A 72,089-nucleotide genomic window follows, 5' to 3' on the forward strand; every position below is an offset into this window, starting at 1 on the left:
TTGATATATATATAAAAAAAAACGTTAACTTTAGGAGGTGGGAGTGTGCATAATTTTTACATCCGATTTCCTGACTTCAAGACTGTAATTTTCCATGCTGGATTTCAACGTTGCAAGGGATATATGTAATGCCAGGAAGCAAGAAAAGGTCAATGCAACCCACAAGAACATGGGAAGCTGTCTATCCTTTTCTAATTTACTTACTAAAATAGGGAATTCAGCCAAAAAAGTCATCTTATACTTTGTATTGTTTGTTGTTGCATTTAAAGCAGCAGAAAGACACTATATAAAGGCAGCGCATTTAAAACTTATCGATTTTACTTCAGTTTCAGTGACAAACAGATGAGGGACAGGCTTTCAGCTTCACAGTGATGCTTGAGCATCTCAGCTAAAAGTCTCTTCCTAATATCTCATAATTGAAATCCAGTGTAGCTAATCTTTGTATATTTTTTATGTCCAGTCAGCAATAATTAAAAGAGCATCAAAGTGACCTCAGTTACAAAGGCCCTAGATACGTCAGTGAGAATGCAAGGACTTAGTTGTCAACTGTTATGATTTTGTCGGAATAATCCTGAGAAAGGGACTCATGCAGCTGGCAGGCAAACATGATATATAGTATTTGTAATAATGATTTACATTTTGCAGTAACATGTTTTGCATATGCATGACGTAGGTGAAGAATGAGAACACCAGTGCCCCATTCCAAGCATTCACAGATCATGAGTGACCGTAAGAACATCATAGAACCTCTGCCAGCTGAAATAATCACTGAGACATTGTAATTGCACTTTGTGTGAGCATCGTTACACTGACAGCACTTGAATGTGTTGATTCTTTTCCAGCAATGACACTGTTCATAACATCGGATTCATTGGACAGTGTAGTAGAAACCCTGAGGGCCCTGTACAGACCATGCTACGATCTGTGATGACTCGCTTGCTGCTGTGTCATGACCAAAAAAGTGATTACATTAAAAACGATTGAAAACATTGAAAATTGTAATATAAAAATAAAGCTTAAGAAATACATTATTACAGGAATCCAATAATGTCACTATGACATCCTAAGGGATACCTACCAGTTATGAAGACTCCAAAAAGCATATGTGGACACTTGCTTTCTACAAAAGACATTGCAATAAATAATGGAAAGAAAACAAAGTTTAAAAAGTACTTGAATATCTCATACCCTTTCCAGTAAAAATATGAAATTAAAAATACATTTGATGCTCACTACCCAAGAACAGTTTTTAAAACATTTTTATCCTAAATATATAAAAACTAATTCATACCTTAATGATGTGCTACACACCTTAGAATCTCATAGAACCCTGGAACGCATGTCACATATACAAAGCAACACTTTCTACCTATATGATAAAACCTTGAATTATTGGCTCCTCCTTAGTGACTCCTATCGTGTTTGGAAAGCAGCCATGGGTGCATTGGGGACTGATTTAAGGTGTTTGGTGATGCTACAGGGCGTCTACGTAAAAAATATTTTGAGATGTTCCACGATGCCAGCTCAGCCTGCGTAAATTCTCTTTACAATGTCAGGGCTTAGGGGTCAGATAGGCCCCTTCACACATGTAAGCATTGCTTGAATACATGTGCTTATACACCAACTAAACCTTGTGACGTGACCTATTACATAAGTCACGTCATTTACGAGGCCAAGCCCCTGGCTCATGTTAACTTAAATAACTTGTTTAGTTTTTTTCCGTTAGGTTTGTTACACTATATTATGCTACTGTATGACTTTGGCAACAATAACGTTATCTTGAGAGATGTGGTACCACATGCTTGTAATTTTATTTAGTTTTATTTTTGATACTTTAGGTTCAAAGTGTAATGTATAGAACATGGTTTCAATTGTCTCTTTGCCACATCCCTGTAATTCCCCATTACGCTTCATATAAATTGTCATGTAGACAACATATTGTGTTATATACATGGGATTTTATTCAAAATGTGCCCCCCCCCTCCATAGGGGCAAGAATCTGGAATACTCCCAACTTTAACCCAAACGCCTCCTCGTCAATCTCCAAGCCCTGTATGTAGCTGTTAGTAATGGGTTAGGATTCACACCTTCAGACCATGGAGAATGTGGGAGGTGCAAGAAGGGAGGCCAAGTGCGCATCTGGGGTCATTTGCTGCTCAAGTTCAGCGAAAGGTTGTGCACCAATGAGCCAATCCACTGCTATTCTATAATAAGCTGCCAGATCATATTCACATACATTCAGGAGATTCAGTCCCCTTATTGTGGTTAGTTATCATTTGAACAAAGATATTATGCATTTCTTAGGTTGCCACTAGGGTATAGTAGCCTAGGAAAAGCAATATTATAAAAGTGATAGCGCCATCTGAAGGCAAGGTTAAACTTTCCCAACCTTCCTCCTGCCTCAACAAAAGTGTGTGGGGGGGGGTATTCAATTTGTACATTTGAGCCAAGTTTGAAGAAAAAAGGAGGCCTAAATATTTAACATATGGGACCACCGTCCACTTAAAGGGAAACAGGGTGTTGTAGCCCATCCTGTGGTTCCATTTCATTTGTCAAACTAAGTTGAAACAACTCCTGAATTTATGATTCTTGCACCTGGGGAATTATAAAGTGCCCATATCGCATCTAGAAAGGAACCAGATATTCCGAAACATTTCATAATTTCTCTCAAGTAATCTAGTTGACCCTGTCAAAGGTTTTCTCTGCCTCCAACGATAGGGCGAAGAGGATTGCATCTAACTTTAGCAGTATACATAGTATTCAGAGTTTTTCTTATATTGCCTCCAACAATATCTCCAGCAGATCTAAGAGGTATAAAGCCTGTTTGGTTTACGTGCATCAGTTTAACAATAACTTGTTTTAATCTTCCTGCTGGGATTGAGAAGTAAATGTTTGTGTTCACATTTGAGAGAAATTGTTCTACAATTTGACATGTTAGTCTTATCTTTATCTGGTTTCTCTAGATTAGGCTTATATTTGCCAATAACATTTCTTTTGGTGTTTATTTCATTATTATTATTCCATTGAATAATTCAAGCAAAGTCAATTCCAATTCACAAGTCTTATAAAAAAGATGTGCCCTGGAGCCTTATTTTTCTTTAATTATAATACATTTATAGTAAAGTATTTTAGGTTTTAATATCATTTTCATTTAATTTAGGAAAATTGAATACTCCTAAATATAAATAATTTTCTCCTTTTTATCTTCTTTATGTTCCTTCTAGTGCCTTTTCAAATTATACTGTATAGTTGTTGATAAATATCCGAAAAAGCCTCTACTACTTTTCCTGGCGCTAATAAACGTTTCCGTTATATACTACGTTCTCTGTTCTATTTATTTGTTATTAGTTTGTCTGCTTTTCCCCTGTTGCTGTACCAATCTGATTTAAAAGCAGAAGGTTGCTATTTTTTCTCTTCATTGCTTTCGCATTAATTTTTCTTTGATATCCTGAATGATTTTTTTAAGCCCTTCTAATTTTGCCAATTGAACATTTAATTGCTGATAAGAAAAACCCTTTTTTTCACAAGTCCATATGAAGGCTCACCATATAGTAGACAATATATTATCATTAGAAATATTATAAAATATGTTTTATCTCCTGCAATATTAGTTTTTTAATTTATTATAATTAATGTTTCAATCAATCTCCAATTGTACTGGGGCCTATTTTTTTTCTTTTTTAATATTAAGGCCATCTCAATATTACACGCTAGTTCATTGCCAAAAATATATGTATTGGTTAGAAATAGATCAATATGTAAATAGGATTGGTGTGGAATTGAATAAAGTGTAAAACCCTTCATATTTGGGTTTAAAATTCTCCATGCATACAATAAAGGATTTCAGGTTATAAAACTTAGGTATTTTTTATTGAAAATGTATATCCTTACCTACGTTAGTCTTTTTGTCCATATTTATATGAATTGTGAAATTATAATTCCTCTTTTTAAAGTACCTTGTGTAGCATTATCAATTTGTGTCATCAATCTTTCCATTTTTTTCTTGTTCTTTGAAGCCATTCTCTTTCTTAAAACTTGTATTTTTCCCTTTAACCCCTATTGATGGGCCAGGCACCTTATGCAAAAACGGTCAATTAACAACCAATGACGTGCTTGGTATGTTATGGCATTTAAAATCTTAGAAAGTGATCTACGATGGAACGAGTTAAAATACCAGCATTTGAAATAATGTAGGGTGTCTAGTTTTCAAAAATATATGGTTTGATGGGGTACATTGAATTAGCCGGCGTCAAAGATGGCCCAATTAGGATATGGGGCAAAATGTGCACTTCCCAAATGTGGCATTTTACCTCCGAACAACCTGACAAATCCATGCAGGGGGTATCACTGTACTTGGGAGATGTTTCTGACCTCATATTGAGGTGTTGTTTGACAGTGGCATATACCAGGAGCTGTAAATCCATTCCTGAAGTACAATTTGTACTGAAAACATTGGGTGTTTCTAAACTCAGATTTTTTTCAAAGAAAAGTGAGAAAAAGTGGTGTTTTTTCAAATTTTCATCATATATATTATATATATATATATATATTTTTTTAATAGGAAATTAGATAATATGATAAAAAAAATGGTATTTGAAAAAGTCCTTCTTGTCCCGAAAAAACACTTGTGTGGGTACAATAAATGGGCGAGGAGAAAATTACCGCTAAACAGGAGCACCACAAAAGTGTTAAAACTGCCTTGGTCACAAAGGGTACAAAAAAAAGCCTGGTCCTTAAGGGGTTTATTGTATGGAAATCAGTTTGTTTACTATGTGACTTACATTGTGCGGCTTCCAAATCAATACATTTTCTTGTAACCCTCAGTTATGATACTGTCAGTAAATCCTATATGTCTGTAAATATGTTTTAATATATTATTCCCTTGTCACATAATCCACCATCTGAGTTGCTGTTATCATGCTCCTTCACTTTTATATATTCATGTTTTTCTGTCATTCAGAGCAACAATTATTCATCCAATATGGTTCTTAACCCTTTAGTGTCGTTCTTTAATTTTCTCTGAGAATAACCATTTAGTACATTTTATTTCACTAATGTTTCTTAGCCTGTCAGAAACTATTGCATATAATGTTCAATATTCAATGTTTTTACATTTTTTAGACGTATCTCTGTTTCTTTTATGGCTTTTTTCTTCTTCTGCTCCGATTTTTGGGGAAAATGCTATACAATGCGACACCTGCAACCGGAAAGAAAACATAACAGATTAATTTCCAGCTTTTCCTGACCATATACTATAGATGCCACATATGTGTGCTACCTAAGTGGTTATAATTGTTCTACAGTTAGACCTGGAATATGCATCTCATGATGCTGAGAGAAATGACCCCCAAACCCAGACAAACTATATATTTCCTGCAAGGACATCAGTTGAAAATCTTAAACTACTTACCTTCCTAGATGGCCCAATGATGCCACAAATCTAACCCAAACAGAAGATTTGGATTTTTCCTCTACCTTTTTATATATTAGGGTGAATATTTTTTTTAATTACTAATATGGATATGGTATCCTTTCATGGGATTAGGGGCAATTAAAAAAAATAGGCACATGAAAACCAGCTAGTATGCAAATAATTAACCCCTTCATGACAAAGCCTGTACATGTACGGGCTCACAATGCATTGCCTTTAATAGGCTTAAGAACAGCCTGTTCAACGGAAGCACCCATAAATATACTTTTACTTACATCTTCAGAGAATTACACAATCTGTTTAAAGCTGTGCCGATTCCTACTAGTGATTTTATTCGACAAAATGAATTTCTGATTTTCCTCATCATATCTCAGCCCTTAACTGGATGTTGCAGTCCAGAGCGCAGGAGTGTAAGAACGCATACAGTGATAGAAACACACTTCACAAATGACACAAGCAGAATGTTTGGTTATAGGTAAAGCAGACATCTCACCATAAGCAGAAGAGTAGGAGGCATATCATGTATACAGTCTACTGGGGAGTATGAAGGTAGAAAAGTCCAGGTAAGTATCCAAAAGGGTCTGGGACAGCTAGCAAGCAAAAAGGGGAAATCCAGTAGGCAGTCCAGGTGAAACAGGCAACAGGCTGGCAAAAGGGTAAATCCAAAAGGCAGTCCGGGTCAAAAAGGTAACAGGCAGGTAAATCCAATAGACAGATCGAGAGTCTGCCATGAACTGTAGCTCCAAATAACTTAATGAATTCACAACTCTGTTACTGGGAGGCAGGGATATAAAGCCTGTTCATTAGGTCAGGTGTGAGTGGTCTAGGCTTCAGGTGAGGGAGACAGGGTAATAGCATAACCAAACACAGCTGAACAGAAATACACAGCATAATTATATACATAGCAAACGAAGGGTAAAACTTTAACTACCCTGCAGTCAGAATAGAATGCTGACAATGTAAATAACCCCACAGCACAGATATCAAGCTCATAAGTCTCTACTTACCTGGCTGAGATTTTTTTTTATTATTATTATAAAAACATAGAAAAGACAAGAGAAGAAAAAAATACATCAGTACATATCAATGTATATTAATCAAATTACATAGAGAAAGAGCAAAACCAAAACAAAACAAACAAAAAAAAGAAGGGACTATGATCTGAGGAGAAGAGTACGCTCGTGTGCTGCCATATCTTTATATTTATATTTTATCAAATCTGTGTACGGGTTTGATTAACTTTCCTTTATGTCTTCTATAATTGTTTCATATTTATTTTCTTGTTCAGTACTGTTCGTTATCCATTTATCTATTCCCTTTTCCATTCTCAATTGTAGCATAGTCTGGTGTTTTATTATTACCCACTCCGCGATGGCCATAACTTGTAGAGATGCCATTACTATATGTGTTGCTATCTTGTCTTGTTCATCAATTAAGTTGTGCCACTTTGTTTGGGTTAGTACTACTTCTGATAACTGGTCAAATTTTTTCCCTATTATTTTATATATATTCTCCAAGACATTGGTTTTATCCTGTCGCAAGTCCACCAAACTTGTAAATACCGTATTTGCTCGATTATAAGACGACCCCCCAAAGTCTGAATATTAATTTAGGAAAAAAAGAAAAAGCCTGAATATAAGACGACCCTATTGGAAAACAGTTTTACCAGTAAATGTTAATTCATGTAAACATTTTTTTTTTAATAAAAGCTATGATTGAGAAAAATATTTTGATTTTATTTCCTTTTTTTCAACCTGCCCCCCCAGTTATGCACATCTGCCTCCTGGCTTGCCACTCTGCCCCAGAAATGCCTTATACCCCCTATATGCCACTGTGCCCCATGATATGCCTTTTGACCCCCTATGTGCCACTCTGCCTCCAGAATTGCCTTATACCCCTATATGCCACTCTGGCATTTAGGGGGTTAAAAGGCATATTATGGGGCAGAGTCACATATAGGGAGGTATAAGGCATTTCAGGAGGCAGAGTGGCGTATAGAGGGTTAAAAGGTATTTCACAGAGCACTCTCTGCCTCCAGAAATGCCTTATGCCCCCCATTTAACACTTCCTCCCCCTCCCTCCTCCAAACTTACCAGAGCTTCTGAGTCTCCGGTGCGTAGTCCGGGCAGCGTGTAGAGCTCTAAGCGATTCGTGTAGACAACTTCCGCTGCAGCCGGGAGGAGGTGCGGTTAGCAGCGGGGGTTGTCTGCGTCCATCGCGCAGACCTTCCCCGGCTGTCAGAGATCAGTATATTTCTACATATGCGCACTACAAAGGATGGAGGCCTTTTGGACCTTTGTTCTTCTAATATTTTAGAAACCTGTAATAACCTGCAGCCTGCTATGGCTTGCAAAGATATCACCTCCTTGGGGATAGTCTGGACTGCTTCAATAGCAGTGTGGGATCCTGCGGCATCAGCCCCTTGGTAAATACGTTTCTTAAGCACCTTTTGTTGACTACCCAAGGCCGTGGAGCCTCCCTCCGGTTGTTTTGCGGACTGTCAAAGGGGTAGGGTCCGGTCCATGTATCAAGCCGCCTTTTGGACCTAATCATGTAGGGACCCCGAGCTATCCATCGATACCCCAGGTATCATCGCTAGTCGCTTGGGATCATCCCGAAAACCAATTTAGGGTTCTAAGGGCATTGCTTCGCTTGGTGCCCTGATTGTGGTGCTGAGCTGTTTGGGCAGGGTATTGTTTGTGGTGATGGAATTATCTCCTTACCTGATGTGTGTTTTCACCTCAACATTGATTCTGTCTGATGCTTGGGGTAGGCTGCTATAACCACTTATGGCCCTTGTCAGGACAGTATCAGCGCTACATCAGCTAGATTTCGGTTAGCTACAGTGCCAGTACAGCTCTATTCCTGCAAAGTCCTGCTTCATCTCTCTAGCGCTAGTTTTGTTTAGAGCTGACAGGGTTAATCGCTGAAGTCTTGGGAAGGAAGCAATCATCTGGCGGGTGTACCCACTCGGGGTACAGGATCTCCAGTCACAGCACTTAACACTATTTCTTCCTCTTCACCAGCATACAACCTGGCCTGAAGGTGGCCCAAGGCAAGTTATTGTATCTATTAGGCAAATCTTGTCAATAGCAAACTTGATCTGTGATTGGGAATGGTTTGCCGCCGAAAGAGTTTCTTTTATGAATGGTCATGTGGCCGGCGGAACCGGGTTTCAAGGAATTGGAAGCATCACCAAATGGCTTATTGTCTTAGACGCCTTTGTAAAGGAGCTCAACAGACATGTATTGTCATGCCGGCTTGGAACAAAGCCAAGACCCCTATGCGGAAGGTGTAACTGGTCCAGCGTTTCTCATCTAGGGTTGGACGACCGCAGGGCCAAGTTTCCAGCCGTTCCTACATCACAGGCATGTAACCTACATCTCTGCTCTGATGCTAGTGGGTGTCAAGCTGTTAGGAACGAGGTAAAGAAAGCAGTATGCAGATTATCTTCCAGGAGCTGCGGGAAGGTTTAGAAGACAAGGCAAAACCAGAAACAGTCCGAAGGTCATGGCGGGAGAGAGCAGCGAAGTCTGAATACAAGCCGAAGGTCGGGTTACCAGAAGACAGGATCAACGAAGTACAAAGCCAAGGGTCAAAACCAGGAATCAGAATCACGGAGCAAACTAAGTAGCTCTGTATGGAACAATAACTGAGCACTGAGTGAAGCTCAGTGCCAGTTTTTAAATCCTCCACTAGATGTCGCCCTACCTCCCTGCGTGGTGCCGTTGACTTGCGTTCCCAAGCTACGTCTTCCAGGAAGCTAGAAAAGGCAGGAGGGGGCGCGCGCCTAGACACAGTTGCCGGAGCTGGTGGAGGTTGTGGCGGTGTGGGAGCTAGTACCCGCTATCGGCAGGTACTCAGGTGAGTTGCTGCGGCGAGGATTCTCTCTGCCTCGCCGCGGACCCTGACAGTGGAAGATTGGTTTACCAAGTTAGACCTCAAGGGTGCTTACCTTGCAGTTCCTATCCATACAGATCATTGGAAATCCCTCTAGTTCCGATGAAATAATCAAATTTGGCAGTTCAACTTATTGTTCAACCCCTTGGTGTTGTACAAAGCTCCTCAAACTGGTTATCTCTTTGTCGGGGTATCAGATCTACCTCAATGACTTCCTTCCTACTAGGCCAGATAGAGTTCATCATCAGTACTCTGCACCAGTCTGGAGAGTCTGGCCTTCTTGGTGCACGCGACAACAGGTGGATTCCACACCATGTGTCGCTAAGTGCCTCAGTACCTACCTCTTTTCCACCTCTATGTTACATTTGTAAGTCCTCGCAGTTGCTGATGTGTTACGGTAAACCTTTTCGAACAGTTTCTATGCCTACTCTGGCTAGGTGGGTCTGAGAGCTTCAGGGGCATTAAAGGCAGGAGGGAGTCTGGCGGACATTCTGCGTGTGGCAGATTGGTCTCGACTTTTAGGACCTTTTACTTTTGTCAGTTATACTTAGCGGCTATGGCTTTGGTTTTGGAGCGTTAAAATGCAAAAAGGCACCTCCTGTCTTTTAGTATTATTAAAATAAAACAATATTCTAGCCTAGGTGCATGATCAAATTTTAAAGACAGGAGACTAGTATTCCCCTGCTCTACTGTGTTATGTCCTATTTTTCATGGTTTCAGTTTGCGAATTATCATTGACTCTGTGCTTAATAAATCTAGCTTTGTAACATAATGATGAGTGTCATTTCACTCTGTTCTCTTTCAGCTCAGAGGGGTCAGGGTGGTTGTGTGATTTTCCTGTTATGATGAGGACGTGATGAAGGGAGTCTACTCTTCGGCAGGTCCAGCAGAGATTTCCAGCTCAGGTTTTAGTTCTTTTTCTTTGCTGCTATTAAGCGACAGTAAAGAGAGTGATGCAAATACTCGTCTCTATCCTTAGTAAAATGTTAATTATTTGTGCACCTAGGCTATAAAAATTTTTCATTGTCTGTCATGCTGGGCAGAGGGCCTTAAAGTAAGATCCTCTCATTAAGGGCTGCAACTAACGATTATTTTCATCAATTAGTTGGCCGATTATTTTTTCGATTAATCCGATAAAAAAATGAATGTACATTTTTCATTTATTCATGCCTTATACCCCTGATATGCCTTATACCCTCAGATATGCCACTCTGCCCCCCCCAGATATGCCTTGTACCCCCATATGCCATAGTGCCCTCTGATATGCCTTATACCCCAGATATGCCACTCGGCCCCCCCAAATATGCCTTCTACCCCTTATATGCCACTCTGCCCCCTGATATGCCTTATGACTCCCTATATACCACTGTGCCCTTGATATGCCCCTCAGATATGCCCCCCTGCCCCCCAATATGCCCCCCTCCCCAGACTTACCCCCCTGCTCCAGACTCCTTGGTGTCTAGTGCGATGTGCGTAGACAACCTCTGCTCCTTCATAGAAGCCCCAGTGGAAGTTCCAGCAGTAGCGGAGGATGACTGCGCGCATCACACAAACGCCCACCGGCTGCCAGAGAGAATGATCTGGATCCCCTGCAGCGGATCCTCCTCTCTGGCAGCCGGCGAACATTGCGCCAGGGGTTCTGTGGTGGAGTACTGGAAGGTCACGCTGGTGTAAATCATAGTAGCCTCGGCTGAAGTGGAGGACTGTAGCGGAGGTTGTCTGCGCGCATCGCACAGACTCCCCCGCCGGCTGTCCAAGAGGATGATCCAGGTCCCCTGCAGGGCTGCGGGGGATCTGGGTCTTAGTGTTATTATCCGACCTCTATTTGAGGTCGGATTATAAAACGAGGGGTATTTTATAATCTTATAATCGATTCAACTAATCGATAATGAAATTTGTTGGCAACGATTTTCATTATCGATGATTATCGATTATTTGTTGCAGCCCTACTCTTATTGTGCCCCACGGTAATGAGTGATTTTTTGCATTTTCCTTTTTAAAAAGACTCTGGTTCTATAGGATTCAGAGAACATTTAATACAGCTGACACAGACAGGCATAGCCTACATCTTCTTCCCCTGGACAGTTCACAATAACATTTTTTGTGTTGTCTGCTTTTGAAAAATATGTACAGGTCGGAGGCGATTTAGGGACTTATGACATGTTAGCATTACAATGTCACTATCCCGGGGAGGGCTGGCAGCCTACGGCCTGGGGGGGCAAGTCAAGTGGCCCATTGCGCCTAGAAATCAGCCCACTATCCTTGCCCAACTTTTCCTGGTTTTCTAATGCATACTGATGTAATGTACAAACACACACACACCAGGACAGGCTCTGCCACACCGACACCCAAACACACACACACCAAGACAGGCGCTGCCACACCAACACCCAAACACACACACACCAGGACAGGCTCTGCCACACCGACACCCAAACACACACACCAGGACAGGCGCTGCCACACCGACATCCAAAAAAGGGTCATGTGATGTGACGTAAAGTCACATGACTCCGCTGTGTTCCTGCTTGTCCCGGGCGGAACAAGACACATTGCTCGCACACGCACAGGTAAGCTGCAGGGTCCCCGCGATCACGGTTGCAGGCTTCTGTCCCGCATTATAGACGGCCCTTGTGGACGTGCGGCAGCATTGGCCACTTTAGTGTGTGCCCGAACGGCCGCCGTTTTTAGATTTAGGGCGGGCTGGGCCAGGGGGTAAATGCCTTGTCGCTATCTCTAATTTTGAAAAATATTATTCATTTGTTTGGGTACAGTAAGATAGATAGAAGGAATTTACAGCTAACACTGAAGAAATATTAAAACAGCTATTGTTAAGAGTACAAAAAAAAATAAAAACAAATCTACCATCAAGTGGTTAAAGTAAAAGGACAGGGCTCTCAGAGCCTCAATCTTTTCAAATGCAGAACTTAAATATCAAGAAAGGCCAAGCCAGTTTAAAAAAAAAAAATCAAATTGATAGTCCTGCTTCTTTGGTGATCTAATCTACTAGTACCTGTACTAGTTTACGTCCATTCAGGAACAGGGAGTCTTTTTACTGTGCCAGCTTTTCGTTTGCAGACTAATCGTGATACCGCTGGAGGCTCATGAAAACAGGAGCAATACCTCAAAGAACTATGGGAGCTGGCATCCAATCCAACTACAGCTAATGGTCTGTAGGTGTAGTTGCATACAATACTCCACAACACTAGAGACCGCCATCGCACACTACTACCACAGATAAGGGAAGGAATTCAAGCCGCTGACACCCCACGTGATACTTGCTCGGCGCTCTATGTTCCCCTTCAGCTCCCTGGTTCCACCGTTACTGCTATTGGCAGTTAGAGTTGTAACGCTAATCCCACTGCCACGGAGCTGTAAGTACAAGAGAGCAGATGCATCTTACTTCCGGGTCTCCAACAAAGTAGCCATTTTCTGTGAGGCCTTTCGTGTAGCGTTCCGTGATTATTGGTCGCTGACAAAATGGCATGCTCAATAGAAAACTGTGCTTGCTATCGAGGACACACGAATTAGCACTTTCGTTAGCCAGCAGTAGTCTCTAGTGCGTGACACTCTGTGAGTCAGCCGCTGTTGTTATTGTGTCCGTTGCATTATCGGGCCGGGGCAACAAAAAGGTTGTTAGCGGCTGCTGGATAGACGTGCGAAACCACTGGAAACCGATCAGTTGGTGTCCGAGCTAAGAGCGAGGCTTTTGAGGTTGTTGGTGAATGGGGGCGTAACGGTAATAACATGCTATCGCCTCATATTTGCTGTTTGTCCTCGTTCCATTGTAAGCCTGGTTAACGGTTGCGGTATGATATTGAGTTTTGTCCTCTTGCAATCAAGTATATATCCCTCTCAAACGCTGAAGTGCAATGTGTACATTACCCCGATACCGTGCATCAAGGCATCCATGATCCATTTTATGTACTTTCTGAGGGTTGAGCCCTTTTTGGCATTTCTTTGTTTCTGGTTTACTGTGTGATGTCACGTAAAATATTAGTTATATTCTTACATCGTTGGTGAGTAGTACTCTCTTGGCCTAAAATATATCTCTGCCTAATCTCTTGTACTAGTTGAATAAATTTAGCCATGATAGGGAATCACAGTATGTGTATATCACGCTAAAATATGGCTTGGCCACGTCTTTAACAAAATGTGGACTATATGACCGATAGTATCTGCACACCTATCAAACCTTCATGAGTTTGTTGGACATCGCTTTCCAAAACCATGACTGATATGGAGTTGGCTTCCCTTTACGGCTATACCAGCCTCTGCTCTTCTGGAAAGGCTTTCCACAAGATTTTGGAGTGTGTCTCTTGGACTTTTTGCTGATTCAGCCAGAAGAGCATTTGTGAGGTTGGGCATCGATGTAGGAAGAGAAAAGGCATGGCTTGCAATCAGCGGTCCAAAGCATCCCAAATGCATTCGGTGGGGTTCATGTCAGGGCTATGTGCAGAGTTACTCAACATCAACCTCATCAAACTGTTTTGATGGACCTTGCTTTCTGCACAGTGGCTCAGTCATGCTCAAACAGGACAATTGCCTTGCTCATACTGGTTCCGCAAACTTGGGAGCAGACAGTCTTCTTAAATGTCTTTGTATGCAGTAGCATTAACCTTACCCTTCGCTGGAACTAAGGGGCCTCGTTGATTTTGGACACCTGTACACGATGGGTGTAGCTGAACCTAAACTCAATAATTAGGAGGGGTGTCCATATACTTTTTGTCATATAGTGCCGCTTTATACAATATATATATATATATATATATATTATATATAGGGAACTATAACCACATGCATCTAAAGTAAAGGGGGGGGTAAACTGGTCATTGGAACAATGATTGCACCTCCTATATTTTTATAAAATCTATCACAAGTGTATGTATTGGATACATTAGACACCTGGCAGCTGAGACTATTTCTGCAAAACTGCAATTGTTTGATCATCAACAACAAAAAAGTGGCTTCGGTCAAGCATCTCATGCTACTTTTGTTCCCCTTATTTGTTTCTAATAAATATAACAGGAGTGCTATGGCCAAGTCATAGACAAGGACTGCATTCAGACTAATCTGCATTGTCCTTGTCATGCTATTAAAAGGATAATACGGTTTTGAAGGCCAGTGAAAATGTCGGTGTGTTCGCCAATATTTTTCATATTCTTATGAAACCGACTCCTATTTCACACCATGAGACGTGCTGTATAAAAGCTTACTTTGTTGGGGTTTCCATTTTGGATTTGTGTTGCCTTGTCCAGGAATGTAAGATTTGGGTATAAAATGTGAGATTTCGATATGGGTTTTCAAAGCTATGCAATTATGCCATCAAACATGTAAATCCTAGATTTTGACATTTTTTTTTTTACTTTTACGTTATCAAGGTGATGTATCTACGATCTTGTTGTATATGGGAGAGGAGACATTGGTCAGAGGGGAGTCCCACATGGGGTTGAGTGAGCCAGACTGCTTCAGGTACCATTTTTCCCTCTTTTGAACATTATTAATTGTCCCTGACACTCCTTTTAAAAGAAAAATGCATATTAAATTACTATCTGGATATGCATTCTTCCGGAATGACTGACTGAGAGGTTGCAGTAACTGCAATTCTACTCAATTGGAGCACATGCACGTTGGTGTTTGAACAGACCCCTACCCGTGGCACTTGACAAAGGCAGCACTGGGGCTGACTATATCTCATTCAGTGATATACGTTCAGCATCTCATAACCACGTAACCACTACGTCCTCATCAGTGACTTACCTCGGTGGAGGTCCACAGACTCGGCGATCTGGCCTGTATCCTCACAGGCATCGTTGGGGCTTCGCCCTCCAGCGATGCAGTCATTGCGCAATGTCGCGATGACGTCATCTAACAACTTTATTAACCGACAATTGTCAGTTAATAAGGTATGGGGGCATGCTGCTTAGATGCATCTAAGCAGCTACAGACCCCCAACATATACAGTTGGAAAGGTAATTGCCTTGTAAAAGAAGAATAAAAAGTATTAAGTTAAAAAAAAAGTGAGCTGTGTCAAAATTCTCAAAATTGCCTTAGCATCAGAGTGGGAAATGGTTAAGCGAAAGGGTTAAACCATATTGTACAGTGGCCATGGAGCACCGTTGATATGAGCTTTGTCCCCATGGTTGTGCAGGCGGTGTAACAATTTCTTGTCCAGACCCTCAGAGTCTTCGGTGGGCTACCCGTTGACCTTGGGTCTCTCTCCTGATTTCTTAATTATGCCTCTTTATTTTATAATTGCGTCTCTGATTATATAAAGTGCCTTGAGGTCTGTATTGCTTTTTTTCAACCACCCGCGGACTTAAATATAAATTCTGTTTTGAAACTGCCTGAGATTAGAGGTATTTTGAGTGATATTTATGTTTCGTTACGATGCCAGAGGTTGCAGGTTTTTTTCAGTCAGACGGGATAACTGTTCGAGATTCAAAGAATGAGCTTCAGCAGATAACTGAACATACTGTATGTGACTGAACATTTGGAAGAATGCAGTAATATTGTAACAATTTCTATGTCCTTGGTTTTTGTTATTTGTACGTAGGGTATCTTATTCTTTTAAATGTATTCTTTTGTTTTCAGACAATTTTCTAATCTTCAGACTGGAGGGGGAAGCATTGAGCTAGCCACCTCAATGGATGCAGACAGTGATGTGGCACTGGATATTATAATCACTAATGTTGTTTGTGTGTTCCGGACGAGATGCCATTTAAACTTGCGCAAAATTGCTTTGGAGGGGGTAAATGTGATTTACAAGCGTGAAGTAGGGGTAAGTGTTGTTATAAATACTGACATGAGTATGTTTGTATTATCAGGTGGTACTGTTCAAAAATAATTCTTTAATCATTTTTTTTTTACTTTCATATTCTTTTCTCTTTCTGTTTAATTACAGCCTGTATAGTCATAAAAAAAAATGGCTGCTATAGGGGAAAAGCTTCTCAAAGCATGCATTGTGCAAATAAAAATATTTTAGGGAAGACTAAAGTGTCCCCATTGCTTATTATACTGGTGCTCTCAAATGTATTACATAGTACATAAGGTTGAAAAAAGACCTAAGTCCATCAAGTTCAACCCTTCTACCTAACCTTCCTACTCTTGATCCAAAAGAAGGGAAAAAAAACTCCCTAATTAAGCTACTTCGAATTCTGGGGGGGGAAATGGAACTCCTTGGAATGTGGTATTCTCTCACATCCAGGTTTTCTTTGGTGAAGAAGCCCTGATATAACACCATGAGTTTGTTTCCTGTAATATATTGAGTATTGATATTTAAGTACTACCATACAAATTGTCACGTTTATGCTGGCTTACGATACGACTAAGGGACCATGTGATTTTGTTGTCCACGATTGGTAGTGATCAGTCACAAAGTATTGTTAAGGTTTAGAGTCCTAGTAAGTACTACATTAAACATGATGTTTTATGCTTTCACATGTACTCTGAAACACTTTTTTAAACTAAAGTTCAACACTTGTGTGAACCTTGATAGAACTTTGTGTTTATTTCCTTTAAATATTTAGCATAACAAACTTTTAAGAAGAAATGACAATTAAGCACTTCCTGGAAAAATATAAATCACTGGGAATTTTGCATTTAGAAATGTATTCCCCGGGAGGTTTTAGGTAAAATTCAGCCAAGTAGATCAAACTGCATCTTTAATATAACTGGAGCCTAGATCAGTCTGGTGTGTACTTTCACTTTTTAAAGTTGTAGCACATTGATTAGACTCGTCTTTGTACATTTATTTACTTATTTCTTTTTGTAGAAAGTGTTGATGAAACTTAGGAAGCCCAGAATAACTGCTACAATTTGGTCTTCAGGAAAAATAATTTGCACAGGAGCTACCAGGTAAAGTATAGTACAAACATTATAAAATAGGTCAGTCTGCTATAACCTAACTGGAAGAGGGTTGAATACAAACATCCGGCGATGCCAGACACTTTTTGTGTTTTCACAAAGGTTTGTCACTGTTCAGGAAATCCTTGTTTGTTTACCCCAATCCTTTTCTGGCTTGTTTATAATGGCTTGTTGTAGCGGCAGTATTATTTGTATTAATATATGGATGTTAATATTAGTAGTGATGAATCACACCGTTAAATGTTTGGTTTTTGGTAGTCAAACGCAGACTGTTTATTTTTATTAGCCTATTTTATACTCTCTTTTGTAACAAATATTTTAAAGATTTGAAAGACCATAAATATTTGAAAGACCATTTCATCAGGTACTCCAAAAACGTTTAAAAGAAGGAATATCCTTTTTAAGTGATTTCACACGGTAGCACAGACAGACCTCCACATGATGATAAACGTTATGAACAAGGGGTAGGCAACCCTGGGCCTGTATGTATCTTGTCCTGCATTAAGTTATTTGTACTCCCCCCCCCCCCCGCCCAACATAGGTTTTAACTCTACAGTAAGTTCTGCGAGACTTTTGTTTATGTATATATCAATTAAGAAAATACATTTGCTTATTGCTCAACCTTTCTTGCTTTAAATGCTATGATTTTGAGATAAAACATAACTGCACTTCTGAGATTACTGGAAAAAATGATGATACGGTGACAACATTATTGCCTCGAATTTAGAGGCAGTAATTTATTTTTAACTTATGTAATCTTTTTGTATGCTCTTTTTTTTTTTCTTCATATAGTGAAGAAGACGCCAAGTTTGGTGCTAGACGCTTGGCTCGTTGCCTACAGAAGCTGGGCTTTCAGGTACTGTTTATTTTGCTACCTACCTCTGGAATGGAATACAACTGTGTAACTACTGTCCTTCCATAAAGAATACAAATGAACAAGCCTGTAAATGTTTCATGTTGTTGGATTGGTGTCAACTCCCTTGCTGTGAGTGCACCACATCATTATGCACCAGAAATGGGAACTTTTGATGGAAATGCATAACGTCCATGCTATTTCAAGTGCAATGTTTGTCTAAAAATGTGTTGGTTCTTCGTTGTTATGTGCAAGGAAAGAAACTCCTGCTGCGTCTGTAAAATTAAGTTGCTGAAGTGTTTTAAGAAGTGCTACTCAAGACAAAACTACTGGCTTTGAAACCTTTTCATAAATGTATACAATTCTTAAAGGCTTAAGCTCTCTGTCATTTCCGCAGGTAAAATTCACAGATTTTAAAATTGTAAATGTGCTAGCTGTTTGTACAATGCCATTTGAAATACGGTTGCCAGAATTTACAAAGAAGAATCGTCCTCATGCAAGGTAAGAATTTCTTTATTCAATAAGCAGTCATCTTTTCACATTGCTTATTAGCTTGAAGGACCAATGTATAATTTATGTGATGGGTGAGTGGTTCACCACTGCAAATGCATGGAGGAATTCCACAGAATCTCCCATATACATTTGCTTCTTTCTAGCCCCGGCTACTTGGCTTGCGGGAGATGTGTTTCACCGACCACATCTCCTGCTGCCTGTGCTCATCTGGTATAATCTGTTCCAGCACATGCTTTTGGCAAAGTTTCGAGGTAGGGCATCGATCAGCCATAACATTATGACCACCTGCTTAATACTGTGTAGAATCCCCCTTTTGCTGCCGAAACAGCCTTGACACGTTGGAGCATGGACTCCACTAGACTTCTAAAGGTGTGCTGATCCAGACATTGGCAGCAGATCCTGTAAGTCAGTGCTCCTCAACTCTCTCATCAAGGCACACCTAACAGCCCACGATTTTCCTATTACTCGGGTGTGTCTAAGGTATTGCAAATTAAAAAAAAAAAAACCTTAAACAGCTTAGACACACCTGAGTAATACCTAAACCCTGGACTGTTAGGTGTGCCTTGAGGAGAGATTTGAGGAGCACTGCTGTAAGTTGGCGAGGTGGGGCGCAGCCTGCCATCCACGTGATGTAAAAGGAAAAAAAAATCATGATTCACCAAACCAGGCCACCTTCTGTCAGCCTGGGAACCTTGATTGGTCTGACAGAACCAGAATTAACTTTTTTCAGCAATTTGAGCTGTAGCTTGTCTGTTGTGTTTGACCACATGGGCCAGCCTTCGCCCCCCCCCCCCACGGTGCATCAATGTGCCTTGGCCGCCCATGACCCTGACGCCAGTTCACTGCTTTTCCTTCCTTGGACCACTTTTGCAGACCGGGAACACCCCACAAGAGCTGCCGCAACAAGTTTGTTAGTGTTATTCACTGTCGGAGGTCATAATGTTACAGCTGATCAGTGAGATCTAGATATAGGTGTGAAGAATAAAACTCAGAGTAACTTAAAAATATACATTAAATCATATAAGTAATGGGTCCTCTATTCGTAACATTTTAATATCTAAATATTTCTGTTGTGCAGTTATGAGCCGGAACTTCATCCTGCAGTCTGCTACAGATTAAAGAGTCCGCGGGCAACACTGCAGATTTTTTCAACCGGAAGTATTACAATAACAGGTAGTTTTCACCATTGGGTTAGTATACAAGTGGTATTTCTTAAGTGTTAATTTGTCCTGTCGACACAAATAGTGTAGAAAGCATGTTCTACTCATTGTTCATCTTTTCAGAATTATGTCTTATGCTTAATTTGCTTTTAAAATGCTTTAATGTGATTCTTCAAATACCACAAGATATCCCTGTATGTTTTATGCTTGCTCTGGTTCAAAATCAAATAACAGGTTACTGTTATTTTAATATTTAATAAAATACAGAAAGTAAATGTTTCTCCCTCATCTGCCATGGGCTGCCTAGTTCTCCAATTTGACCAAATCTCCTTCTATATTCTCTTACCCTAACTTTGTGTCATCTGCATGCACCCATGTGTGGATTTCAATACTCACTACAAGATCATTAATAAATATGCATAACATAATGGTGGGCCTAGGATAGAACCCTGAGGTACTCCACTTATGTCTAGTTTAGGGCTGCAACAACTAATCGATAAAATTATTTTGATTATTGATTAGTTGAATCGATTTTTTTTTTTTTTTGACTATAAGATGAGGGTTTTTTTCAGAAAAATATTGAAAAATACCCCTTGTTTTATACTAAGATCCATATCCTCAGTAGCGCTGCAGGGGACCTGGATCCTCCTCTCTGGCAGCTGGTGGGCTTCTGTGCGATGCTCGTAGACAGCCCTCCAACACTGGTGGGGCTTCTATGACTGAGCGCCGGCATGACATGACCTTCCAGTGCTCCATCATTGAAGCACCGGCGGAAGCGGAGGTTGTGTGTGTGCATCACATTCTTCAGCGCTGCGGAGGATGCTTATTTCTGGCAGCCGGTGAACGTCTGCGTGATGCACGCAGACAACCTCCGCTACTGCCCGCTGGGGCTTCTATGATGGAGCACCGGCGTTGCATGACCTTTCGGTGCTCAAGTCATAGAAGCTCTAGCGATAGTGCCGGCCAGCCGCAGTATGGGGGGGGGGGGGCAGAGTGGCATATAGAGATGGATAAGGCATATCAGGGAGGCACAGTGGCATATAGGAAGGCATATCAGGGGGCATAGTGGCATATAGGGGGGTATAAGGCATATAGGGAGGTATGTGGCAAATAAGGGGGCACAGTGGCATAAGGCATATCTGAGGGGCGCAGTGGCATATAGGAAGGTATAAGGCATATGATATGAGGGGGGCACAGTGGCAAATACAGGGATAAAAGACATATCGGGGGCACAATGGCATATTAGTGAGGCACAGTGGCATATAGGAGGTATAAGGCATATCTGGGGGCAAAGTGGCACACCTGGGGCAGATGTGCATAACTGGGGGGGCAGGTTGGCAAACAAGAGATGCATTTTTCTCAATCCTAGTTTTTATTAATAATGAAAAAATAGTTTACGTTTGAATTAATATTTACTACTAAAACTTTTAGGTATTAAAACCTAGTTTGAGAAATATTGTGTTTTGGTTCTTGTACCTTTTAAACTATAGCTTCTATTATGTCAGTAAAATTAAAAGGCAATTAGAAAACTGCCATTGTAATAGAGATAAAAGGGGTTAATGACACATTAATGTAGATTTTAAGGGTTTTTTTGTTTTGTTTTTTTATTCTGATGTTAAATTCTGTAATGAACCTCTACCAGAACACAAGGGAAGCATTTTATGTGTGGCTTTTTTTAACAAACTAATCTGGTATTTAAAGAGGCTATGTAGATTGAGTGGAAGTATCAAGATTAAAAAGCCCTTATTTCAAAATGTATTTAAATCTGTCCCCTTTAGATAGAGGTGAATTACATGTTTTGGAATGCCCTCTGAAGTGGATACAGCAGGGTGTCACATAGGGAAGCGCACCACTATTTCTATAGAAGATTCCTCTGTTTAAGGAGGTTAGGGATACGAAAGCTTACTGTGCTTAGAAGAACTTATTGTATTAGGGTCCCAATGTAAACCTTTACGGGCGGCTGCTACAGCTTCAAGGGCTCAACGTATCTCGATTGCCTGCTTGGAAGACGTTCGTTCTTCTCGGGCACCTAGACATCAGATGTTCAAATTTTAGAGACTATTAGACTGGCTGAGGATTCTCCCTCTTATGCTTCGTTGGAAGCTACTCTTCCAGCTGCCAGATCCATGGGGCTTTTTGAGGTTAGCAGTCCAGAGAGGTTGTTCTATTCCAGCTTTGGACTCTGCCATTTCATCTTTCCTAGGCTCGAAGAGTTTTCACCAAGGTCATCATTGTCTTGGCAGAATTGGTTTGTCCCCAGTGCGTTTACATTGTTCCATACCTAGACGATTGGCTGGTGAAAGCATCTTGCACAAACTTCCTCAGTCTACATTTGTCAAAAATGATGTCAACATTTTAAGCTCATGACTGAATTGTGAATCTAGATAAATCATCTTTAACTCTGACAAGAAGACTTTTATTTCTGGAAATGATAGGTTCCAAGATAAGAGGTTAAAGGCCTCATTTGATGTTTAAGAAGTTCCATAGAAGAGCCATGAAGTTTCTAGGTGTCTTACTTGCTGCTATTCCAACAGTTCCTTGGGCAAAAGCTCACGAGACCTTTACAAATGATCTTGGAACAGAAGTCAATGTTTCTCAGATAATTTCATAAGCATTCCCAGTCTCCTACAAGGAAAAGGGGTGTTCCAGATGAAGAATTGGCGTCTGATTACTACAGATGCATCGAGCACATGATGGGGAGCCCACATGACCAGAGCCGGCCTTAGGCGTTGTGGCGCCCTGTGCGGACTACTCCTCTGGCGCCCCCCCTCACTACCCCCCCTCTCTGCCCCTTCAAACTACCCGCCCTCTCTGCCCCTTTAAACTACCCCCCCCTCAAACTACCCCCCCCTCTGCCCCTTCAAACTACCCCCCCACTTACCTTGTTGCCGGAGTCCTGCGGTAAGAGCGGGAGGCATCAGTCTTCTCGCTCTGCCGGCATTTCATGTTGAGCGCCGGTATAGTCCGGCGCTCAACATGAGATGCTGGCACTGCGACGGAGTCACTGAGAGTAAGGGGCGCCGAGCGGTTGCCGAGAACTTCATGAGCAACCGCTCGGCGCCCCTGACCGGGACTTAGATTAAAGCATCGTTTTTTTTTTTTAAACTTTATTTAACATCAATGATGTTAAATAAAGTTTAAAAAAAAAACGATGCTTTAATCTAAGTCCCGGTCAGGCGCCCCTGCAACCATGGCGCCCTGTGCGGTCGCACAGGTCGCACACCCCTAAGGCCGGCCCTGCACATGACGGGTTATATCATAAGCAGGGAATGGAACCGAGGCAATCGCATGCATTCTTCAGTTTTTTTACAACTACAGTCAGTCTGGCTGGCCCTTCTGAGAATTAAGCCTTTTATCCCAGTTCTTCCGGTTCTAGTGAGATCAGACAACATTACAGTAGCAGCCTATTTGAAGAAGCAGGGATCTTCATAACTGAGAATGCTTTTCTGTGCAAAAATGTTTTAGCAGATGAAGAGTTCCCACAAACAGACTGGGAACTTAGCAACAAGACTTTTTACAGAGACTTTTTCTGATTCGGCGCTCCTTTCAGAAAATCAGAAAAAAACTACACAAAGGTCATTGTGATCAATCCTGTTTGGCAAAGTAGAGTCTGGTTCACCAATCTTCTTCTCTTCACAAAAAAAAAAATTCTGGATTCTTCCCCAGTCGTTGAACATTCTAGAACATAAAGAAGCTTACTCGGTGATCTCTAGATGTATCTACTGAACAGGATGCCCAGACACACAAGGGGATTTGCAGGGGCCTGGCTAATATTCTCCGTAATGCTTCTGTCATCTATGGTGAGAGGGTGCGCTAACCAGCTGCCATCAATGTGCACATTTCTACTATCTATTTCATTTCCTTTCAAGATTTGGCTCAAAAACCTTTAGTTGAACATGTAATCAAAACTATTAGTAACCCTTTACCTCATTGGGACCTTACTCTGGTGTAAGTTATGTAGTTCTCCTTTTTGAACCTCTAGATGCTTGCTCTCTCAATTTTTATAGCCGTCACCTCACATAGTAGGAGAATTTCAGGCATTCTTACACGAAGCACCATACCTTTTTTACATTTTATCAAGATAAAGTGGTCTTCAGAACTTTACAAGATGCTAGAACAAGGTGGCATCTTCTGTTAATTAAAATTGTTTTTCACACCTTCTGTCCAAAGCCTGCTTCCCTTGGAAGTTACATTTCTTTCCTTAGACGTGAGTCTTTTGATTTATTTGGAAAATTCTGCCAGCTTCTATAGATCAAATAATCTTTTTATCCTTTTTCATAAACCTTTCAATGGTCTAGAGGCTTCCATTTCCAGATGGATTAAGGAAAGGATCAAGCATTTTTATGTACTCTATGGTCTTCTCCATTTTTAATTTCTGGCCATTCAACAGGAGCCATGGCTACATTCTGGGCTGAAAAGGGATTGGCTTCCCCAGAACGAATCTGCAAGGCCATAACATGGTCAACTCTCCTTATATTCACTATAAACATTACAGGCTCAACATCCTGGCCCCTGAGGGATGCTTCTTTTGTATGATATGTCTTGCAACCAGTAGTTCCGCATTCTGACCCACCCTGGGTTTTCTGGCATGCTACATGCCTAAGGCATGCTTCTGCTTAGAGGATGTGGGGGGGGGGTGTTCCTGACATATAGTGGCAGTACAGAGGGGTGTCGCTCTTCCTTAGGGATAAGGAAAAAATAATTTACGGTTTTCCTTTCCCTGACTCCAATTGGCAGCACTTGACTCCCTTAATTATTGTAGGTTTTTATCACTTGTAGGAGTGGGAAAATGAGTAGTGTGTATTTACATTGAGTTCATGTTCTGCCCAAAATGATTTTTGGATAAAAACCCTAAGGTATGCTGCCACTTGAAATCAGGGGAATGAAACTTCTGACTTTATCACTAATACCAGTATGCATTATGTATTAAAACTAGGCCTTAACTTAGGTTTAACATGGATGTTACCCCAATTTATTATGTCCTACGGAAAAAGTGATCATCACTTTACACTGCTGAGTAGATGTCTTTCAAGAATATAAAAATGGTTTTGTTTGTGCCATGCTGTAAACCAATCAGATGTTTACCATTTTTCATATAATTGGTGGTAACATATTACAATGTCATCTGTTTAATAAAGGGTTGATCTCTTCTGCAGCCTATATTGTAAAGGAATTCATTTGAATTTGTTTTTTTGATCTTTGCAATATATATATTTTTTTCAGGTCCAGATGTAAAATCCGTTGCCACCGCAGTGGAGCAAATTTATCCGTTTGTGTTTGAAAGCAGAAAAGAAATTTTGTAAACACTTAAGAAATGTAGTTTTCAAGACCAGGCACCTTTGTAGATTTAAAAAATAGACATTCTGCAACTTGAACAAAAATAACCAGGACCAACTAAGGACATCGCTTTTTAACTGTTGACTCTCTTCAAAAACTCTTGATTTTATTTTAAACATTTCTGTGTTGTGAAGAAAGGACTGTTTACATGACTTGGACCTGCTGCTTTTTAACAAATGAGCTATTTATTTGTGAAGTTATTCCTTTGTACTCATACAGAGAGCTGTAATGACATGCACTAATGCAAATCCTCTGTTTGAGCTTGTGGTTTATTTATAAATCGTCTTTTTAAGCTTTTTTATTTTAATTTTTTTTTATTCAAATTTATGGGCACCAAAGAAACTAAGTTTTCTTCTCACTCGTTGAATTTTTTTTTTTGGTACTCTTCTGTTGTCATAGTACACACTTATTTTCCTTTCTTGCTTATGTAAATATTTTTTTAATAAAATTATTATTGGCTAATTGTATTCTGTTATTAAACACTCTGTTCTATTCCAGCCACAATTTAAACTATAGAGGATAAAATTTATATTCCCAGGCACTGCGTGCAAAATGTTAACATCCAGACCACACAAAAAGATGATTCTGTTTTACGATGTTGCTTGTTAATAAATCATACTTAAAATAATTGGAAATTAAAGCACACACCTTTTTAAGGTCCATATTTCACATCTACCTATGTAAAACAAGTGGTACATGATTATGAAGGGAATAATAAAGTTATTTAAAGGAGGACTTTAATGGTGATATAATCTTTCTGTGGTGCAGTGTGGGGGATCATTATAGATCAGTGGTTCTCAACTCGGGTCGTGACCCAAAAGTGGTTCGCGACCCTGTCTTCAGTGGGTCGCGGAGGGTCAGGGCTGGAATGGAGGCATACTGGGAAAATTTCACTTTCCTGGGGCTGCCTTACACATTCTAGCGGCAATCCACGAGCCGCAGGCTGTCAGGACCGCGGCTGCAACAATCAGGGCCATCAGGCAGCCTCCGGCATGTACTTTAGTATTACTCCCCGACCGCAAAGCAAGTTGCTTGATTGCTTTGCGGTTGCTGTCTGCTCCTAGTTTTTCTCTGATTGCTCCTCCCCTCTTCCTGCTGCAGCCCTCTTTTCTGAGGTAAGTATATATTTTTTTTAGTGTACTTAGTATGTGTATATGTGTATCTATATATATATTATATATATATTCTGCTTTGCTGTCCCTATTCCCTCTGCCCCCCACTAGGACACAGCCCCTATCCACCATCCAAAACACTCAGGGGTGGTGAAGATAATTCTTGAAAAGGCACCAAATGCGGTTAGGGACCATTGTTTTTTGCACAGAGAGCCATTAGCAGCCAAGGATATGGTGCCAGTGCTTCATGAAACTTTGAAAGATGCTGCCAAAGTGGTGACAAAAAGAAAACGGCATGTTTCCAAAGAGAGATTTGATATGTTCCCCAATGCTAGTCATTAGCTTACACACCTGGACTCCACAGGCAGAAATGAACTGAAGAGCACAATAGTAGCACATCTCACAAAGCTGCAGGAACGTTTTAAAGGCTATTTCCCAGAACAAATTTTAACGGGCCAACCCTCTCCCAGTTTTGGTGTAATGTTATGGCTGAATATCCTTCCATCTCAACCCATGCTATCAAAGCACAGCTTATCTCTTTCTCAACTCTGGTTCCGTTAAAGACAAAGCATAGGAACAGAATGGACATTGAACATGACCTCAGAGTTACTTTGTCTACCATCACCCCAGACTTTGAGACACTCCTCAAAAGCAAAAAGCATCCCCAGTTTTCCCATTAGTTCTACCTCATATGTTTCAATTTTTGTTTATTTATTTATTGGGTTTTTGCCTCAATGGCACTTTCATTTCACTAGCGCTGTGATTATTGCGCAATTAATTTTCACTAGCGCTGTGATTGCTGCATTATTCATTGTGCAAAGTATCCGTTTGTTTACTGTTTAAAAAGTGCATATATTATATATATATATATATATATATATATATACTGTGTGGAATACTGCACAAGTTTATGGAATAAAATATAATGTTTCGGAAATGAAATTATTTTTGGGTGGCGACTTAATGACCAAAGAAAAATGTGGGTCCTGAGGATACACGGGTTGAGAACCACTGTTATAGATAATTCTAATTTTGTTTGTGACTACTTTCTTTTGATGTTACATTTTTGTATAGTCCATTATTAAGTAATGTGTCAAACACTGAAGCATGCTATTTTGGTACTATTGAAGGGGCTTACCCCACAAGAGCATATACACTCATGGGCCACTCTATTGGGTACATGTTGCCATGTTCAGTCACTTAAATTCCGCTTTCTTCCCCATCTCCTCTCTGGCAACCTCAGCTGCTGCCGGCACTTCACCTGGAGCGCCAGCGTGACGTGACCTTCCGGTGCTCCGTGACGGAATCACCGAGCGGCAGCAGCCCACCGGCTGCCCCACTAGACACCAGAGAGTCGAGCACGGGGAGCAAGTCTGGGGATGCGTTGGTAAGTCTGGGGGGGCAGAGTGGCATATAGGGGGTACAAGGCATATCTGAGGTGCAGAGTGGGGAATAGGGGGTACAAGGCATATCTGGGGTGCAGAGTGGTGGATAGGGGTACAAGGCATATCTGGGGTGCAGCATGGCATATAGGGGGGGCAGATGTGCATAACTGGCGGGCAGGTTGGCAAATAAAAAAAGTATGAAAAAATAGTTTACATGTGAATTAATATTTACTAGTAAAACTATTTTCCTAAAGGGTAGTCTTATATTCAGGCTTTTTTCTTCCTAAATTAATATTCAAATTTTGGAGGGTCATCTTATAATCGAGCAAATATGGGAGAGCTGCATCCCTCTGAAATACATTTTACAATTCTTGTCCTTTCAGACTAAATCTCATTTTCTGCCCATTTTGCCTGAGAAAATGAACCTGCCTAATAATTATGCAGACCTTGACATGTCACACCCTCCCTCATTACACAAATGCACATATATAATCCAATAAGCATTCATGTTTCTAAAGTTGGAAAATATGCATAAAATTGATGATATGGTCAAAATACTCACTTGCCTAATAATTGTGCACGCAGTGTGTATGTATATGTGTATATATATAGTAACAAGGTGCAAGGTGTTGTTGCGGATGGCGTATACATTTCCCTTCGATTTTGCAGGGTTTTGTATTATATATAGCTCCAGGGGGAGTAGGTGTTGCGCCAGTTTATAATACATTTCTACATGTGGTCCACCCCACGGTTTACATACACCTGGACTGACACAGGATCCAGGCCAGGAGTTTAGGCTGACTCCAATGCACTGGTCAGCTGCAAGTACCGTATAAGACGCTCCCTTGTATAAGACGCACCCCTAAATTTGCATAAAGTTATTGTATTGGCTGCCTGGGCATGATATGAGTGTGATTGATGTTAGCTGCTAGCAATTGTTAGCAATCACACTCCCATCATGCTCAGGCAGCCAGTACATGCACATCACTTTCAGCCTCCCTGTGCCCCATGCTAACACACACACATACACACATACATACATACATTCATTCATTCATTTACTCCCCCACCTTACCTGAACTGCAGATCTTCTGCTGCCGCTCGCAGACTTCCGTGGGGGCCTTTGTTTCCCCTCTGCCTTGCTCGAGCAGGAACTGAGCGGAGTCATATGACTCCACTGGGTTCCTGTGCAGCCGCGGCGGATCAAGATACGCTGCTGAGCAAAACAGGTATAAAGCAGGTCCCCTTTGTAGTTAAAAAAAAAAAAAAAAAAAAAAGCTACCACCACTGTATAAGACGCACCCAAATTTTAGACCCCAAATTTTTCTAAAAAAGGTGCGTCTTATACATTGGGAAATACAGTAATTAGCTCCACTGACTGCAATAAAGCCTGGCCTGTTGGGCAGAGGGGGAGAGAGTGTTTGGAAGCAGCAGGGCTTGCTATGTACAAAAGAGACCATCAAAAAGGTTGGTGAGATTACATTCTGTTTAGTTTAGACCCTGAGTAGTGAGGGACTTCTATGTTAGTAAGTGGCTTTTGTTTTTTAGAGAATTTATTTGCAAATTATGGTGGAAAATAAGTATTTGGTCAATAACAAAAGTTCATATCAATACTTTGTTATATACCCTTTGTTGGCAATGACAGAGGTCAAACGTTTTCTGGAAGTCTTCACAAGGTTTTCACACACTGTTCCTGGTATTTTGGACCATTCCTCCATGCAGATCTCCTCTAGAGCAGTGATGTTTTGAGGTTGTCGCTGGGCAACACGGACTTTCAACTCCCTCCAAAGGTTTTCTATGGGGTTGAGATCTGGAGACTGGCTAGGCCACTCCAGGACCTTGAAATGCTTCTTACGAAGCCACTCCTTCGTTGCCCGGGCGGTGTGTTTGGGATCATTGTCATGCTGAAAGACCCAGCCACGTTTCATCTTCAATGCCCTTGCTGATGGAAGGAGGTTTTCACTCAAAATCTCACAATACATGGCCCCATTCATTCTTTCCTTTACACGGATCAGTCTTCCTGGTCCCTTTGCAGAAAAACAGCCCCAAAGCATGATGTTTCCACCCCCATGCTTCACCGTAGGTATGGTGTTCTTTGGTTGCAACTCAGCATTCTTTCCTCTCCAAACACAACAAGTTGAGTTTCTACCAAAAAGTTCTACTTTGGTTTCATCTGACCATATGACATTCGCCCAATCCTCTTCTGGATCATCCAAATGCTCTCTAGCAAACTTCAGATGGGCCCGGACATGTACAGGCTTAAGCAGGGGGACACGTCTGGCACTGCATGATTTGAGTGCCTGGTGGCGTAGTGTGTTACTGATGGTAGCCTTTGTTACTTTGGTCCCAGCTCTCTGCAGGTCATTCACTAGGTCCCCCCGTGTGGTTCTGGGATTTTTGCTCACCGTTCTTGTGATCATTTTGACACCACGGGGTGAGATCTTGCATGGAGCCCCAGATCGAGGGAGATTATCAGTGGTCCTGTATGTCTTCCATTTCCGAATAATTGCTCCCACAGTTGATTTCTTCACACCAAGCTGCTTGCCTATTGCAGATTCAGTCTTCCCAGCCAGGTGCAGCTCTTCAATTTTGTTTCTGGTGTCCTTCGACAGCTCTTTGGTCTTGGCCATAGTGGGGTTTGGAGTGTGACTGTTTGAGGTTGTGGACAGGTGTCTTTTATACTGATAACAAGTTCAAACAGGTGTCATTAATACAGGTAACGAGTGGAGGACAGAGGAGACTCTTAAAGAGGATGTTACAGGTCTGTGAGAGCCAGATAGCTTGCTTGTTTGTAGGTGACCAAATACTTATTTTACCGAGGAATTTACCAATGAATTTATTAGAAATCCTACAATGTGATTTCCTGTATTCTTTCCCCCCATTCTATCTCTCATAGTTGAAGTGTACCTATGGTGAAAATTACAGGCCTCTCTCATCTTTGTAAGTGGGAGAACTTGCACAATTGGCGGCTGACTAAATACTTTTTTGCCCCACTGTATATATACATATATATATATATATATATATATATATATATATATATATATATGTGTGTGTTATATAAATATAGTTTTTATTATATAAAAGAGCAAAACTTTTTTTCCCCTCTGAAAACCCATTTTGCCCTAAGATAACCTTGTGTGAACTTCTGAATTTTTTTCTAAATCCCAAATGACATCTATTTTTGGCCTAAATAAACCGAAAGCTATGAAGTCCTTTGTAGCATTACTTACAGAGTTCCAAGCTGCCTTTGGAAGCAACATTAGCACAAGCACTGTGCGTTGGGAGTTTCATTAAACAGGTTCCCGTGTCCAAGCAGCTGCACACAAGCCACAGGCCACTATTTTCAATGCCTAGCATCTGCCAGGATGGTTTTTACACTGGATTCTGGAGCAGTAGAAACGTTCTATGGAGTGAATCACTCCTTACTATCTGGAAATCTGCTTGATAAATCTGGGTTTAGTGTTTGCCAGGAGAACTCTACCTACCAAAATGCATATTTCCTACTGTAAAGTTCGCTGGAGTAGGGGTAATGGTGTTGGGGCTGCTTGTTCAGGGTTTGGGCTAGGCTATAGTTCCAGTGAAGGGTATTGTTAATGCTATAGCACGCAAGACATTTTAGACAATTATATGTTTCCAACTTTGTGGCACCAGTTTGGGAAAGGCTCTTTAGCATAACTGTTGTATCATTGTCTAATCTTTGTTTAAGTGTCACTTCCCTAATCCTTTTATCTCCGTTATATTTTTGTTGGAAACAGTGAAGGCAAGAGTTTTAGTAGTTGGTCGCGTCTTAGTGTGTCATGTGACTAGTTCTGTCTGGCAAGCCGGCTGCCCTTGCAGTTTCGTATCAGTTTTCACCCTGGGGTGAAGATGGCACCAAAGTTGCACCAAAGAGGAACAGCCTTCTGTCATTCACTTTTTGTGAGAAGGAGCTGGGAGCACAAATTCATTTTCACATGTGTACTCAGTATGAGGATAAAGTTATCTCTCGTAGAGTTGTCTATGAGTGGATTGAAACATTTGAAAATGGCTGTACTGGTGTGACGGATGCAGAGTGCTCCGGACATCAAGCTACAGGCACGACCACCAGGAATGAAGAACACTGGAACTGATTCGTGAAAACAGAAGAATAACAGTTAAAGAGGTTGCAGGAAAGCTGAATGTGAGTGTTGGATCTGCCTATGCCCTGATTCATGCCTTAAGTTCAGTAAAACAGCTGACAGAGAAGCATAAGCGCAAGCACTTAGATGTTGTTTGTTCTTGACACATGGCCCGTTATCTTGAAGAAAGTGATGATTTTCTGAAGAAGCATCCATCATCTCCTGTAGCAAAGAAATTCAAGACACAACCATCAGCAGCAAAGTTGAAGTTGGTACAGCGTTGCATCGCAAAGGAAGGTGGCTATGTAGAAAAGTGATATCATTTGTTTTGTTTTGAAATAGTAAAAAAAAAAATATGGAAACTTTTTGAATGTCCCTTTCATATTCACCATTCCCTGTGTGAGGTGATTAGTCTGACTGTCTGAATAATCCCCCAACAAACTCAGAATCACCGACCATCTACACTCCAAATGGAAGATCCAACTCCTCATGACAAATGGTGGGTGATCTGCACCATATGAAACCTTTCAATCCACAAAGGTAAGGGGCACTCAAGTTCAGTCAAGTGAAATCCATCATCTCTTGCGGTGACAACGTGAGTGCTTTGATGTATTGTCAGCGTGGTATGGAAAGGGATTATGCCTTTTTTTATTTCCCTGATCATAATTTCTGAACTATAATAGATTGTAAATTTTGTTGTCAACTTTGCCTTGCGATATGCACTTCAAACATCAATATTCCATATTACCTTTTGATCGTGCTACGATTACAATCAGCCTACCAACAGATCAGTCATGGTTCAGGGTACATGGACACTTAATGAGACTTTGCTGAATGACCTACATGACTCGACAAAGACAAAATCCCAGATCCTACATTATTTTACTCTTAATGAGCCACTTGAGGTGTCAGTAACCACTGTTTGGTTAGCCCACAAAGCAGACATTATATGACGTGTCCAGATCAAATATAGAGTGAGATAAAAGAAGCACATCAGGTATTTCTAATGCTTGGCACTTTATCAGAGTTAGAGATGCAACATAAACCAAGCTGTTACTTAAGAGTAAAGAGCACCAAATTTTAAATTAAAAAAACAAAACATACTGGCAATATGTTCAATATGTTGTAGAAAGGGAAAAAGGCTAACCATTTGATGGGGTGTAAACTTCAGAGACGATGACCCATTTTTATAGCAAATTATACAATTTACAGAATGATTCTAATCTTAAAATTCTTTAATATATTAAGACCTATTTAGAGCATAACGTTATTGGGGTAAAATATGAAGTATTATCTTGTCTTCAGGTGCTTACATTTTGGAGGCTATTAAATCCTCTGGACCCAATGACCTTTCAAATATAAAAGAAATGTAAAGACGTTCTTTCCCCTCATTTGCTAAGTATTCTTAATAGATATTTTATATTTTATACCCATAGATATTCAAAGCAAGTTGGGTTAGTACACCGGGATATCAATGTGGTCAAGGCAAGCTGGATTAAACATACCGTATTTGCTCGATTATAAGACGAGGTTTTTTTCAGAGTTTCAGAGGTTTTTTCCGTCTTATAATCGGGGTCATCTTATAATCAGACCTCAAATAGGTCTGACTATGAGACTAAGATCCAGATCCCCAGAAGCACTGCAGGGGACCTGGATCCTCCTGTCTTATGCCCCCCATTTAACACCCCCACCCCCCCAAACTTACCAGTGCTTCTGACTCCCCGGTCATGTAGCCAGGGCAACGTGTAGACGTCTACGCGATTCAACTGCGTCCATCGCGCATACACCCTCCTACTGTCAGCGATGGACGCAGACAACCCCCACTGGTAACCGCACCTCCTTCCGGCTGCAGGTGGAAGTTGCCTACGCGAATCGCGTAGACGTCTACCCGCTGCCCGGACAACACACCGGGGAGTCAGAATTACCGGTAAGTTTGGGGGGGGGCGGTGGAGTGTTAAATGGGGGGCATAAGGCATGTATGTAGGCAGAGTGCTCTATGAAATGCCTTTTAACCCCCTTAATGCCACTGTGCCTCCTGAAATGCCTTATACCTCCCTATATGCCACTCTGCCCCATAATATACCTTTTAACCCCCTAAATGCCAGAGTGGCATATAGTGGTATAAGGCATTTCTGGAGGCAGTGGCACATAGGGGGTCAAAAGGCATATCATGGGGCACAGTGGCATATAGAGTGTTAAAAGGCATATCATGGGGCACAGTGGCATATAGAGTGTTAAAAGGCATATCATGGGGCACAGTGGCATTTAGAGGGTTAAAAGGCATATAGGGGGTATAAGGCATTTCTGGGGCAGATGTGCATAACTGGGGGGGGCAGGTTGGAAAATAAAAGGAAATAAAAACAAAATATTTTTCTCAATCATAGCTTTTATTAAAAAAATAGTTTACATAGTTTACATGAATTAACATTTACTGGTAAAACTTTTTTCCTATAGGGTCGTCTTATATTCAGGCTTTTTCTTTTTTTCCCCTAAATTAATATTCAGATTATAGGGGGTCGTCTTATAATCGAGCAAATACGGTATATCAGTTGGTTTACATGTTTGTGTAAACTTACTATGACTTATGGTTGGCAGTCTAAATCCTTGAATAATCTGCCTAATTCAGTATGCATGCTTGTGGTTTACATAGACTACCATTTAAACGTTTGGGGGTCATTTGAAATGTACTTGTATATGAAAACAAATGCAAAAAGCGATTTGTCTCTATTAAAATAATATAAAATGACTTCCGGGAGGCGGGCCCTTGAGATGGCTGCTTTTTAATCGCGCTCCTCACCTTGCCCAAGAATCTATAGCCATCTACCGTCCTACCTCGTTTTTTTCGGAACGCAACTTGCATTCTTTTCATCGGCTATCTGTTGGGCACATGATTTAACCTTTATTTTGATTTTTTTTTTTCTGCTTTTGGAGTGCATCCTCCACCTTGCGTGGTGTGGCCTGGAAGTCAAGGCCTCGATTGAAGCCGTGGGCCTGGAGTGGAGACTCTTCCGCTCTGCCGATTTTATCGTCTCTGCCTCAGTATTTTCTTCGCCGAGACCTATTCATCCTCTGCTCAGATAAGCTGTGCCCGCGAACATCGATTACCTACCTTCTCCGTTCTGCCGTACTGCCGCGGGAGTCTTGTTGGGCCCTCGCGCAGTTGGTGGCGTTGCTGTGGGTACGCGGAGCTGAAGCAGCGGTCTTGGTTAATGTTCGTCCGCCTTGGATTCTCCTGCTGCAGACAACGCAGACTGAAGGCAGTGGCTGCTTGACCCAAGCTCGGCATTCGCCTCGCAACAGGTACTACCCCTGCTGACCTATGACGGACGCCGAGTAGATATCACCACTGGTCTGTGGCACCGTTAGCGGCCTCTCTCACCTCATCCAGTGTGTCCCTCGCTGCTCCTTCTCCATCGTTGCCGCCAGCAGTTCTCGGGATCCACGCTTGCTTCACCGCCTTTGATGTCTTCGGTGGATCGGTGAGGTGGGCCTACCCACGTGTCCGGCGAGTACTCTGCTTTTTGTTTCGTCCGTTTATTTTCTGCTTTTTGTTTCTATTGCAACCTGGTATTAGTTAGAAGAGGGTACTGGTGGGTAATAGTTAGGTTGGGTGGGGGGGTTTTGGTTTTTTGGTTTTGGGTTCTGCCTTATACGGAAGGCAAGTGGGACTGCGACGAACTTCCAGTGTCCAGGATCACGTTTCGGTTGACTGTTCCTGCTCTGCTTTACTGACATTTCTGGCGCTTAGTTAGATTTGGGGGACGGTTGGGCTCTAGTTAGGTGGGGTGGTAGGGTACGGGTTTTTTTTTTTTTTTTTTTTTTCTTTATTCCTTTTGGGGGTTGTGTTTATTTCCTTTTATCTGCGGTCGCCGTATTGAGACCACTGCTTCTGTGGTATACTGTGCTGTGTACATACCTGTTCTGCTGCTTTATGTTATCAAAGGATCTGTGACCAGGTTTTACTTTCTGTGTCTGCCCCCATACTCTTCTTTTCTTCTCTTTTCTCTCTTCCTTGTGCTGCCCTATTCTCTTTTACTCTGGGGGGTGAGTTCCTCACGGCCCCTTGTCTACACATGGAAAAATATATGGATCCTCCATCTAAGTCATCCACCAGGCAAAGCAAGGCAAGAGATAAGTCTACAGCGACCTTCAAGCAGGTGCCTCCTCCTGGGTCCGGCTCTACTGTAGCGGAGGGGCCCTCCGTGTCTATTCGCTCCTCCAAAGATCCACTGACAGCTCAGGATCTTGTTGGTGTTATATCTCCACTTCTGGATTCAAAGCTTGAGAAACTGTCTGACTCCATTAATGCCGTTCTTGCTGAGTTGGTCTCTCAGGGACAGAGGATCACTTCTCTGGAATCCAGGGTCTCTGATATAGAGGACGGGACCGCTTCCATGTCTGCCTCTCTCCGCTCACAAGATCGTCTGATCACGTCCTTACAAGACCGTATTGACGATCTCGAAAACCGTAGTAGACGTAACAACATACGTTTGGTTGGCCTGCCTGAGGAGGTTAAGGGCACAGCGCTACATGACCTTGTAACGACTTGGCTTCCCAAGTCTTTAGACCTAGTGCTTCCTCAGGGAGAATTGGTCATCGAGAGAGTACATCGTATTGGTCAACTCCCTGCTGCTGCTTCGTCTCGTCCTAGGGCGGTGATTTTTCGGGTCCTCAACTATACTGACAAGGTCAAGCTCCTGGACGCTTATAGAAAGGTCACAGCTCTTTTTTATCACCAGCACAAGCTGTTACTCTTCCAAGATTTTTCTGCTGCAGTAGCGGTCAAACGACGTCAGTTCTCCGAAATTTGTACTGAACTCTACAACAAGCGAGTGAAGTTCGCTCTTCTCTATCCGGCTAAGCTCAGGATTACCCATGGGGGGCAAGCCTATTTCTTTGACACCCCTGTGGCGGCCAAGGAATTTCTCCGTGCTGATTCCAGGTCTCCTCCAGCTCCGGATGACAGTTCGGCGGTGCCTGAGGCCTCTCCACCTCCTTCTCGCTCTCGCCCTGCTTCTTTGCCTGGTTCCTCTCCACCTGTCTCCCCTAGGGCTTGAGAATTCAGTCAGCCGTTGGTGCTTGGCTTTGTATCCTACGAGTCTTCGTTTTCTACCGTGCACTGTTTTGTTTGCTTTTAGTTATTGTTATTGTTTTTGGTTAATTTATTGTGTTTCTAGGCACAAAATTACGTGTGCCGAGTTCTGGTTTATGCAAAAACAAAAAAATTGGGAGAAGCATAGCTCTTTTCAAATGGTGATGTACGATTCCATTTTATGTTCTGTCTGTAAGGTGTCTGGGAGGGCTGGCTGGGACCCTCCTGGACCGATCTGTTCTGGCTTGTTTTTTGTTCGGTCTCTTCCTCCGCGGGGCAACGGGTGAAAACCTGGCTCCGTTGCCATAATAGTCATGATGCAAGCCGATACTAGGCGTGATGCGCCGTCCTCCTTGCGTATTGTGTCGTGGAATGTAGAAGGTTTGAACACCCCTGTTAAGCGTAAAAAAAATCTCACCCATCTCAAGCGTATGCGTCCGGATGTTATTTACCTCCAAGAAACCCACTGGTGTGACCCTGTCAGAAATACGCTAAAGGTGCCATGGTTGCGCGCTTGTTATTCCGCTATGTACACCAGGAAATCTAGGGGTGCCACTATCCTCCTCTCCAATAAGTTGCCTTTCGTTGTCGAATCAGAGATTGCTGACCCGGAAGGGCGATACATTATTCTTAGGGTCAACTTGTTTAATGAATCCTTTACCTTTGTCAATTTATACGCCCCAAATTCTGACCAGTCCGCTTTTATGGCCAAAGTTTACTCGCTGTTACTGGAGATCGCGGCTCCTAATGTGATTTTGGGGGGTGATTTTAACTTAGTGGCTAATGTCGCTTTGGATGTCTCTGGCCCTTCCTCCCGCCCTATCGGGCTCTCCTCCCTACCCTTGCTGGATCACCTCCGTTTGCGGGATGCCTGGAGGTTTCTTAATCCAACAGACAAACAATACACGTTCTACTCCCATCCCCATAATTCGTTTTCCCGGCTGGACTACCTGTTCCTGCCTGAATTATTGCTGCATAGATTGGAGGCTGCCCATGTGGGCCAGATAGTAATCTCTGATCATGCCCCCATCTGGATAGAGATCTCTCTAACCTCCCCATATCGGGTGTCCCGTAATTGGCGGTTTCCTAGCTACCTTTATACTTCGGACGCGTTTAAGCAATTCCTGATTGCCAAATGGAATGACTATGCTGATGATAACCATGTCCATCTTGATGACCCGGATTTATTCTGGGGTGCCTCTAAACCTGTTCTCAGGGGCCATATTATTGCTTATGTGGTGGGACGCAGGAGAGAGGCCGAAGCTAAGCTTGTCCGCCTTACGGACGATCTCTCTGCGGCGTATGCTGCTCACAAAACCCATCCTAGTCCTGATACCCTGAAAACGTATAAGGAAATCAAATCTCTCTACGATGCCTGGGTTACTGAGAAGGCACAGCTTTCCCATAATTACACTCGCAACGCCTTTTTTCGCTGGGGTAACAGGCCCGGTAAGCTCTTGGGCAACCTTATCCGCCACTCTAATTTAAATATCATAGTGTCACTCAGCTCCGTGATGGTTCTCAATCGGTCGTGACTGAACCAGACAAAATTACACGACTTTTTGCTGACTATTTTGAGGATTTTTATTCCCCAGAATCCAATGATCCTGATATGATGCTTCATCTGTTTCGCCAGGCTGGTATTCCTAAATTGACGCCTGGAGACCGAGAACGTTTGGTTACGCCTTTCACCCCCTCTGAGATTGCGGCTGCCATAAAGTCCCTCCCTAACGGTAAATCCCCGGGACCAGATGGCCTGGGTGCCGAATATTATAAATTACTTTCTACTTATTTACCGACACATCTTACTGATGTTTTTAATGGATTTCTACAGGGAAAGATACCCCCGAGGGAGTTTACGGCTTCTCGCATTATAGTTATTCCGAAACCCAACAGGGACCCTGCTTTGCTGTCCTCTTATCGCCCCATCTCCCTGCTGAACCAGGATCTTAAAATTTATGCTAAAATCATGGCTTCTCGACTCCAATCTGTGTTAATGAAGCATCCCTCCCCCTCTCAAACGGGTTTTGTTAAGGGCCGCCACTCTACGCGGAATATTAGAGGTCTTATTTCCGCAATTTTTGCTGCTAAACTTACGAATAGTAAAGCCTCCATTGTGATTAGTTGTGACGCTGATAAGGCTTTTGACAGAATTTCCTGGCCTTATCTTGTTAGTTTCTTTCCATCATTTTGGTTTGCCCTTTATACAGATGTTTCGTGCACTGTATCATTTGCCTATGGCCCAAGTCACAGTGAATAATGTGAATTCCCGCTGGTTCTCTTTAGGTAGGGGTACTCGTCAGGGCTGTCCTCTGTCTCCACTTCTGTTCAATCTAGCACTTGAGCCCCTCATACGAATTGTTGACCGTTCCGTTGAGCTTGAGGGTATCCGAGTCGGTGAGGTTGAGCTTAAGATCGCTGCCTTTGCTGACGATCTTCTGTTATACCTTTCCAACCCCAAAGCGGCCATGCCGTTCCTTCTTAATCTGTTTGACTGTTTTCATAAAGCCTCCGGATTTCTCATAAATAAGCTCAAAACAGAGGCGCTGCCTATTTTTCCTCAGGCTAAACGTGGCTGGGGAGAGTCGTTCCCCTTCAATTGGACCCAACTTCCCTCTTTAAAATATCTGGGTCTCACTATTCCCACTAATTTGGCGCACCTCTATAAACTCAACTTTTCTCCTTTGCTACGTCAAATGGAGGATTCTTTCAAAACGTGGTCCAAATTTAACCTCTCCTTCTTGGGACGCTGCCACTTGTACAAAATGGCCTTTTTCCCCAAACTTTTATATCCACTCCATATGTTACCTCTTACCTTAAGGAAGAAAGATATCCAACATCATAATGCACTGCTGCGTAAATTCCTGTGGTGCAATAAAAAAGCTCGAATTTCCCTGTTTAAACTCCAACAGCCTGCTCGCAATGGGGGGGTGAATTTACCTAATCTGTTAGACTATAATTTGGCTTCTAATTATCGTTTTGCGGCTGATTGGTTGCGTGAAGGTTCTAAATTTACCAACGTGTCCCTGGAACAAGGCTTGTCTCCTAGCATTTCTTTGGCCTCTCTCCTGCACCTATCTACAGTTGACCTGCCCGCGGAGGTCGTATCCAACCCGTTGCTGTATCACACTGTTAAGGCTTGGGGGCGTGTTAGGCGGCGCTTGGGCCTGGAGGTCCACTATTCTAAGTTCCTGCCTTTGATTCGTAACCCGCAATTTCAGCATGGGAGGGAGGATATTGTCTTTCGACGCCTGGCCCGGGTGGGGGGTCGCACCATTGCCAATTTTTTGGATCCACGTGGGGGTACCCTGTTGTCCTTTTTACAGCTCCAATCTAAATTCCCTACTGTTCGTGTTCACCCTATTCACTACTTTCAACTTCGTCATTATATTAATTCCCTGCTCCCTCATCTCTCTGGGGCTAATTCTAGCAGTCCCTTGGACCAGGTAACGGTACTGTCCCCTGCCATACTGCTCAAGACATCTACTATCTATAGTCTGCTCCGGCCTGTCCTCGATTGGGAGTCTCATGGCGCAGGTCTTCCCTCCTGGAGGGCTGACTTTCCAAACCTACCTCCGAGCCAGATTCTCCGGGCTTATATGTACAATTCTAGGGTCCTGGTTTCTAGGGATTACAGTGAAATGTTCCTCAAGATTGTGCATAGAGCGTATGTCACCCCTAAACTTCGGTTTCTAACGGGCTTAGCGGATCACTCCCGCTGTCTAAAATGTCAACTGCCTGAGGCCGATCTCCTGCATGGCTTGTGGTCTTGCAGTTCTATTACCCTATTTTGGGATGCCCTACAAACATATATCAACGACACTCTGGGCATTCGCTTTACCATCTCTGCTGAATGGGCTATTTTTGGTATATTCCCTGACCACACTCCCCCACCTGTAGCGAGGGCTAAATTTCTCTTGCTTATACTTTACGCAGTGGCAAAACGGGCAATACTGTCCCAATGGATTGCTCCTCAACCTCCGTTGCTGCCTCTGGTTCTGTCGCGACTGCAATTTTTGTTCCATATGGACTGGCTTGAGGCTGTCCTTCATAGGGAAAGCAAAGTTAAATATCTTTTCAGTCGCTGGTCCCCATACATCGCAACTTTAGATAACGCCACCAGGTTGTCCCTGTTCCAAACGTTCAATACCACGGAGTGGTATTGTCTTCAGGTTCTCAAAGGTATTCGCCCCATACCGGGGTTTTGATCTAGTTAAGGGTTACGACATATTTGTGTTGTGGCTCGGTGTTCTGTGATTGAGGATGGGTTTTTCTTTTTTCTACCCTGCACTGTATGTGTTTTGGAATTGTGCATCGCTTGTACCTGTATGCATTTAATCTGTCACCTTGTCTCTGTGTACCATTGTTTTGTTATATTGTATGCTTTGTCTTCTCCTTGTAATAAAGAAGTTATAAAAAAAAAAATAATATAAAATGGATCACCAATACAGTATAGACATTATTAATGTTATAAATGACTGTTTATGGAATATCTTCATAGGTCGTGTACAGACAGCCTTTATCTCTAACCATCACTCCTGTGTTCCAATGGTAGGTTGTGTTAGCTAATCCATGTGTAAGTTTAGAAGACTATTTGATCATTAGAAAACCCTTTTGCAATTATGTTAGCACAGCTAGAAATTTCCTTGCTTTCCATTAAAACATCTACGTGATCCTAAACTTTTGAATGGTGTCATATGAGTTTTTAGTTTATGGATTGCTAGAATGGGTGCAGGAAACTTCGCAGAAATCCCTGTGTGATCCCTGTGTGATGGAACCCTCCATCACTGGGGCCCCTGGAGAGGCCTGAGAGCCAGCCCTCTCCCTACCCACTATGGGCCCAGGCCTTGTAAAGACTTCTGTGTGTGGATAGAGGGGGTAATTTTCTACTGATTTTTCCCCAGGTACATGTTTTACTTCATTTCCCACTCAATCTCAAAACTGTAATGTCAGCTGGACATCCTGTTGTAAGAAGAAGGCTGAATGTCTTTGCATTGGGTGCATTGTTGATTTTATAGGTGCAAAGTGTTTCCCCTGTTATTGTGTGAGTTAGCCCTTGTCTTCTGGGCTCCGGCTACCCGGAGCCTTCCCTTGCGGGACGCAGCCAGGACTGCACACTGACGTCAGAGGGCGGTCCCGCTGACGGGAGCGCGAAACACCCCCATTTAAAGGAAAAATGGGTGGGGAGAGGGGCATGTCAAGACCCCGCTCCCGCTATCCAGAGGATTCGGGTCTTGAACCGGAGGAGCAGCGCTCACCCGCAGAGTTCTCAGGTATGCTAATTGTCAATTACACAGGTAGCTGTTAATCCTGTGAGTTCCTGTTAGCTCTGTGTCCAGGCCACTGTCTGTCTCAAATCAATTATATGAACACTGAAAAGAATTCCAGCACTCCAAACAGCTTCCAATCCTTAGGTTACTTTATTTAGCGAGAGCAAAACAAAAAAGCGTTTCGGCCAAACAGGGCCTTTGTCAATATACTTCACATTCCTAAAGCAAACCACTGAAAACTGTTTTGATTATCTGTGCTATATACATTGTTTCCAGTAGATGTCCCTACTCTCCTACTTAACTGTTCTAAGCAAACCTTACAAAACATGTAACACATACAGTAGCTAAAACAGTAGCATCCCTTTAACAGAAATGTGAACATCTATGTTATAGATTTGTGTGTAATTATGTTTTGCAAGACAATCTAAAATTTAACATTTAAATTGCTAGCACATTTCAGGGAACACCACAAATTGTTGCCATTACAGCAACACCGTTTAAGCGAAGAAAGTGATAACGTTTGTTTAATGCCATGCAGTGGCGGAACTACCGGGGTCGCAGGGGTCGCGGCTGCGACCGGGCCCTGGAGTTCTGCCAGTCAGGGGGGCCCAAGGGGTGCAAAGCGGTCGTTTTCAGCAACCGAACGGCGCCCTTCTATCTCCTCTGCCGCCGCCTGCCTCAGAGGTGCCCCGACTGCAGTGGTGGGAGCGTGAGGCATCTGTCTCAGGTACCGGTGCTTCACGCTGAGCACCGGCATATGACATCATATGCTGGCGCTCAGCAGTGAAGCCGCGCGCACCGCGGCAGAGCAGCGAGACAGAGGCCTCGCGTCCCCACCACAGGACTGCACGGTAAGTGACCTACAAAGGGGGGGTAGGGAGAGGGTAGATGGGTAGATGGTGAGAAGGGGATAGGAAGAGGGTAGATAGTGAGAAGGGGGAGTGGGGTAGATAGTGAGAAGTGGGTGGATGGTGTGAGAAGGGGGTAGATTGGGTTGGGGGGGCCTTAACAGATTCTCGCACCGGGGCCCTGAGGCTTCTAGTTACGCCCCTGATGCCATGCATGCCAGGGACACATTGGTTGTAAACTGACTGTCTTTACCTGACGTGTCTGGCCGATAAGGGGTTAATATTGACTGGTTATTTGCGCATTGTCACATTAAGAACATATCTATGAAGGTTGTTGCACTGCCATTCTCTCTGGTGTTGTGAAGTACAATTTTACATTGTTACCAGTGATATCACTCAAAAGGTTGTTTGTAATGTAATTGATTGTGCTATTTATGCTGTCAGTGATGCCATGGCTAAGGCAAGTGATGAAGGCACTGTTGATATAATTTGTGATGCAATCACTGTCATAGATGATATCATTTGTGATGCTCTGTAAAGTTTGGTGGAGGGGTAATAGGCTGCTTTTCAGAGGCTGGGCTCGGCCCTTTACTTAAATCTAGAAGTTTTAATGCTTAAGCATTTTTGATAATTCAATGCTTCCAACAGTTTGGGGAAGGCCCTTTTCTATTCCAACATTCCAACTGTGCCCCAGTGCACAAAGCAAGGTCCATAAGGCCATGGTTGGATACATTTGGTGTGAAAGACCTTGAGTAGCCTGCACAGAGCCCTGACCTCACCCTCATCAAACACCTTTGGGAAGAACCGGAACGGCGATAGCGAACCAGTCCTTCTTGTCCAAAATCAGTGCCTGACCTCACAAATTCTCTACTGGATGAATAAGCAACAATCCCCACAGAAACACTCCCCGAAATCATGATATCTTGTTCAGTCTCAGACTTTATTGACAAGAAAATGTAATGATCCGCTCTAAAATCATAAAGCTTACTAATACAAATGCTTCAGTGGAGAAAATATGTTTATAAATAAACTGATTTCTAACTCCAGCAGTTTATAGTAACAGCACTGGAAGTGTGGTGACCGTTTCAAATATTTTCTTACTGACCATTGTTGTGACACACATGAAATGTTGAAACAAAATATATGCTGTCTGTTCCGGCATTTAAGGTCTTGCTAAGGAATGACTATGCTGTGCACTTCACTAGCTCCACTGGCACTAATTTCGTTTTGTTTCGATTCGTGCAACGAATTGTCCGCCACATGTAGTTCCTGGAAAAAAAATATACATGAAGAAAATATTTTTGTTTACATGCAATTCCATAAAACCACTTGCACCTGTGGGACTTTTTGTAGCATTTACAATCCATTTTGTGCTTCCTGTTTTCTATGCATTCCCTTTTAACATGTGTTGCACAGAACATGTGTTGCACAGAATTGCGATATTACTGGGAACTGTCTTTATAACACTTTGAAAAGGTGTATACTTTTTATTCTGTAAAGAATAAAAGAACCTTTTTACATTGCTCCTGGGACCTTTTTTTTTTTTTAAGAAAATATTATTCCAATATCCTTGGTGGGGATCATACCACCTACACCTTCGAATTGCTCTTAACCACAATTTTAACCAACACCATTGCTGCTATTTCATCATTAGGCGAGGATTGTATCGCCCAGGATAGCACCAAAAATTGTGAGTACCACATTTTTATCTCTTTTTATATATACCTGCAGTACAAACATACTACACCATTGCTGCTTTTCTTTTTTCTATTTTATATAGTTGAAGCGCAACCACTACCTCCTTTTGTGAATTTCTACTATCAATCAAGCCAGGAAGAGGAAACCTTGGCAAGTGGGCTGCTGCTCTATTCTATGAACTTAAGGACTTTTAAGAATGTTTTATACATTTTTAACATATAATTACCTTTAGAAAGTCCTGTCTAGCGCTCCCTCTAACCTCCCTCTAACCTGCTTAAAGCCAATCAAGGGAGCGGGAGGTCTGTTAATGCAGACCTCCGATCCTGCTTCCTTGTGATGCGCGCGGCAACTGATGGTGTGCGTCGGGATTTGATGTCATATCCCGGCACACAACACTGAAGCCGCGCCCACCGCCTTCCGTGCACTCACTGCACCGGAAGGACAGGACACAGAAGAAAAGCCAAGAGGAACAACGAAGAGGAGGAGGAAAAGTGACAGAGAAAAGGTAGGAAAACATTCAGTGAGAGTTGATTAGTAAGTGTGTGAGAGTGATGGGTGTTATGCTGAATGTTTGTGAATTAATGTTTGTGAATGAGTGTGTGTGTGATAGCATGGATGTGTAAGTGTGTGTGGGGGGGGTAGCATGGCATAGGGAGGCTGTAATCACATTCCTATCATGTGATTGCTGTTAGCAAATATATATATAAAATTTTGCTCGATTATAAGACGACCCCCCAAATCTTAATATTAATTTAGGGAAAAAAAGAAAAAGCCTGAATATAAGACGACCCTATAGGAAAAAAGTTTTACCAGTAAATGTTAATTCATTTAACCCCTTCAGGACCGGGATTTTGATACTAAGGTGTCGCTAAAGGACCGGAGCCGTTTTTGTGTTTTTGCTATGTCTTTCTTCAACTGTAATTTCTCTCTTATCAATTGGTGTACCCACACAAATCATATATTGTTTTTTTCAGCACAAGTAGGGCTTTTATTTGAAAGTACATTGTTGGGTAGTACATTGTTTTGTTTGAAATAAACTGGAAAAAGTGGGGAAAAAATGAAAAAAAAACACATTTTTTTACAGTTTTGTATACATACAAATTGTACACACATTGAACCAATGGGAAACAATTATCCCAAATATATTCATTAACTTGTTCTGATTTGGAAACCACCCAACATGGCCAGGATTTTCATCTATTTTGACCAGTATAGGGCAAATATTGCAAGGCATGCATTTTTGAAATGTAATTTTTTTCAAATTTGGCATGGTAGTCTAATAACTGCAATAGTTGTCACAGATACTGATTATCCCCCCAAAATTATATGTTTATGAACAGTAGATAAGTCAAGGTGTACAACTAGGGTCATTTTGACACATTTTTCAAACAGGGATTTTATCGCCAATTGCTGCCAAATTTTGAGGTATTTTTCTATTTTTTGGGGTTTTTTTGGATATGTTGCAATGTTGCTTTAGATTTTATATTATATTTTGTATAGAATATGTGCAACTGCAGAAAAAAAACACCATATTGTGTTCACGAACATCCCCCGGTTCCAAGAAGGCCTCACATGCATGGTTCATGCATTATTTGAGGAAGCTATGAGGGCAAAACTGGAACATGCGCATTTTAGTTTTCAAATTTGGAATTTTCAGAAATTGGTTTACTGGGCCCATATCCCATTTGGGAACATTTTGGAAGACCCCCACTGTAAATTACCCCATAAAAGTATATATTTATGAACAGTAGACAAGTCAAGGTGTTCAACTAGGGTAGTTTTGACAGTTTTCAGCCAGCCATTTCTTCACTGATGTCTGCCAAACTTCACAGGGAAATTATTTTATTGCTTTTTTAACGCATACATTTCAATGTTGCACTGAATTTCTTGGACACCATAAGTGCAACAGTGGAACAAAACACCACATTTTGTTCACCAACATCCCATGATTCCAACAAGGCCTCACATGCATGGTTCATGCATTTTTTTAAGGAAGCTATGAGGGCAAAACTGGAACATGCGCATTTTAGTTTTCAAATTTGGAATTTTCAGAAATTGGTTTACTGGGCCCATATCCTATTTGGGACATTTTGGAAGCCCCCCACTGTAAATTACCCCATAAAAGTATATATTTATGAGCAGCAGTCAAAAGTCAAGGTGTTCAACTAGGGTAATTTTGACAGTTTTCAGGCAGCCATTTCGTCATTGATGTCTGCCAAAATTTCACGGAAAATTTATTTTATTGCGTTTTTAACGCATACATTTCAATGTTGCAATTTATTTCTAGCACAGCATATGTGCAACAGTGGAAACGCCACATTTTGTTCACCAACATCCCATGATTCCAATAAGGCCTCGCATGCATGGTTCATGCATTTTTTGAGGAAGCTATTTTTGAGGGCAAAACTGGAACACGTGCATTTCAATTTTTAAACTTTTTTAAATATTTTTTTATCAGATTACTTGTAAGTGACAGGTTTAGGCCGCTGACATCAATCAGGGAGACTGATCAATAATCAGCAACTTAAAATGTCACCGTCAAGTGATCAGATAATAATTATGTTGTCTTTTATTATTATTATTAATTTATGTTTTTCATAATTACCCTAGATGACCCCTCTCTTTGTAGGGCAGGGTCATCCATGGGCTGCCACAATGATCCGATCACTCCTATTGGCCAGGAGTGATCTGATCATCATCAGCCCAGCATTTGACCTGGAAGCACCCTGGACTTTCAGGTCAGTGCTGTTATTTTTTTTATTTATTTTATTTTTCATTTTTTAATTAAATGCTGTGCTCCATTGAAGCACAGCATTGACTGATATTTAGTCCCCACAAGCTTGTGGGGACTAATATTAACCCCTGCAATGCTGTGATGGGGGTCATACACAATCGCTGAGCTTTTGCAATCGCGGTTTCAGCCTACAGAATCACTCCGTGGGAGTGATCGTAGGCTTGGGGGCGGGCTTAGAGAGGCTGTGCTGGTCTGCCCAGCAGCGCCCCCGCGATCACCACGATTGCGGCGATGTGGGGCGGTTTTTGAGGAAGATGTACCTGGTACGTCCCGGTCTACCGGTGACCTGTGACCAGGAAGTACCAGGTACGTCCCGGACCTGAAGGGGTTAAACTATTTTTTTAATAAAAGCTATGATTGAGAAAAATATTTTGGTTTTATTTCCTTCTATTTTTCAACCTGCCCCCCAGTTATGCACATCTGCCCCAGAAATGCCTTATACCCCCTATATGCGACTGTGCCCCATGATATGCCTTTTAACCCTCTAAATGCCACTGTGCCCCATGATATGCCTTTTAACCCTATATGCCACTGTGCCCGATGATATGCCTTTTAATCCTATATGCCACTCTAGGGTTAAAAGGCATATTATGGGGAAGAGTGGCATATTGGGAGGTTTAAGGCATTTCAGGAGGCAGAGTGGCGTATAGAGGGTTAAAAAGGCATTTCTGGAGGCAGAGTGGCATTAAGGGGGTTAAAAGGCATTTCACAGAGCACCCTGCCTCCAGAAATGCCTTATGCCCCCCATTTAACACTCCCCCCCGCCCCACTTACCGGTTCTTCTGAGTCTCCTGTCAGGTAGCTGGGGCAGCGTGTAGACTCACGCTGCACCCGGAAGGATGCGTGGCTAGCAGCGGGGGGTTGTCTGCGTGCATTGCGCAGACATTCCCCGGCTGTCAGAGATCAGAGTTGCCGGCGCCAGTGCCGGTGCCGCACCGGTGCGGGGAACTCTGATCTTTGACAGCCGGGGAATGTCTGCGCGATGCACACAGACAACCCCCGCTGCGGGGGATCTGGATCTTAGTCGTCTCATAGTCAGACTTTGAGGTCTGATTATAAGACGACCCCGATTATAAGACGAGGGGTATTTTTCAGAGCATTTGCATCGAGCAAATACGGTATATATAATTGCTAACAGCAATCACACTCCTATCATGCTAAGTCAGCCAGTACATGCTGGAATGTGGGTATGCCTGGGTATGATAGGATTGTGATTGCTGTTAACAATCTTAATATTGCTATTCATTTTTGTGTCTAATTTTGGTGCGTTACTTACTTTTAATAATTTTTGTTATTTTTAAAGATTTCGGTCCAGAATTTTAATTTCGGTGCATCCCTAAGACAGACACTGAAGTGGTAGGCCTACACCACATGGGGGTTATGCTGCATTTTTGTCAATGTCTGGCTCAATGTATAGTGATAGGGATTATGCTGTACGCCCAGTCAATGTTTGCCAATGTATATAGTGATAGGTGTTATGCTGTATCACTGTCAGCGCGTGCCTCGGGATATAATAACAGAAATCCTATACCACCGTCAATGTCTGCCTCAGTATGTAATGATAAGTTATGATGTACACCCAATGTTTGCCTAATGATAGACGCTATGCAGTTTTAAAGTGTGTGTGTGGGGGGGTGGGGGGTACCAAATACTCTAGGTAGGCCCCGGATAGTATACACTAAAATAAGAACAAATACTGTGTGACAAAATATTTATAGCAGTAGCAGTTCCTACTCTAACGTAAATCTGACACCTGTCCTATAGGGGGCAAAAGGACAAGACCCAAGGTTTGGATGCCACATGGACTAAAGAAAATAAATTACTGTAGAAAATGTCTCTTATTTTAAATGTTACCTGGGAATCAATTTAATATCATTTACTTTGCATTACATTTCCCAATTGTATTAAATAGTTTAAGTAATTTATAAGAAGTACACAATTTCAGAGATTATAAATTTTGGTACAGTTGCATGTTATACTGATTAGGTTTAGTACATGCCACAAAATATACCAGAAATATACACACAAGTTTTGTACATTTCAAGATTCATTTTGATTTGATTTTACCAAGTTATCTTGTAATGATAAATCCACTCACCTATTGGCTAATTCCATTGATATTTCCTCCAATGGCCGCCCCTTTGTATTAGGAACAAACATTATGACAAATGCTAGTGATGCTACGCTCATTATGGCATAGATGAAAAGCATCCATGACAGGCCAACAATACCTGTTGACAAGAAGAAATGATTTAGTTGTCACTATTGTAGTAATCTTGTTAGATTATGTTAATAACAAATGTATGTCATTCCTTTCAAATCTCACTTACTTTTATTATGATTACGTGTTAAAATACGGCAGAATTCTCTTACCTGTTATCGTGAGAAACGTTAGAGATATGAGGAGATTCATACCCCAGTTCATACTGCTTGTTATTGCAAAAGCCCGGCCTTTGATTCCCACTGGAAATATTTCACTCTGTACAAGCCAAGCCACTGAAAAAAAAACCACAAATAAAGAACAGTGGAATAACTGTCAATATTCTTAAGTATATTACAGTGTTTCCCATACTGTAGTTCTTTCCTGATGGTTTCTTAATATAAAATTTAGTTTTAAAAATATACCAAATATCTCTCAAGCAGGATATATTATGAAGTGCTTTAAGGAAGTGGTAAATATTGTAATTATCCTGTAATATATTTAAATGCTACATTGAAATGTATTTATTGACTACAAGCAGATTCTTCAGCACATTTTCGGCTATTTTATCCGCAATGTATACTCATGGCTTCATTTTTTTGGTTTGATTACTTCATATTTTTAAAACTGTGTGTGTATCCTCTGGATTGTAAGCTTCTTTTGGGCCGAGCACTCCCTGACTTCTTGTTTCTGTAAGTCAAATTGTTATGTTATATTCTACTTGTCTAGCCATGGTACAGCGCTACGGAATATGATTGTGGTATGTAAAACAATAAATAATAATATATATACATATAAAAATATTATGTAATGTTATTAAAGGTTTATATTTTTGTAGAATTATATATTATACACTACTGTTAAAGTTTGGGGTCACTTTTTTCCTGGGGAAAAAGGAAATTTCTAGCAGTGCTAACATAATTGCCAAAGGTCAATGACCAATTAGCCTTTTTAACTTAAACTTCAATTAGCTAACACAACCTACCATTGGAACACAGGAGTGAGGGTTGCTGACCCTGTGGTCACAGAGCCTATGTATGCCTATGAAGATATTCCATTACAAATCAGCTGTTTCCAGCTACAATAGTTATTTACAACATTAACAATGTCTACACTGTATTTCTGATCCATTTGAGGCTATTTTAACCCTTTTAGTCCCAGGGGGTTTTGGTACCTACAGTATTTGCTCGATTATAAGACGACCCCCAAAATTTGAATATTAATTAAGGAAAAAAGGAAAAAGCCCTTTTAAGCCTTATAAGACTACCCTCTAGGAAAAAAAAGTTTTTATAAAAACTATGATTGAGAAAAATGCATTTTTGTTTTTATTTCCTTGCATTTGCCAACCTGCCCCCCAGTAATGCACATAAGCCCCCAGGATTGCCTGGGGGCATATGTGCATAACTATGCATAAAGGAGTCATTATCAGACACAATCCACACAATCTTGTGGAAGCATCCCCATAATAGTGGAGGTTGTTATAGCTGCAAGGGGTGGGTAACCCCATATTAATGCTGATGGCTTTGGAATGGAATGTTCAACAAGCTCTTATAGGTGGGATGGTTGAGTGTTCACATATTTTTGATTGTGTAGCATCTGTGTGTAATTGTATGTGTGTAATATATATATATATATAAGTATGTATAACTTTTCAATACTACGTAGAGCTTTCTACTTCATTGCACTTAATATCTCGGACTTTTCTGATAAGATATGAAGAGGTGATATTAGGTTAAAGCTTACATAATTCATGTAATTACTTAATAAAGCTTTAATACTGCAAAAAGTTGGCACATTTAGTGGAAAGTGCACTCTGCTTCAGCAATCCTGATCCTAATCTTGGATATATATTTACAGATTTTTTGCCTCCTAGGTTAAGGTGACCAGATTTTTAAAATGAAATCCGGGTAAATTTTTTATTGGCAAATGGTAAAAAAACAAACATAACAAACAATGGTAAAAAAACAAACAATAATATACGTTATTTCTCAAATTTTGTCCATGAGATAAACTTAACTCCTCGGCATCCATGTGTACTGGATAAAGAGAACATTTTCTGTGAAAATTGCTGAACTAAAGAGCTGCACATCCGCCTCTGGGCTTACAGAATGTTCTTCTGTAAAGCTACTGTCACAAATACCTTAAGTCAAGACAGCAGCTATAAAATAATGTGATGTATTATCATGATGTCAGCGCAATAGACAGAAACACAGGCAATATTTACAGTAAAAGAAAAAAAAGCATGCTTAATAGGTATAAAGAGTAGGAATTAGTGATCACATTTGCTCTGTAAAGATATTCATACGTTACTACGTATCAAGGATACAGCTTATTGAATCTTTCACTTTATATGGAATAATTCTTGCAATCAAATCAAAAGTGTCTTGCCTTTTTCTTTTAGGTCAGCTAACCCAGTAGCAAAAAGTAGAAAACGTTAAACTTGATGAGTTGTCTGTTTTATTTAACCTCATTATCTTTGTACTAGGTAAATATGAGAAAAATGAAATCAAACAGGATACTCACTTGGTCCTAAACCTATAGAAAAGGCAGCAACATAAGCAAGTAGGCTTGCTAAACACAACCATTTCAAAGATACTGAAACTTCTGTTGATTGTGAGGTAATCTTGAGATTATCAGACGTAACATGATTTATCTGGGAAGTCTGTGGCCATAGTTTTGTCCCATCTGGTGTTGCCGTGATGTCAGTTGCACTGATCAATGAGAGTTCATGAAGCTCTTTCCTCAGAGATACATTATTTCTTGCTATAGTTATTGGTCCATTAAATGAAGGCTCTTCAAGAGACTGATTGTAGGCTTTACAAATACCATTGGAATTAACATCTATTTTAAGGCTCACTATCCCCATTGTCATTAAAGATGCAGCCATCACAGCAGACCCAACACAAAGGAAACGTTTACTTCCAAATTTGTCCACATATAATATTGCTGGTATTGTGCTGACCACTTTGACGACACCAATTCCAGTGGAAGCCAAGCTGGCGGCTTCATTGCTCTCAAACCCCACTGACTTCAGAACCATTGAAGCATATAATACAATGTTAGGTTGTCCTGTAATTTGTACAAAGAAGCTTAATGTTAGACCTGTCAATAGGCGGGCTCTCATGTTGTCCCGGGAACAAAACAAGTCCAAAAAGGTGTACTGATATTCGGCTTTTATGGATGACTTAATAGCCATGAGTTCTTCACTGATGTTTGATGTTGCTCTTAGTTTCTCAAGGACCTTGCCAGCAGCATCATCTTGACCTTTCATGATCAGAAACCGGGGGCTTAGAGGAAGGAAATACATAGCAAAGGCCTGTAAGGCACCCAGTGGTATAATAAGGCTGAACATATACTGCCATCCATTGATAACAGTAGCAAATACGTAATTGGAGATATAGGCCAGCAGTATTCCAACTACAATCATAAGTTCATTAAGAGACACAAGCATACCTCTGTTATGCTGTGGCGCAATCTCTGCAATATAAACACATGTAGCAATGGTAGATAAAGATATGGAAATCCCAACTGCAATGCGTCCAATGATGAGAGTGCCATAGGACACAATAAGGATCAAAAGTAGATTTGTCAGAACTAGTAAACAAGAGGTAACAATTATCACAATTCTCCTTCCATAGTAGTCTATAAGGAAACCACCAACCAGTGATGCAAAAAGTGCTCCAATTAGTAAGGCACTTACTACTATTTCTTGTTGTTGGCAAGTCAGTTGTAATAACCTGTGCAGCTGAAGTAGTGCTCCAGAGATTATTCCTAGCTCATAACCCAGTAACAATCCACTTATAGCAGCGATGACTGATGAAAGAGCTATAAAGATTCCGCAACCTAAAGAAAACAAAACATTAGAATTATTATAGCAGCAAACGAACACAATTAAATGTATTTTACATGAAGATTGTAGATCTAGATGGGCCAAACAGTTCTTTTTTGCTGTCAAAGTCTGTGTTTGCACTTTTAAGTATTCATACCGATATAAAGTTTTGCAGAGTAAATTCATTTCAGTATATACAGAACATACAGTTTTTACTATGTTTGCGCTAAAGGAGCAGAACAGTTTTTGTCTTTTTGCTGTGTCATTATTCAACTTTGATTGTCCTCGTAACTCATTAAGTGTACCCCAAAAAATTGTATATTGGTTTTTATTTAAGTACTTTCTTTTGAAATTTTTATATATATATATATATATATATATAATTATACACCATCATTTTGTATGAAAAATATCTAAAAATGCAGGGGGGGGGAGTCAACTCTTTCATGGTTTCACCTTTAAAAAATCCAAAATGTATTCAGTTGGGCCCCGATAACAGCTAGAAAAACTATAGATTTCCCCAAAGTTAACCTTTTAAAGTATTTTACTCAGGGCAATTTAACACATTGTATTTCAGCATTTTAGCACCAACCCGTCCCAAATGTTGCAGTATGAGGTTTTTTAATTTTAACAAACCCATTTTATACAAACACAGTATTTCAGTTTCAGTACATTTTTTCCCAGGGGTATTACTGAAACAACTTGTGATTATAATGAACCATTTCTTGATTGATAACATGTGAGTGCAACCATTGTATGGCGTTTAGGGCTGATTTCTAACACAGTACACACTATGATTTTTGGGGGAGTTCTTTTTTTCTTTTATATATACATCTATAAAACATCAGGTTATTATAAATGCACTATTGATGAAACACTTTTTTGTGGAGAATTGAATCTTGTATCTAGCAAATATCTTGTAAATAAATTTACTCAAATCTACAGTCTGCTTTTTCATTTTGTAAAAGTTAGCGGTTAGAGAAGTTTACCCCCCCCCCAAAGTTGTGATATGTGGTTGAATCTAGGTGCAATATCAATTTCCTACCTCTGAGATATCACCTTTGTCTCATTCGCCCCTACAAAACCCAAACTAAACAACTGAGGAATATACCAGTAATTTAAGGAATAATCACGAGACCAGGAACCATGGTAAAGCATGATGTGGGTTGCAATACGCTATATACTGTTTATTTTATATTACTTTTTGTAAAACTTGTAGATTTGCTTTAAGCAGAAAGGCGATACTAAGTGTGGGGCATTAATGCCTGTGATGCAAAGGGGATTTGCTTAGTCAGCTGTAGGTTGGAGGGCAAAGGGTACTGCCTGAAAATAACTTAAGTTTATTTTAAGAGAAAACATATTACAGAGCTTCAAAGAGGTCTATTCAGTGAAACATAAGTAGTTTTATGCAAGTTGCAGCACCAAAAATTAACAAGTTACAATAAAGCCCAACTTATGTATCCATTATTGCAAATTTCTATTTGTAGACATGAATTAACAGTCAACTATAGTAGAGTAGATGCAAGTCAAAAAACATGCAACTTGCAGATTAATTAACTCACAAACTGCTTGTTCACTCTCAATATTGTTAAAGGAATTATAAAAGAAAAAGTAAATAATATTTTAAAAAAAAAAACCTCTTGAGGCCCCCCAGGGCCCCTATCAACCAATGATGGAAGTTGACAATCACCTCTGTTTTCCCCTATACAATGTACAACAGCCTTGGGAAGTAAAGAGCTCACGTATACCTCTCGCATTCTCAGTTTGGATAGGGGAGGTGTTTTAAAGAAACCTATGGAAGACGGAGTCCAGACACTGAGATGGTATAACAAAAAAAGCCCAACATACTCGCATACATACGTACACTCAGACACACAAAGTGTAACATGCTTACACTAACACTTACACCCACTAACTTTCTTACATACACACAAAACAATTGCACACATAATAACATATTTACACATTTATATACTTACACGAACATACAGTGACATACTTGAACCCACACATTAACATAGCACACATACTATTAAACTTGCACATACTAATATACTTACACACACCAGCACAGAAACAGTTAACATACTTATATATACACACACACTAAAACAAACACTTGATCTCATATCCTAACAGACACTCAGTCAGCATTGGTGGGTATAGAGGTCATGCGGAGCTGCCCTCGGGGGTCCCCCCTGGATACCCAATGTGGGGTCTATGGGAAGAGGGAACTTAGGGTTCTGTGTCTCTTCAACAGGTTAATAAATCTTAAACTCTCCTCCCTCCCCACTGGGTAGAGAAGGAGCTCAGACGCCACAATAGTATTCTTTAATTCATTGTGTATGTGAGGGTGGTATATTTTATTACACCATACCACATTCTGGGTTGGTGAAGGGGGGTCTGGGGATTCCTCTATATTGCCATTTTATTTAACTGTCTTTATTAAAACATGTTACAATTATTTTGAGAGTTGCCAGTTGAGGAGATTCAAGTTGTCATTCAGCTCACCTGCTTACACTTGCAGCTTGCAAACATTAAAGTTGTGTTTGCGTGTCCCAACAAGCAACTTGTATATAAGTGGAATGGATTAATTTGGAAGATTTGGGTTGTTTAAAGGGACACTCGAGCAGTGCATAAAAAAAAAATGTAGGTAACGTTACAGCTTATGAATTTAATATTTCCTACTGCGCTAAAAGCAGACCTGCAATCTGACACCTGTGAGCCTACTGTCTTAGAACATAAAGACAGACAGGGATATTGTTATCTACTTAACCTTATCAGAAGCTGTATTATTTGATCCTAGAAGTCCTCGACAACTTGGTTTTGTTTGCCAATTTAATCTTCACGACTAACGTTGCAAAATATGTCAACAGCTAGAAATCTTAAAGTGCAGAAAATATTGAGTCTGCATAATTACTCAATTAAGAGGTTTAAGTGGAATCAACAGGTAAATGCTGATTTTGTTAAATCATTGAAAATACAGCCCCACAGAGATGCTCGAGTCAGTACTTTTACACAAATAGCTTTTATGCTTCAAAAAGGAAATATCGCAAGCTCGGTGTGAACAGTGCTAGACTAGAACCAAATCTCAACCCTGAAGTTTAAAGCACACTGGCTCTCAGGTCAACGGATTATGTATATATTGACCCCCTATGTTTTATGGTAGGACTAGATTTTCAACTATGTAGAGAATTATAGACCAAGTGATTTATGAACACTAAAACCACATAAGAGGATTAACTACCTACTTAATAATAGGGGAATGTGCGAGGCAAAAACCTCACTAGAAAGACTGTTATAATTAAAAAAAAAAAAATTAAAAAAAAATCCATTCATGTAAAAAAAAAAATGTAGTTCTGTAGCTGCTTCAGATATATTTAGTTAAAAGACTTAAGCACACTTTTGAGCCAATGATTCCAAGCAGCCCGGACTTCAAACTGTGCTTGTGACATAATCAGTGACATTTCAATTGTCAGAATTTTTACATTACATTATTAGACAGAGCTGCCAGCTTGGGTGCCTGGCAGTAATCATTTTTATTATCGTTAGCATATTACTTTTACAACCTGATATTGACTGTGTGAGAATGTTAATCGTTGGGATGGATGGAGCAGAGAGGTAAAAGAAAACACACAAGTTATGAAATAAAGAATAAGTAAAATCACTTGGAAAGGGGATCAGATATGTATAGTGCAAGAGAAAAAGCTGGAAGCAAACCTATGTAGAAAACTCTAATGGTTCAATCTGTGTGAAGGAAGATATCAATGTGGAAGGAAATTAAATTCGGAGGACTTCTTAAAATACACGTTACTTCAGTATTGGGGAACTGTCTGGAATACATGCCCAGAGACCCTGTGGGCTTCTCTGATTGCAAGATTTTCTTTGCATATTTTGTAGGCTTTGCTTGCGCTTCCACAAATGAAGAGTGTTTACAGCATAAAGGAGTTTAGCTAGTATTGATAACTTGATTGGCTCTTTCCTGCGCAAGTTTAATAGCACTTCTATTCATCCATTTTGGTGAATGTGTCTTAGAGCAGCTTTTACATCAGTGATCCACTTTGTTTTATTTGGCTACTAGGCTGAGTTGCCGGCAATCTATACATTGCTGGGCATCTATACATCAAGAACTCACATTATTAGAAAGCAAGGCAGTATATAATGGCTGATATTAACCTTTATAGCAAAATGAAAAATAAACAATGGAAAATTGGGGATACTAAATGCTGGCGTTGGTTAACAAGGAAGAATTGAATTGCAGATTAAGATTAAGTTCAAATCAGGACCTCATACCGATATGATTAACAAATATATTGTAGTGGATACGGTAAGATAGTAGTAGTACTCTGGGAAGTACACAATTGAGGTTTACACCATAATTCTCATCCATCATAGCGATGCATCATACAATAACGCGTCATTGCCCTCTTAATTCAAACTGGCAACTCAAGTACTTCAACTAACAACATCTGTAATGCAGTCAAAACAATGGGCCATCAATAATAAGCAATACTATGACAGATCATTAAATGTGTTGTACTCGGCAGGAACGTCCAGATTTATAACTTTGCTTGTGATGAACAAATATTCCCTCTGTCTGTGGAAGCATACCGATAAAGTTTCTTGAAAGTTTACATTGTTGTTGGCCTGCATGTCTTCTTATGTGTCCAGGAGTAGCCTGGTTCTTAACACTGCACCCCAAGTTTTTTTTATAAACCTCTCCCAGACTGCTTTGCTTTGAGTTACCTCTATGTCTTTGCACTCCAAGGAGACTATCGGCTTTGACGTGCTGGTGTTGAGTAATTAGGTCCTCTGAGTTGCCTCTTGGATGCATTGCCGTTGGTTCTCTACTGCTCCAGTGTTTCTAAAGTGAAGTTATGCTTGGCCGTGATGAAGAACACTGCTGAGTTACGCTGTGCCGCGTGGTTTCATATAGCAAAGCACATGCACATAAAGCACTGAAGCTCACAACTGCTCCTTTTTCATAATACTTTGCCCTTCAGTGACACAGACAGCTATTCTTAGCAACCTATCGTTGAGGAGAGGGAGGTACCAAGCAGCCTGAGAAATGTGCTTGTGAATTTTTGTACGACGGATGTATTTTGTTTGCAGAGTTTTTGGTCAAGCTATACTAGCCTGCATAACAATTATTATCCACACAATAATAACTTGCAACAAAACTTTTGGCCCAAACCCAGAGTCTCAAAAGCATTAACACAAAGCAACCGCCCCTAAAGCCAGAAGGCTAACCAACCACTTAACCAGTTCATCCCCTGTACAGAGGACAACTTTTACCCCAATAAAACAGACTCAAAATCATTCTTTTTTTATCATATATCTATAAATATTCCTTCTTTATTTAATTTTTTTGGGAGGGAGGGCGGGTATTTCTCCAAAAGTTCTTTCATGTTGCCCGCGCTCTCCTGCTCCCAGAGGCTTACATAGAGTCTCTGGCACCTGGGATGGATCCTGTATGTGGCACCCCCTCCCACACACTTTAAAACTGCATAGCTTCTATTGTTATATACTGGCGCAGACATTGACGGTGGTACAGCATAACTGTTATCATTATATACTGAGGCACACATTGATGGGGTACAGAATAACACCTATTACTATATACTGAGGCAAACATTGACGGGGGTACAGCATAACACCTATCACTATATATATTGAGGTAGACATTGACGGGGGTACAGCATAATCCCTATCACTATACATTGAGCCATACACAAAAAGAGAGGTTGGAATGCAGCACTCAGCAGTGAAATGGTGCACGAGCCAGGGTACCACCAAGTCCCTCAATAAATCCAAAATAAAGAAGCAGAGGCTCAGCACTTCATATGATAAGGTGAGTTTATTTCACACAGGCCTGTGTGAAATAAACTCACCTTATCATTTGAAGTGCTGAGCCTCTGCTTCTTTATTTTGGATTTATACATTGAGCCAGACTTTGACAATAATACAACATCACCCCTATCACTATATACTAAGCCAAACATTGAGGTGGTGTAGGCCTACCATTTCAGTGTCTGGTAGGGATGCACCAAAACCGAAAATTCAGCATTCACTTGGCCGAAAACAGAAATTGACTTTTATTAAAAGTAATACACCAAAATTGGACATAAAAAATTCAATAACAATATTAACATATAATTGCCCATATAATTGCAGCATGTACTAGCCTATCATGCCCAGGTTCCAGGATGTACTGGTTGTCTGGGCATGATAGGAGTGTGATTGCTGTTAGCAATTATATATATGCTTAGTAACCCCTGATATGCCACTCTGCCCCCCTGATATGCCACTCTGGTTCCTAGAAGTTCCACCCCCAACTTACCAATACACCCCCAGGCTCCCTGGTGTCTAGCGAGGCCGGCCAGTGGACGTCTGTGCGATGCGTGCAGACAACCTCGCTGCCGGCACTTCCGCCAGTGCTTCCTCTAAGGGAGAAGCCTTGGTCGGAAGGGCTGGCAGAGGAGGTTGTCTAACCGCATCGCCGCAGCCGGTGAACGTCTGCGCGATATGTGTAGACAACCTCCGCTGCCGGTACTTCCACCGGGGCTTCTGTGGTTGAGCACAGTCGTCCACGGCTGCCAGAGAGTAGGATCCGGGTCCCCTGCAGTGACTCATGTAATGTCTGGGATAGTATAAAGTGATGGGAGTTGTGATGTACTTTAGAGCATAACTTCCATCCTTTTATAATGAAAAAGACATTGGCAATGACAGGCTACACCATAACCAATGTTCCCTCTAATTTTTCTTAGGTGGTGTGCGCAGAAAATTTCTCTTGTGCAAAAATTTTCCCAGAGCCAAAATTTTGTGCGCACAATATGCTTTTGCAAATGTTACATTTAAATTGTTATTCTATATTTTTGGTACAGCTCCCTCATGGTTAATAACACTACATGTTAGTGTGATAATATAGTATAAGTTACACAACAGTATTACTTACTGTAATGTCAGCCGGTCTGACAGACAAGCCTCTCTCCTAATGTCCATGTTGCTCTGTCACACAGTCCATATAAAGCTAAGTTGGTGGAGCTGAAAAAATTCACATTTCAAGGGGATGGAGCTATATATTTCCATCCCTTTTGACTCCACTTCCATGGTCTATTTTAACCCCTTCAATCCCCTATAGACGTACCGGGACATCAAAAAAACGCCCACTAAGAAACCCCTATGGACGTCCCGGTATGTCCAGCCCTTCGTGCAGCGTCAGGGACACATCCCTGCAGCTGCACGGGAGACCAGGCTGTCTGACAGCCTGGATTCCCCCCTGGCAGCAGAAGCTGGCATCGCCGGCTTTCTGCTGCCCGATCTCCTGTAACAGCTTTCGGCATGAAAGCCGGTAAGCTGTTACATTTGAAAGTGCCCGATCACGCAGTTGCAAACGCGGGATCGGGCATTCCCTTCCGGGTTACGTCAGCGGGGATATCCTGCCCTCCGATGAGGCACAGAGACGCTGCGATCTCTATGCAGGTCTGTGAGGACCTGCATAGAGATCACAGTGTGATCGGTGCAGGGGGATCGCGGGGAGGGGAGTGAGAAACCATCTGTGGCAGGATGGCTCGATCAAAACAAGAAACTCCGAACACCAGCAGAATAAAAGCAAGATGTGGTTTATTGCAGAATTGTACAGTCCACAGCAATGCACTTCATAGTGTAAATAAACCAAAGCAAAAACAAATCCTTTTGATACAGTCTGAGGGCCTCTGGCTTGCCTGCCTCTCACCCTACTCCCAGACATCTAATGCCTCTAACGGCCGCCCCTTTAAGCACCTGAGTTCAGGTTAATTGGCTCCACCTTGCTGACCTCCAGCAATTAACGCTCCCCATGCTGGGAATAATGAGCGTTCCAATCTGCCACTTATGTACACAGAGTCCATTACTTTGCCACACATCTCTCTCATTCCCCCTCCCGTCCTGAAAGAGAAAAGCGGGAAAAAAAAAACAAACATTAGTCCATTTAGAAAATATAAAAAAATCATTAAAATAATAATATAAATAATACTGAAAAAATATATAATGTGAGCTGTGATGTCATTGTGACATCACTGGCATGTTCAGGAGGTCCCTAGGAGGACCTCTAACCATTACTGTGTAAAAAAAAAATATATAAAAAATAAAAAAAATGTGAAAAAAAATTAAAATAAAAAAAATTAAAAAATATATATAAAAAAAGATAAAAAAAAAATTCTTAAAAAAACCTTACTCCATCTAGCTCCATCTACCACCAGCACCACCACCACTTCTAAGATGCAGCCTTTGCGTCAGTCTAGTCGGCCAAGTAGGCCAAGCTCTCGCTTATCATTTGGGGAAGCATTGCTTGAAGGATCATCAAGTAAAGGAAAGGCACCAAAAGCAGGCAGTAGTAGTGCGGCTAGGCCCACAAGCTCTATGGTTTTTTACGGAAAGCCTAAAGCACCAGAAGCATGTTCAAAGTTAAAGGGTAGCACAACTAGTACATCTACTAGCCCAGTGAGTAAAAAGAAGTGCCTTTTGCCCCAAGCAGCATCTTTCCCATCCACAAGCAGCATGCAAGGTACCAAGCAGAGCCAAATTAGCAGCAAGACTCAGAGGGGTCCCAAACCAAAGCAATCTCATTCCTTCGTAGGGAAAATTTTCCCTGAGCCTCCACCTTCTCCGCTATGATCATCACCACCACCGGCAGCAGCAAAACCTAGCAAATCTAAAGTTAAAGCAATTAGCAGTCCCACTATGGCCAGTACTGTTACCACCAGTCCCACCACCACTAGTTCTGCCTCTGTTCATCCACCCCGAGCAGTAGGAGCAGCACCCAAGGCACACTCCAAGGCTATGTGCGCCCCAATTTGGGAGCACTTTGAAAATGTTGAAGAAGGGCGCTATGGAAAGTGCAAACATTGTGGGAAGCTAATAAGCAGAGGGAAAGTGTCTGGCCATTTTACCAGTGCTAGCATGAAGCATCACCTCAGCACTCAACACAACGCTGTGCTATTGGGGAAAGATGCAGAAGTAAAACTTAGTGCAGGCAGCATAGCTGGTGGCCGTGGAAAAAACCCCAACAGCTGCTTCTGAGCCAATAGCAGGAGCAGCAGCTAGTGCTGGCAGCCAGAGACCAAGGCAGGTTGGAGCACTGCATGTCCAGCCCACCCTGGAACAATTCGTGGCATTCCAATCCAAAAGGTCAATGCCCAAACAGCAGGCCAATAAAGTAACGCGACTTATTGGTCAGTTCATTGCTGTTGGAGGGGCATCCTTCTCTATGATCGAAGGGGAGCCTTTCAAACAATTGATGGCGGCTGTGGCTCCACAATATACAGTTCCGTCACATTCCACTTTCAGCAGGAACATTGTCCTTTCATTGTATCGGTCCTGTGTTGCAGCAGTGAAAGAGGAGCTTTCCAAGGCTGCTGGTCTGTTCATTTCACAACAGATTTGTGGAGTGCACCTAGTGGGCAGCATGCCTTTCTTTTTTTGACAGCACACTGGTGGCAGCCCGGTGTGCCCAAGGAAGCTGCTGCAGCAGGCTACTGATCATTCCTTCTCCATGCAGAAGTGATGGATGAAAAGCACACTTCCCAAAATATTCTGCATGCGATGAGGAAAATGTTTAGCCTTTGGGTGGGAGCAGAGGCAGGCACCAATGTTGAAGTTGGTTTTGTGGTAACTGACGGAGGTGCCAATATGGTGAAAGCGCTGCGAGATGGTCATATTGTTGGTGTGCGCTCTGCAGCCCACATTATCCATCTTGTAGTGAAGGCAGCAATGTCAGAAGGAACTAATGTGGCAGCAGTAGTTCTGTCCCGCTGCAGAAAGATCGCTGGGCACTTTCACCAAAGTGTTAAGGCTAGCCAACTTTTGAGGGAAGAGCAAGAGAGGTCAGGTCTTCCCGTACACTGCCTACGTCAGGATGTCAGTACACGGTGGAACTCCACGTTAGACATGCTGGAGAGGATTTTGGAGCAGCAGAGGGCAATCCATAATCTTGCCTCAGAGCATAATATTGGGATTACACCTCCATTGAATAGGGAGGATTGGACAATGATCGCCCAGCTAGTGGCTGTCCTTAAACCATTCAGGGATGCCACAGAAAATTTAAGCTCAAACACTGCCAGTCTGGCCCAGGTAATCCCAGTGTTCTCCCATCTAGGCAGCAAGATGGATGTGTTCCTTGAAAACCGTGAGGCTGTTCAAGGTGGCACTCTACATCCTGACGTAGCAGCCATAGTCAGGAAGCTGAAGGATCTGCTAAAAGTACACCTTCGCAAACGCATGGAAGAGAGTCCCGAAATGATGCTAGCATGCCTTTGTGATCCAAGAATTAAGGGAAAGCTAGCTTTGAAATTCAATGTTCTCGGTAGCTACCGGGAGCAATTGGTCAACAAGGTGCTTGACTGGCAGCGTAAAATGGGAATGCTGTCCGAGGAGGGAGAGGTGCAGGAGGAGGAAGAGATTATGTGGTCTGCTACTCCTAGCAGCAGCACCAGCAGCAGTGCCACAAGCATCACAACAACACAGCTGAGTGGAGCAGCTGCGTTTTGGGAAGAGGCACTTGGGAGTATAGTTGGACCATCTGACAGAGCTAGCAGCAGAAAGGAGAGTAGTGCTGCTGAAATGGTCAAACTTTACCTCTGTGAAGTTCCTTCTGCACCTAATGTTGATCCTCTTAGCTACTGGGATGAAAAGAAGAGTGTGTGGCCTGCACTCTCATGGGTTGCGCAGCAGCTTCTATCATGTCCGCCAACCACTGTTCAAAGTGAGCGCGTGTTTTCTATGACTGGAAACATACTCATGCATGGCACCTCATCTGATGGAGCAGATTGCCTTTCTTAAATTCAATCTGCCCAAATTGGGCTACCCAGCTCTTAGCTTGGAAAGTTACATTTTTTTTTTCTCTAATGTAAGGTAGTTTCTCCCCCTGGTTGCACGTGTTTGTGGTGTGGCAACGTCTGCTACCTCCGCCGGTGTAGCCAATTTACGTTAGGGCCTAGTGTCTGAGCTCTGGAAGTCCGCTCCCAAACGCCATGGACTGACAGACTTTGATGCTTTGCCCTGGGGTGAAACAGGTGAGCGGGTCGTCAATTGCCCACTCATTCACCTTTCCCAATGCTGCTGGTGGTGGTGGTGCCAGCGTCTCTTCTCTGCCAGTTCGCTTCCTGGCTAGTGTCATGCCTCAAATGTCCAAAATGTTCAAGGTAGTTTCTCCCCCTGGTTGCACGTGTTTGCGGTGTGGCAACATCTGCTACCTCCGCCGGTGTAGCCAATTTACGTTAGGGCCTAGTGTCTGAGTTCTGGAAGTCCGCTCCCAAACGCCATGGACTGACAGACTTTCATGCTTTGCCCTGGGATGAAACAGGTGAGCAGGTCGTCAATTGCCCACTCATTCGCCTTTCCCAATGCTGCTGCTGCTGCTGGTGGTGGTGGTGCCAGCGTCTCTTCTCTGCCAGTTCCCTTCCTGGCTAGTGTCATGCCTCAAATGTCCAAAATGTTCAAGGTAGTTTCTCCCCCTGGTTGCACGTGTTTGCAGTGTGGCAACGCCTGCTACCTCCGCCGGTGTAGCCAATTTACACTAGGGCCTTGTGTCTGAGCTCTGAAAGTCCGCTCCAAAACGCCTAGGACTGACAGTCTTTGGATGCTTTGCTCTGGGGTGAAACAGGTGAGCGGGTCGCCAATTGCCCACTCATTCGCCTTTCCCAATGCTGCTGCTGCTAGTGGTGGTGCCAGTGTCTCTTCAATGCCAGTTCCCTTCCTGGCTAGTGTCATGCCTTAAATGTCCCTAATGGTAAGGGCAGTTTCTCCCCCCTGGCTGCGTCTGTTTGCGGTGTGGCAACGCCTGCTACCTCCGCCGGTGTAGCAAGCTTACGTTAGGGCCTTGTGTCTGAGTTCTGGAAGTCCGCTCCCAAACGCCAAGGACTGACAGTGTTTGGATGCTTTGCTCTGGGGTGGAACAGGTGAGTGGGTCGTCAATTGCCCACTCATTTGCCTTTCCCAATGCTGCTGCTGCTGCTGGTGGTGGTGGTGCCAGCGTCTCTTCAATGCCAGTCCGCTTCCTGGCTAGAGTCATGCCCAAAATGTCCCTAATGGTAAGGGCAGTTTCTCCCACCTGGCTGCGTCTGTTTGCGGTGTGGCAACGCCTGCTACCTCCGCCGGTGTATCCAGCTTACACTAGGGCCTTGTGTCTTAGCACTGGAAGTCCGCTGCCAAACATCTAGGACTGACAGTTGTTTGGATGCTTTGCCCTGGGGTGAAACAGGTGAGTGGGTCGCCAATTGCCCACTCATTCGCCTTTTCCATTTTTCAATGCTGCTGGTGGTAGTGGTGGTGCCAGCGTCTCTTTTCTGCCAGTTCGCTTCCTGGCTAGAGTCATGCCCAAAATGTCCCTAATGGTAAGGGTAGTTTCTCCCGCCTGGCTGCGTCTGTTTGCGGTGTGGCAACGCCTGCTACCTCCGCTGGTGTAGCCAGCTTACGCTAGGGCCTTGTGTCTGAGCTCTGGAAGTCCACTGCCAAAGGTCTAGGACTGACAGTTGTTTGGATGCTTTGCCCTGGGGTGAAACAGGTGAGTGGGTCGCCAATTGCCCACTCATTCGCCTTTTCCATTTCCTTTTCCATTTCCATTTAATTTTTTTCCGTCTGATACACAACCTACCAAACATAACAGACACAATAACACATATAACACAGTGACATAACACATAACACACACATGTACAATTCACAAATCACAAGGACCTTTCCTCCTGTTATTTGCCCTGGCCTTCACTTCTACACTCACTAGCATTAACGCTATAACTCACACTTCACCCTATAACATTTTTCCATCCACATAGCTGCCAACAGACCCAACTTTTTCAGGGACAATCCTGCTTTTTTCCTGTCCCATCAAATTTAGCTAAATGCTAGTGCACATAGGTATAGCTGGGTAGGGTAGCACTACAACATTAAATAAATATAATAAAGTAAATAATAATAAATATAACTTTACAATAAAATTCAATAAACCCATTAAAATTAAAATTAAATTATTTAGACATAATACATCTTTAACCAAAACAGTGCGCTGCTAATAATCTTAAAAATAACCCTAAGTTATTTTTTAGTTCTTGTCCAACATTTTTCCATTCGCATACCTGCCAACACACCCAACATTTTTGTGGACAGTCCTGCTTTCTTCCAGTCCTGTCCAGTAAAAGTTGGGTTGTTGCAAAGTATGCCATTATAAATAGGTAGCAAATGTTAGGAATGTATTACAAGTGGTCCAAAATCAATTTAAAAATGTAAAATAATCCCTATTCTTTTATTAAACATCTATGGATGTGTGACTGTGTATGATAAAAACAAAGGAGGCCAAGTTCCTTGGAGCATTTGTCTAGGTTATTTTGTGTACAGTACACCTCGGTACGTGTGTGCAACTCTATTGGTCTCGCCTGCCATCAACGAATGAGGTGCATTCTGCAGTTCTGCAATTCATTTGTTGATGCCAGACCAGCCCCCTTCCGGTGACCAATAGAGTCGCACACACGTACCTTCAAGGCGCGAACGCATCTGCTGCTGCTGCTGCTGCTGCTCCGATGTGTTCTTAACCCCGTATTAACCCCTGCTACGCAGCCGGGAGGAAACAAAGATGAAACGAGCACGAAGAATGGCCACGAATATTCGCCCCAAAAGAAGACGGGAACGGGCGAACATTCGCGGAATACGAAGGTTTTTTTTTCTCCGAAGATGAACACGAAGAGCCCCCTGGTGCCCAAGTCTAGTCTGCATCAATTCTAGTACAGACACGATTGACGTGTAGGGTGTTTTCTAGTGATCGACCATTTATTTATTTAGGAAGCCCATGAGAAGCTTTTGAGAAAGATGGAAGATCGGATGGAAAATGTTGAAATGAACCTAAAGAACGTGCGGATGATTCTTCAAGACAAGGTCAACCAGCTAAAGGAGCAGGTGAGAGCAGATGCATGAAAATCAAAACTCCCATGATATTCCTCAGCAGCTTGATGCAGTTAAACATGCCAACAGTTCCAATGTTACACATGTTCTCAGCCAGTAGCATACCTAGCCGGGGGCGGTGCCCCCAGGTGCCGCTCATCAGGGGGGTGCCACCACGCCGGCACCACTACAGAGACGGACAGTAATGTCCGCCGGTAGAGGAACAGGCTCGGTTGGGGAGATCAAGGATCTCCCTCTAACCGGCTTAAAGTCAATCAAGAGAGCAGGAGGTCTGTTAATGCAAACCTCCGATCCTGCTCCCTTGCGAGCCACGTGGAAACTGATGCTGTGCGTCCGGATTTGATGTCATATCCCGGCGCACAACACTGAAGCCATGCCCACCGCCTTTCAAACTCATTGCACCGGAAGGACAGGACAGAGAAGAAGAAGAGCCAAGAGGAAGAACAAAGAGGAGCAGGAAACGTGACATTGACAGAGGAAAGGTAGGAAAACATTCAGTGAGAGTGGATTAGTAAGTGTGTGAGAGTGATGGGTGTTATGCTATAGTTTAGGCTAAATGTTTGTTAATGAATGTTTGTGAATGAGTGTGCGTGTGTGTGATAGCATTGATGTGTAAGTGTGTGTGTATGGGGAGTTTGCATGGCATTGGGAGGCTGTACTGGCAGCCTGGGCATGATAGGATTGTGATTGCTGTTAGCAATTATACTTATATATCTAATATTTTGGGGGGGGTCTAAATTTGGTGTGTTACTTACTTTTAATAAGTGTGGTTAACACACCAAAATTGGACAGAAAAATTAAATAACAATATTTATTTATATATATATATATATATATATATATATATATATATAATTGCTAACAGCGATCACAATCCTATTACGTGATAGTATTGTGATTGCTGTTAACAATCATATATATATTATTATTTATTTTTATGTTTAATTTTGGTGTGTTACTTTTAATAGTGTTTTTTTTTATTATTTGGTGTTTGGGGGGGTCATTTTCGGTTTTGGCCAAGTAAATGCTGATGTTTTGATTCTTTTTGTGTATTCTGTAGCTGGAAAAAAGATGCAAAATGGGATGTATTGTTGAAGGAGAACGCACATCTGATGAAGGCACTTCAAGTTACTGAGGAGAGGCAGACAAGTGCAGAAAAGACAAACTACCTCCTAGAAGAAAAGATTGCGGCTCTCAACAACGGCCGAAGACTTAACGCCGCCTGGGGCAAAGTTTAAAACGCCGCCCCCCCCCGACGTCGGGGGGAGGGCATTTTAAACTTCGCCGACGCCATAATCTACGATCCCCCCCCCGGTACTTACCTTTAAACAGTCCTGCGGCGAGTCTCCCTGCTCTGCCACGGTGCCGGCTTGTAATGCTGAGCGCCGGAAATTGACGTCACTTCCGGCGCTCTGCATTACAAGCCGGCACCGGGACCGAACAGGGAGACTCGCCGCAGAGGAGAGAGAGAGGGGCGCCCAGCGGGTAAGCGAAAACCACTCGGTGCCCCTCTCTCTCTCCTCCGCTTCAAAAAAAAACAAAACAAAAAAAAACCGCTTGGGGCGGCAAAGTGCCGCCCCTTCTAAAGTGCCGCCTGGGGCAATTGCCCCAGTCTGCCCCATTATAGGGCCGGCCCTGACAACGCCATTAGGAAAATCACACCAGCATCCTTGGGTGTTTGACATTTGCACCAGGATTTTTCCTTAACGTTGCACTACAGACTAGAACATTTATGGAAATAGGAGCAGAGATTAAATTTGGAAGATAATTTAATGAAATCTCAATCTGTGCAGCCAGTCATGAGAGTGAATATTTATATTTTTTTAATTTTTTTTTAATTCACGTGCCCGGTTTGGATCTTCTCCTCTTTAGATAAGCCACCTGAAATGTTTCAATACCGAGTAAAATCGGTATGTGGAAACTTAACATGCACCAATGGCTGTCGTGCAGCTTGATATACGGAATCTCTGATGTACACGTTGTCCGAGAACAATCTTATCCCTTCTCCCACCAATAAAAATATTTTTTTTTTGGAAGCATGAAATTGGTTTCTAACAATTACCGTATTTGCTGGATTATAAAACAACCCTGTAGGAAAAAAGTTTTACAAGTACCGTATATTGCGAAACCGCGTAGAGCTCTTCACGCTGCCCGGACTAAGCACCGGGGACTCAGAAGCACCGGTAAGTTGGGGGGGCATAACACAGGAGCATCGCTGTGGGGGATCTGGATCTTAGTCTCATAGTCAGACCTATTTGAGGTCTGATTACAAGAAGACCCCGATTATAAGACGAGAGGTATTTTTCAGAGCATTTGCTCTGGAAAAAACCTTGTCTTATAATCGGGCAAATACGGTACTGTCTTTTATCTTAAAAATTTGATATTTTGTAGACAGATACAATTTCCCTGTTCAAATATATTGCTGAAATTGACTCTGTTTTGTAGATAGTCCAGTTCTTATTGTGTCTCTGAATTCCCTAGAATCGGTTCCTGACGATTACAACGTTAATGTTGAATATAGTGAAAAGGCTCTTAAAAATAAGCAATTTTGGTGCTTAGATTGTAAAGTGGATTTATCACCATGGCAGCACTGTTCTGGTGAGTGCGCCATTTCATCACTATGGTGAGGAGACCCATTTTCAAACATTGTACAATGATCACTTTTTATTTTAGAAAACACATCTGTGGAATGACAATATGGGCATGACTGCCTTTCTGGGTGGTCTGGTCCCCTAGTTTTTATTCTTCTGAAATGAAATCTTTCGTTCTATGTTCCCATTTTAGCAGCCCAACATGTATATTTAGGCTATGCGATCTACGCTAAGTTGGTTCATCTGTTAATTTTAGAACAGACCCTATGAAACGGGCACTAGGTAAATAACTCGCTGTGCACTCTATGGGTTGATCTACAGCCCTCTAGGACTGGAGGTAGACCTCACCAACAGCTTCTTCTACGAATGGTTATTTACTTTGCCCCAAACACAAACCTTAAATAATCAGTTAAATTCTGACTACATGTATTATCGTGAAGTAGAACTAGCTGTTAAGGTAAATGTGGTGCAGCTGGCCTGTACTAATACCACCCTTGCAATAGAAACTACATGGAAGTTACAGAAGTTGCGATTCTGTTTAATTTTTTTTTTGCGTATATGGGACAATGTCAACAGTGTAGTGATATGTGCATATTAAAGGACTGTGTTACTTTAATAGGCAGGGGATTCCCTGAGTAGGAGGGGTTTTATGTGAGCACATGTTGATGTTAGTTGAGCAAGGATTCTACCAGTGATGTTGTTACTGATTAAAGCATAAGCTGTTCATCTGAAGTGAGTGTCAGCATTAATTATTCTGCAAGAACCATAGAAAACACAACATGGTGTCAGAAGTACAGGATTGAAGGGAGAGTTTTGCTGAGAGCTGAATAAAAAATCTTCAAAAAGCAAGGTAGGAAAACATGGAAGCTCTGCAACCACCACCAAAACTTCAGTTAACTGGGAATGTTGCTGCAAATTGGAAGAGATTTAAACAAAGATTTGAATTATATCTGTCTGCAATTGATGCTGACAGAAAAAGTGAGAAAATGAAATTCTCATTATTTCTGCATGTAGTGGGTGAAGAAGCACTGGAAGTGTACAATAACTTTGTGAAGAATATTGCATACCTAAAAGGAATGTCACAAATGAAAGGCGCAGATTTTTTACAGGCAAGTAGAAGCCAGGAGAAATGATTGATCAGTATGTAAATGAGCTGAGAAATCGCAGCAAAACATGTGAGTTTGTTGAATTAACAGATTCTTTAATAAAAGACAGAATTGTTTGTGGTATACCAGATAATGGACTGAGAGAAAGGCTACTAAGAGAGCAAGACCTGAATCTGGACAAGGCCTTAGCATTGTGTAGAGCAGCTGAAACAGTTAAATCACAGGCTAAAGAGTTAGTTACTGAAACATGCACTGTAGATCAACTGAGGAGTGAGCAAAAAAGTAAAATGGAGAATAAAAAGATGCAAAACAGAAAAGGAAGCAGAGTGAATATAGATAAGCAGCAAAAGCTTTGTAATAGATGTGATACTGAACATGAACAGAGAAAATGTCCCGCATATGGACAGAACTGTAATAAATGTGGTAAATTAAATCATTTTGCACACTGCTGCAAAAGTGCGGGAAAGCAAGTTCACATACTGAATGAAAATGCTGTAGAGGAATTCTATGTAGACACACTGCTGCAGAATGAGAAACAAACAGAGGACTGGATCCTTACACTGCAGGTGCAAAATATAAAGATGCCATTTAAATTAGATACAGGAGCTCAAATTAATGTCATATCAGAGTCTGTGTTTAATCTGATGAAGCCAAGACCAACACTACAGGAGACTAATATCAGAGTTACAGGATACTCTGGTGCAAATATACCTGTGAAAGGCAGATGTTTAGCAAAAGTGACATATAAAACTAAAGTGCACACTCTATCTTTTATTGTTGTTCCAAAAAATGTTCAAGCAATATTAGGTTCATCATCTTGTGAAAGACTGAATCTAGTGAAAAGAGTACTTGTGCCGGAAACTGGAAGTGATCCAGAATATGAAGGCTTATTGGAAGAATACAGTGAACTATTTAATGGGCTTGGTTGTCAGCCAGGTGAACACACCATCAGGATAGACAAAACGGTACCGCCAGTGGTACATCCCTGCAGAAAAGTGCCATTTGCACTTCAAGACCAACTCAAAGCAGAGCTTGATAGAATGAAAAGCATGGGAGTCATTGCAAAAATAGA

General features: G+C 41.8%; 2 protein-coding genes across 5 annotated transcripts; one reads left to right on the top strand and one right to left on the bottom strand.

The window, feature by feature from the left end:
- The first annotated feature begins 12,849 nt into the window (after positions 1-12,849).
- On the top strand, positions 12,850-25,791 carry TBPL1 (TATA-box binding protein like 1). Of its 4 annotated transcripts, none has more exons than XM_053459404.1 (8): positions 12,850-13,070; positions 14,713-14,803; positions 15,926-16,112; positions 17,106-17,188; positions 17,990-18,053; positions 18,448-18,551; positions 19,642-19,753; positions 24,947-25,791. In XM_053459404.1, exons 2-8 carry the CDS (start codon positions 14,739-14,741, stop codon positions 24,956-24,958), a joined length of 627 nt encoding a protein of 208 aa, XP_053315379.1. In that variant the 5' UTR covers positions 12,850-13,070; positions 14,713-14,738; the 3' UTR covers positions 24,959-25,791. The 4 variants fall into 4 exon arrangements, with proteins under 4 accessions (XP_053315379.1, XP_053315381.1, XP_053315377.1 ...); XM_053459402.1 differs by having other exon boundaries at positions 12,879-13,070; positions 19,642-19,736; XM_053459403.1 differs by having other exon boundaries at positions 12,879-13,045; positions 19,642-19,736.
- A 17,999-nt stretch (positions 25,792-43,790) lies between these two features.
- Positions 43,791-58,239, bottom strand: SLC2A12 (solute carrier family 2 member 12). Its single transcript, XM_053461008.1, has 5 exons — positions 58,135-58,239; positions 52,083-53,402; positions 49,733-49,855; positions 49,458-49,590; positions 43,791-44,136 (listed from the first exon to the last, which is right to left on the bottom strand). Exons 1-5 carry the CDS (start codon positions 58,220-58,222, stop codon positions 44,052-44,054), a joined length of 1,749 nt encoding a protein of 582 aa, XP_053316983.1. The 5' UTR covers positions 58,223-58,239; the 3' UTR covers positions 43,791-44,051.
- Between the last annotated feature and the right edge of the window lie 13,850 nt (positions 58,240-72,089).

Source organism: Spea bombifrons, chromosome 3, assembly GCF_027358695.1.
Source record: "Spea bombifrons isolate aSpeBom1 chromosome 3, aSpeBom1.2.pri, whole genome shotgun sequence".
Classification (NCBI taxonomy): Eukaryota; Metazoa; Chordata; class Amphibia; order Anura; family Pelobatidae; genus Spea; species Spea bombifrons.

What these genes read in the sequence shown, in the direction of transcription:
- TBPL1 (XM_053459402.1), top strand. Translation starts at nt 14,739, where the DNA reads ATGGGAGAGGAGACATTGGTCAGAGGGGAGTCCCACATGGGGTTGAGT. An exon ending in AGTGAGCCAGACTGCTTCAG is followed by an intron (nt 14,804 to 15,925) that starts GTACCATTTTTC and finishes TTTTGTTTTCAG; the next exon opens with ACAATTTTCTAATCTTCAGA. An exon ending in ATTTGCACAGGAGCTACCAG is followed by an intron (nt 17,189 to 17,989) that starts GTAAAGTATAGT and finishes TTCTTCATATAG; the next exon opens with TGAAGAAGACGCCAAGTTTG.
- SLC2A12 (XM_053461008.1), bottom strand. Translation starts at nt 58,222, where the DNA reads ATGCATCCAAGAGGCAACTCAGAGGACCTAATTACTCAACACCAGCAC. An exon ending in TGGAGTGCAAAGACATAGAG is followed by an intron (nt 53,403 to 58,134) that starts GTAACTCAAAGC and finishes TGTTTTCTTTAG; the next exon opens with GTTGCGGAATCTTTATAGCT. An exon ending in TTCTATAGGTTTAGGACCAA is followed by an intron (nt 49,856 to 52,082) that starts GTGAGTATCCTG and finishes TTTTTTTTTCAG; the next exon opens with TGGCTTGGCTTGTACAGAGT.